This window comes from Triticum aestivum, chromosome 7A (assembly GCF_018294505.1).
Source record: "Triticum aestivum cultivar Chinese Spring chromosome 7A, IWGSC CS RefSeq v2.1, whole genome shotgun sequence".
NCBI classification, from domain to species: Eukaryota; Viridiplantae; Streptophyta; class Magnoliopsida; order Poales; family Poaceae; genus Triticum; species Triticum aestivum.
In genome coordinates this window covers 159,679,098-159,751,186 of record NC_057812.1, presented here as the reverse complement: position 1 = coordinate 159,751,186, position 72,089 = coordinate 159,679,098, and the positions used below count along the sequence as shown (strand labels likewise).

General features: G+C 45.7%; 2 protein-coding genes across 2 annotated transcripts; one reads left to right on the top strand and one right to left on the bottom strand.

Annotated features, from left to right (window-relative positions):
• The first annotated feature begins 21,448 nt into the window (after positions 1 to 21,448).
• LOC123154967 (protein NRT1/ PTR FAMILY 5.8) lies at positions 21,449 to 24,422 on the top strand. The gene is made up of 4 exons (XM_044573554.1): positions 21,449 to 21,740; positions 21,844 to 22,061; positions 22,700 to 23,229; positions 23,319 to 24,422. The coding sequence occupies exons 1-4, from the start codon at positions 21,683 to 21,685 to the stop codon at positions 24,076 to 24,078; spliced, it is 1,566 nt and encodes a 521-aa protein (XP_044429489.1). The 5' UTR covers positions 21,449 to 21,682; the 3' UTR covers positions 24,079 to 24,422.
• A 12,625-nt stretch (positions 24,423 to 37,047) lies between these two features.
• On the bottom strand, positions 37,048 to 37,950 carry LOC123150246 (uncharacterized). Its single transcript, XM_044570078.1, has one exon. The coding sequence runs from the start codon at positions 37,844 to 37,846 to the stop codon at positions 37,574 to 37,576; it is 273 nt and encodes a 90-aa protein (XP_044426013.1). The 5' UTR covers positions 37,847 to 37,950; the 3' UTR covers positions 37,048 to 37,573.
• Positions 37,951 to 72,089: the final 34,139 nt, after the last annotated feature.

Below are 72,089 nucleotides of genomic sequence, written 5' to 3'. Positions count from 1 at the left end.
TTGTCAATGTCTCGAGGTTCAACAAACAGAGCATATTACATATATATTATCACTAAAGCAACTTGTACATCTTCTAAACCTCCAGCAACATGTAGATCTTCCAAACCTCGACCAACTTGTGTATCATTGAGAAACCTGCAACAAATCGGAAACTCAAAAATGGTGCTATCATTTCAGATTTTAGTTCAACATATTATAGATTTCGATGTGCTGCAGTTTAACTCATCAGGATGAAACTCTTCTAAATGTGCAACACTTCATCACAACAAGCAATGATTATTATGTACATAATTAGACCGAGCAGAAATTATTTAAGCTTCACATACAAAAATCTTCCGTGGGCAAATATGGCGAAACAAGAATCGGTAGCATTGTTACTTGCTTCACTAAACTGTACACTCCAAGTGCACCAAAAGGAACAGATTGCACTAATTTTATCAGAGTTTCGGATCTAATAAGAAAGAATCAACCTAGAATAAAATAAAGAATGCACAAACAAAATTGAAGAACTGGAGGATTGTACAGCAAAAAAATTCCCTTTGTAAACTTTTACAAAACGTCTTATACTTTAGCGATCTAAAACGTCTTATAAAAGTTTACAGAGGTAGTACATCCTGAATAATATGCAGAGGTGACGAATCAAACAAACAAATAAGCATAGCAGAAAGAAAAATAGAAATAATACCATATAGCAATAGCCAAGAGAAAAATGCATATTACCTCCTCGACTTGCTTGTGGTCGCATTGCTACTTTTGCCAGACTTATCCACTTCCAGCTGCATATATAGAAGCAGATTATTAAGGTGTAAAAATAAATTGGGAGTAGATACAGAAGCATCGAGCATGCAAAAAAAATGTAACCACCCAAGCCAGGGAATTTTTTTTGGGCATGACCAAATATTTAGTATGGTGGATCTGGGCAGAAAGCAAACACATTGATATGAAAGAGGCAAGTGTATTATTAGCAAGCTGCTACCAAAATCCTAAGAACGTAGGGTGCATCTTAGGTTTAACTAAATGCATGCATTCACAACAACTATGGTGGGCTTGGTCAAGCATAGCTTATCCAATAAGTCCGGTTTGCCATGCCGAGAAGGCCCTAAGTAAAAATATCGGCACGATACACACACATTGTCCATCCTCATCTCTGTCAGCACTGCACTGCAGCAAACATCACTGACATCAGGACCCATATCTGTATTGCAAAATAGCACCTATCGGAAGGCCTACTGGTCATATTGTAAGAAAGCTCAAAGGGCTATTTCAGAGGTTACTGAAAAGCAACGGACAATTTAAGCATGCAATTTAATATCCGTGAAATTACAACAAAGACTGGCTATATTGTACATGATATAGTTATGGAAAGAGATGGATCAATTAGTACTACGAAAGCGGACATTAAAGTAGCTGAGAAAAGTAAAAGTAACTATATCACCTCTGTTTATATGACTAAAAAACTGGCAATTTTCATGCTTAGCACATATACAGTACCAGTGTGATTAAATTAAGAAGGGCGAAATTGCAAAGAACAAAGAAGCCAAGAGAAAATACTCAGGAAATGATTGAGAGGCTTTTAGTTCATTCCAAAGTTCTCAGGGTAATGATTAAATGTCAAACAACATATTAGTAGTATAACATAGCAATAGCCAAGAGAAACATTAGCATTACCTCCTCAGCTTGCTTGAGGTTGCATTTCTGTTGACTGGGTAAAAGCAAACTCTATTAATTGCTTTACCCCATCAATATATGTTTCTGTGTGTCTAGCTTTATCTGTCCACCCCTTGTCCATTTTTGACCAGTTTCGCTAAAACTGCCAAAGTAAAGAAATGAAGTAGACTTGTATCAACTAGCTGAGAATGATCACACAGTTTCAGCACTATATCACAGATTTTCTACATATGTAGAAATGAGACTAACAACAATATTTCTTTACAGAGCAGTAGTAAATACATCCACTCTAATATGTACATGTGTTATGTGAATAAGAGCAAATTGTTACTAACATAGGGAGATTAATTGAAATCAAATATTACATTGCACATGCTTTTTAAGGAAGCTATTGTTTAGACAGAGACCTCCTGGTAAGCGATTGATCATGCCCATTGTAGCAATCTGGGATCATATTCAATACAATTACATCATAGCAGTTCTGAATTTTGAACAAAGTTTCACTTTGCTAATTAAGTTCATCCATGAGTATCAATGTTCTTCCTCTGCTTTACCACAAGTATGAGTCCCCAACTCATTATTGCCTATTGATATTCTTCTTCCAAGATTGCTGCCTATGATTCAAGTAGAATTACATACTCAGTTCTTTCATGATATTTACTCACTCTTTCATCGAGCGACACAACAACAATTGGAAGCAAGAACCAACATGTTATGGCGCCCAATAGTTTAAACATCTTACAACCACATGAACAGGGCAAGTAAAAGACCACACCAGAACCTGCCAATGAATGAGAAATTGGGTGTAGTTCTGAGAAGAAGATTACCAAAGAATACAAATAATATTCCTGAATATCTGGCTAGCTTTTGGCCAATCGAAGCTTCAGGTCAATACACTGCATCTCATGACTAAAGTTGCTACAGTAAATAAGAACAGAAGTTAGCAAACAAATCATCAAATACTCTCGGTTGGGGCAAGGAAGTAGAGTTAGCGCTACTAGGGAGAGGATGTCGGTGAGGTAGAGCTGCTCGCAAGAGGGGACAGACGGTCTGCTGTTTGGGGGAGAGGACATAGTCACATAGAGGAGGCGACCTCGCTCGATGCTCGGGTGACAGTTGCTGCTCGGGCAAGGAAGCTCGTGGAGTATGGTGGTGGAGATGGATCGTTCGGCGAAGGAGGGTGGTCAGCAGTGGAGTGGCTCGGCGATGGGGCCAGTCAACAGCGTCTTAGATCTGTGTCAGTTGGGTGCTCGGCAGCACTACGGTGGGGTGCTGGGAGCGACGACAACAGTGGTCGGGGTGGAGGGTTGTCGCCGGTGGTTGCAGGGCGTAGAGGGGTGCGGTGGTTGGGGGTGGTGGCGGCGGCAGCAGCGATGGCACATCGCGTTTGGGGGCGGTGGCAGTCGAGGGCGTGGGACTAGATTGGGGGCGATTTGGAAGAGAGTTCGGGAGATTGGGAACGAGTCTATTTTTTTTAAGAAACAGGAACGACTCTAACTTTGTTCGGTGCCAACATTTTCACCTCTCGCGGGCTTTCGCTTGGTAGCGCGTGCTTTGGCCCAATTTTATTTTGGTCTCGCGCCAAAGATAGTCCCCGGCAGTAAATGGGCCATAGTTGGGTTATCCCGGCAGATAATGCGCCCTTTGACATGGACACGATTCCCGGCAGTTTATGCGCCCCTGTTCATCAAGTTCTACCGGCAGTTTTTCTACCCCCGAAGTACTTCTACTGGCAGTAACGAGCTTCCCAGCAGATCTTTTGCCCTTACTCACATACTTCTCCTGGCAGTTAATTTCCCTTAATTGAGTGTTGTGGTGTAGTGTCAATTCTACTTGACCACTAGACTGAGGGTGATAAGGAGATGCAATTCTATGATCAACATCATATTTAGCAAGCATTTTACGGAAAGCACCATGAATAAAATGTGAACCGCCGTCGGTCATTAAATATCTAGGGACTCCAAACCTTGGAAAAATAACTTCTTTAAGCATTTTAATAGAAGTGTTATGATCAACACTACTAGTTGGAATAGCTTCTACCCACTTAGTAACGTAATCAACAGCAACTAAAATATGTGTATAACCATTAGAGGAAGGAAAGGGTCCCATATAGTCAAAGCCCCAAACATCAAATGGTTCAATAACAAGTGAATAATTCATAGGCATTTCTTGATGTCTACTAATATTACCAATTCTTTGACATTCATCACAAGATAAGACAAACTTACGGGCATCCTTGAAGAGAGTAGGCCAATAAAAACCAGATTGCAGTACCTTATGTGCAGTTCTTTCTCCAGCATGGTGTCCTCCATAAGCTTCGGAGTGACACTTGCATATGATCTGTTCCTGTTCATGCTCAGGTACACAACATCTAATAACACCATCTACTCCTTTATAAAGATGTGGGTCATCCCAAAAGTAATGCCTCAAATCATAAAAGAACTTTTTCTTTTGCTGGTATGTGAAACTAGGTGGTATAAACTTATCAACAATGTAATTAGCATAATCAGCATACCATGGAGCAGTATGAGAAGTATTTATGAAATTTAATTGCTCATCAGGAAAGCTATCATCAATAGGTAGTGGGTCATCAAGCACATTTTCTAACCTAGACAAGTTGTCTGCAACGGGGTTCTCAGCTCCTTTTCTATCAACAATATGTAAATCAAATTATTGTAGCAAGAGAACCCATCTAATAAGTCTAGGTTTAGCATCTTTCTTTTCCATAAGATATTTAATAGCAGCATGATCAGTGTGAATAGTTACTTTAGAATCAACAATATAAGGTCTAAACTTATCACAAGCAAATACAACTGCTAAGAATTCCTTTTCAGTAGTGCATAATTTCTTTGAGCATTGTCTAGAGTTTTACTAGCATATTGAATAACATTTAGTTTCTTATCAACTATTTGTCCTAGAACAACACCTACAGCATAATCACTAGCATCACACATAATTTCAAAGGGTAAATTCCAATCAGGTGGCTGAACAATGGGTGCAGAGATCAATGCTTTCTTAAATATTTCAAATGCTTCTACACAATCATCATCAAAGACAAATGGTATATCTTTTTGTAATAAATTAGTCAGAGGCCAAGAAATTTTTGAGAAGTCCTTAATGAACCTCCTATAAAAACCGGCATGACCAAGGAAACTTCGTATACTTTTGATGTCCTTGGGACATGGCATCTTTTCAATAGCATCAACCTTGGCTTTATCAACTTCAATACCTCTTTTGGAAACTTTATGCCCCAAGACAATACCTTCATTAACCATAAAGTGGCACTTTTCCCTATTCAAGACAAGATTAGTTTCTTCACATCTCTGCAAAACTCAATCAAGGTTGCTCAAGCAATCATCAAAAGAAGATCCATAGACGGAAAAGTCGTCCATGAAAACCTCACAAATCTTTTCACAAAAGTCAGAGAATATAGCCATCATGCATCTTTGAAAGGTAGCAGGTGCATTACATAAACCAAAAGGCATACGTCTATAAGCAAAAGTACCAAAAGGGCATGTAAAAGTAGTCTTTGATTGATCCTTGGCTGACACAGGTATTTGAGAGAAACTAGAATAACCATCTAGAAAGCAAAAATGTGTATGTTTGGATAATCTTTCTAGCATTTGATCGATAAAAGGTAAGGGGTAGTGATCTTTTTTAGTAGCCTTATTTAATTTGCGGAAATCAATTACCATCCTATAACCTGTAATAATTCTTTGAGGAATCAATTCATCTTTATCATTAGGGACAACATTAATACCTCCCTTCTTAGGGACACAATGGACAGGACTTACCCATTGACTATCAGCAACGGGATAAATTATACCTGCCTCAAGGAGCTTTAGTATCTCCTTTCTTACCACTTCTTTCATTTTAGGATTGAGTCGGCATTGATGATCACGAACTGGTTTAGCATCCTCTTCCAAATTAATTTTATGTTGACATAGAGTGGGACTAATGCCCTTAAGATCATCAAGAGTATACCCGATAACAACACGATGCTTCTTCAGAGTTTTCAATAATCTCTCTTCTTCATGTTCTGAAAGGTTAGCACTAATAATAACAGGGTATATGTTTTTCTCATCAAGATAAGCATATTTAAGAGTATCAGGTAACGGTTTAAGCTCAAACACGGGATCACCCTTGGGTGGAGGTGGATCCCCTTGGATTTCAACAGGTAAATTGTTTTTCAGAATAGGTTCCTGTTTAAAGAATACTTCATCTAATTCCCTTCTTTCATTCATAAACATGTCATTTTCATGGTCTAGCAAATATTGTTCTAAAGGGTCACTAGGAGGTACGGCAATAGAAGCAAGACCAATAATTTCATCCTTACTAGGTGATTCTTCTTCACAGTGTTGTCTACTAAATTTAGAGAAATTAAATTCATGAGTCATATCATCTAAACTGATAGTAACAACATCTCTTTTGCAATCTATGGTAGCATTAATAGTATTTAAGAAGGTTCTACCAAATATAATGGGACAAAAGCTATCTTGTGGGGAACCAACAACAAGAAAATCAGCAGGATATTTAGTTTTCCCACACAAGACTTCAACATCTCTAACAATTCCCATTGGTGAAATAGTATCTCTATTGGCAAGTTTAATTGTAACATCAATATCTTCCATCTCAGCAGGTGCAATATCATGCATAACTTATTGGTATAAAGAATAAGGTATTGCATTAGCACTAGCACCCATATCACATAAGCCATGATAACAATGATCTCCTATTTTAACAGAAATAACAGGCATGCCTACCACAGGTCTAGGTTTATCTGTATCACGGGGTTTAGCAATTCTAGCAGTTTCATTACAGAAATATATAACATGCCCATCTATATTATCAGACAAGAGATCTTTGACAATAGCAATATTAGGTTCAACTTTAACTTGCTCAGGAGGTGTATATGTTTTAATATTGCTTTTACAAACCACAGTTGAAGCTTTAGCATGATCCTTTATCCTAACAAGGAAAGGTGGTTTCTCAACATAAGAAGTAGGAACAATAGGATCATTATAAGTAATGGTCTTTTCTTCAACTTTAATAGGTGCAGCTACTTTTACTTCTATGGGAGGATGATATTTAAACCACTTCTCCTCGGGGAGATCAACATAAGCAGCAAAAGATTCACAGAAAGAAGCTACTATCTCAGAGTCAAGTCCATATTTAGTGCTAAATTTACGAAAAATATCGGTATCCATAAAAGATTTAACACAATCAAAACTAGGTGTCATACCTGACTCCTTACCATTGTCGAGGTCCCAATCTTCAGAGTTGCGTTTAATTCTTTCCAATAAATCTCATTTTAATTCAATAGTCTTCATCATAAAAGAGCCAGCACAAGAAATATCAAGCATGGTGTGATTGTTACCAGAAAGCCGAGCATAAAATTTTTGAATAATAATTTCTCTTGAGAGTTCATGATTGGGGCATGAATATAACATTGTTTTAAGCCTCCCCCAAGCTTGAGCGATGCTTTCTCCTTCGTGAGGCCAAAAATTATATATATAATTGCGATCACGATGAACAAGATGCATATGATAAAACTTCTGATGAAATTCCAATTTCAATCGTTTGTAATTCCAAGACCCCATATCATCACATAGCCTATACCATGTCGATGCATCTCCCTTCAAATATAAAGGGAAAACCTTCTTCCTAACAACATGTCCGGGTACACCTGCAAGCTTAAATAATCCACAAACTTCATCCACATATTTTAGATGCTCATCAGGATGTTTTGTTCCATCTCCTAAAAAAGGATTAGCTAGCAGTTTTTCTATCATACCCAAAGGAATTTCAAAGCAAGAATTTTCATTTTCATTTTCAGTAGGTTCAGTAGGTTGAGGAGCAACTCTTTGCTCTACTGGTCGGGGTGAAGATACCCCGAACAAGCCCCTCAGATGATTACTTTCCATAGTAACAAGTGACAGTAAATTTCAGCACACTATATAAATTTTTCCTTACCAAATTCCACCTACCAAAGGCGCTTCACTCCCCGGCAACGGTGCTAGAAAAGAGTCTTGATGACCCACAAGTATAGGGGATCTATCGTAGTTCGATAAGTAAGAGTTTCGAACCCAACGAGGAGCAGAAGGAAATGATAAGCGGTTTCCAGCAAGGTATTCTCTGCAAGTACTGAAATAAGTGGTAACAGATGGTTTTGTGATAAGATAATTTGTAACGAGCAACAAGTAACAAAAGTAAATAAGGTGCAGCAAGGTGGCCCAATCCTTTTTGTAGCAAAGGACAAGCCTGGACAAACTCTTATATGATGTAAATCGCTCCCGAGGACACATGGGAATATCGTCAAGCTAGTTTTCACCATGTTCATATGATTCGCGTTTGGTACTTTGATAATTTGGTATGTGGGTGGACCAGTGCTTGGGTACTGCCCTTACTTGGACAAGCATCCCACTTATGATTAACCTCTATTGCAAGCATCCACAACTACAACAAAAGTATTAAGGTAAACCTAACCTATAACGCCCCGAGACCGACGCTCCAGACGGCTTCCATGTTTTTCGTTGCTGTCATGTGTTTTGTTTGTTGGTTGCTTTCATCATGTCATCATGTGCATTGCATCATCATGTTTTTGAAACTTGCTTTCGTCTGAGTCTCCCAGTTCTTTCCGTTGTCCGTTCTGAGCCCAGACACACTTGCACGCGCCCGCGACACGTCCGAAATATTATTATATAAGTGGTCAGAAAATGTTCTCGGAATGGGTTGAAAGTTGGCATGCGGTCTTGTTATGTTGTTGGTAGGCCGCCTGCCAAGTTTCATCACGTTCGGAGTCCGCTTGATGCCCCAACGGATAACTATAGCGGCAATATAGCCGGTCAAACGTCAGACGTCTCCGGTCAAAACGGTTGCCGGGTTGCTTTCCTCCTATTTATTCTCAGTCCAACCACACACTTGGCCTTGTCCGTCAAACCCTCTTTGCATAGTGCATCGACCCCCTCGCGCGTCCGAAAGTTGTCCCGAACCCGACCTGGACTGTCGCTACCGTTGTGTTCGGATCATCCCCAAACGTCTATAAAACATCTCCGTTTTATTATTTGGACTCCCTAAGCTTTTTATTTCACGACCGTTCGATTCCAATCAGAGGGACCGAGGTAGCCCCTAACCTAATATGGGATGTATATATAGTCCACCCTTAGTCATTTTGGACAAACCCTAAAAATCTAGGGACTTTGTCCCGTCGAGCCGTCGCCACCTACCACATCTACCTCGGGATCCCCTTCTCCTCACTTTTCCTCCACCCACCAACGGGAGCCCGAGCTCCTTCTCCCCGACCCCGAGCACTCGATCCACCTCGCCGGTGCCTCCTCCTCCAAATTCGATCGGGAGAGGAGATCCCGATCTGAAGCTTCCTTGCGCTCGTGCCAAGGCCTTGCCTCTTCCTCCTCTGCCCGACACCCACCATCCTTGCAGTCTCCTGCAGCCTCCCGTTGCCGCAGCCCTGTTCGCCTCGTCGGGTCGAAGCTCGCCATCGCTGGCGACAGCAACATCCTCGTCGCCCTCCATCTTCATCGTCGCGTCGCCCGTGCTCCTCTGAACTGTCCAGCAGCAGCGTACCCCAGCGCCCGCTCCTTTCCTCCACTCGCGGCACCAAACCCGAGCCTCCTGCCGCCGTCCACCACCCGCAGGCCCATCTCGCCGAACCTCCCATCAACAATGCCGCCTCGACCTGCTGGCAGGTCCTGCCGTTGCTGCCTGCTTCGTTTTGGTCAAGCAGGACGCTCGCCCGCGTGTTGACGAGTCGCCCTGCTGCATGGGGTGCCTCGTCCAGCGCCGCCGACTGTCCTCGTTCCCCACGTCCGATTTCCGCCGTCGTCGACCGAGTCTCTCCTCCATCCTGCGACCCTGAGCTCTCCCGTTCGTTTCCTCTGCTCGATCCCTCTGCTCGAGCGACAGGACGAGCGCCCTCCTGGCCGCGTACATCCCTGTTGACCCGAGCCTCCTCCTCATGATGGACCTCCTCTGGAGCCATGTCGCCTCCCTGTTGGCCAACCTTGCCTCGCTGCTCCGGCGACCTACAAGTCGGCGACGCGCCACCGCCCAAGTCCCACGCCGCCGCTGCTTTTCTTCCTGTCGAGAAGAGGAGAATGACGCCTCTGTCTCGAGCCATTTGAGCGCACGCCACGCCTGTTGACCGCTCGCTGACCGCGCCTGGGCCTGTCTCGCGCGCCAGACCCAGCTCCTCTTGGCCAGATCCAGCAAGGCCCATGGTGAGGCCAGATCCAGCGCCCCTCCTTTTTTCCTTCCACTGTTGGGCCAGCCTCTAATTCGGCCCACATATGTTTTTTTTACAGATCTACGAATTTCCTATATATTCCAGAGAACACCGTTTTACAGAAAAGTCCCTAACCTCCATGCATATTAAAATTCGCAAACCATGCATCATATGTAAAAACTTAAATATGTAAAATGCTTAGAATTTTGTGTAGATTAATAATTTGCAACTTTCATCTATGTTTAAAATGTTTATAAATGATGTTTGCATATACTTTGCCATATCGCCATGTAAAATGATTTAATTCATAACTTAATAACCGTAACTCCAAATTTAATAAACTTTATATGTAAATGGGGTGGAAAAATGCCTAGTTTAACATGGTGGCTTTACTTTGCATGTTTAACAACTCTATAATTTGGTTTAGGGCAGAACAGTACCAAATTCAAATATTGCATATGGGGACTTTCCAGAACTGTTGTTGTTGTTTCCGGCCTCATTTAAACTTGCTTAAATGTGTGGTTTACTTATGCTTCACCCCTTGCCATGCTAACCAACATTTAATTTTGTTGAGTACATAAACGGGAGAGAACTAAATAACTTGAATGTGGTGTTTCGTCAATATGCAACACGTTGCATATTGAGCTCCACTTAACTTGTAGTTTTGCTTGTGCACTTTTCCATGCCATGTTTCATTAAACCAGACATGCATCATACTTGGTTGTGCATCATGCCATGTTTATGTGATGTTTGTTTACTATGTTGTTTGCTTATTTCCGGTGTGCTTCTTCGGGTTGGTTCCGTTAACGTCGCGTTTGTGAGGATTCGTTGGACTACGTCTGTTTGTCTTCTTCATGGACTCGTTCTTCTTCCTTGCGGGATCTCAGGCAAGATGACCATACCCTCGAAATCACTTCTATCTTTGCTTGGTAGTTGCTCGCTCTTTTGCTATGCCGCGATACCTACCACTTGCTATATCATGCCTCCCATATTGCCATGTCAAGCCTCTAACCCACCTTGTCCTACCAAACCGTTGTTTGGCTATGTTACCGCTTTGCTCAGCCCCTCTTATAGCGTTGTTAGTTGCAGGTGTAGATTGGAGTTTGTTCCATGTCGGAACATGGATATTGTTGGGATATCACAATATCTCTTATTTAATTAATGCACCTATATACTTGGTAAAGGGTGGAAGGCTCGGCCTTATGCCTGGTGTTTTGTTCCACTCTTGCCGCCCTAGTTTCCGTCATACCGGTGTTATGTTCCTTGATTTTGCGTTCCTTACGCGGTTGGGTGTTATGGGAACCCCTTGACAGTTCGCTTTGAATAAAACTCCTCCAGCAAGGCCCAACCTTGGTTTTACTATTTGCCACCTAGCCTTTTTCCCTTGGCTTCTGCAGACTCAAGGGTCATCTTTATTTTAACCCCCCCCCCCCCCGGGCCAGTGCTTGTCTAAGTGTTGGTCCGAACCTGTCAGCAGTCGGTGGCCACCAGGGGCAACTCTGGGCTGGCCTATCAGAATCTTGGAGAATCCGGTGTTGCCCTGAGAACGAGATATGTGCAGCTCCTATCAGGATGTCGGCGCATCGGGTGGCTTTGCTGGTCTTGTTTTACCATTGTTGAAATGTCTTGTAACCGGGATTCTGAGTCTGATCGGGTCTTCCTGGGAGAAGGAATATCCTTCGTTGACCATGAGAGCTTGTGATGGGCTAAGTTGGGACACCCCTGCAGGGTTTTGAACTTTCGAAAGCCGTGCCCGCGGTTATGGGCAGATGGGAATTTGTTAATGTCCGGTTGTAGAAAACTTGACACTTAACTTAACTAAAATGCATCAACCGCGTGTGTAGCCGTGATGGTCTCTTCTCGATGGAGTCCGGGAAGTGAACACGGCTTTGGTGTTATGCTTGAACGTAAGTAGTTTCAGGATCACTTCTTGATCACTTCTAGTTCACGACCGTGCTTTGCTTCTCTTCTCGCTCTCTTTTGCGTAAGTTAGCCACCATATATGCTAGTGCTTGCTGCAGCTCTACCTCACTACCTTTTTCCTACCCATATGCTTAAATAGTCTTGATCGCGAGGGTGTGAGATTGCTGAGTCCCCGTGACTCACATATTACTTCAAACAGTTGCAGGTGACGCAACCGAGCTCAAGGAGGAGCTCGATGAAGATCGTGTTCGTCGTGTTGTTTCGTTTCTTTTCGTTCAGTAGTGGAGCCCAGTCGGGGCGATCGGGGACCTAACAATATGGGTGGTCTTTCTTTATTTTGGTTCCATAGTTGGACCTAGATTGTACCTGGATGATGTAATGCTATATTTATGTATTGTGTGAAGTGGCGATTGTAAGCCAACTCTTTATCCCTTCTTATTCAGTACATGGGATGTGTAAAGATTACCCCTCTTGCGACATGCCTACTATGCGGTTATGCCTCTAAGTCGTGCTCCGACACGTGGGAGATATAGCCGCATCATGGGTGTTACATAACCATAGCATGAAACATATGGATCCAAATCAGCCCCTTACGAAGCAACGCATAAACTAGGGTTTAAGCTTCTATCACTCTAGCAACCCATCATCTACTTATTACTTCCCAATGCCTTCCTCTAGGCCCAAATAATGGTGAAATATCATGTAGTCGGCGTTCACATCACACCACTAGAGGAGAGACAACATACATCTCATCAAAATATCGAACGAATACTAAATTCACATGACTACTAATAGCAAGACTTCTCCCATGTCCTCAGGAACAAAAGCAACTACTCACAAAGCATAAACATGTTCATAATCAGAGGGGTATTAATATGCATATAGGATCTGAACATATGATCTTCCACCAATTAAACCAACTAGCATCAACTACAAGGAGTAATTAACACTACTAGCAACCTACTAGCACCAATCCCGGACTTGGAGACAAGAATTGGATACAAGAGATGAACTAGGGTTTTGAGATGAGATGGTGCTGATGAAGATGTTGATGGAGATTGCCCTCTCCTGATGAGAGGAGCATTGGTGATGACGATGGCAATGATTTCCCCCTCCAGGAGGGAAGTTTCCCCGACAGAACAGCTCCGTCAGAACCCTAGATTGGTTCCGCCAAGGTTCCGCCTTGGGGCGGCGGAGTTTCGTCCGAGAAGATGGCTTATGATTTTTTTCCCATCGAGAGACTCCATATATCAGAAGATGGTCACCGGAGGGCCACCAGGGGGCCCACGAGGTAGGGGGACGCGCCCAGGGGGGTAGGGCGCGCCCCCACCCTCATGGGCAGGGTGTGGCCCCCCTGGTGAAGTTCTTGCGCTCGGTATTTTTTATATATTTGGAAAACACCATCCGTGAAGTTTCAGGACTTTTGGAGTTGTGCAGAATAGGTCTCTAATATTTGCTCCTGTTCCAGCCTAGAATCCCAGCTGCCGGCATTCTCCCTCTTTATGTAAACCTTGTAAAATAAGAGAGAATAGGCATAAGTATTGTGACATAATATGTAATAACAACCCATAATGCAATAAATATTGATATAAAAGCATGATGCAAAATGGACGTATCAAGTCCACATTCTCTCTGCCGCGATGTCCGGCCCCTTCTACTCCGCCATGTCCGGCCCCTTCTCCGCCGCCATGTCCGGCCTCTTCCCCGCCGCCATTATCGATCATCTCTTCGTCTTGCCCCGTGTCGTCATTGCCTGCCCCGTCGGCGTCCTCAACATCATCATCCTCATCTTCAATTATCCACCGAGTATAGCCATCCATGAAACCAGTCATGAGCAGGTGCGCTTCGACACGACCATCATCATAGGGGTCGAGCCAAACTATTCCTTTGCATTTTCGACAGAGACATAAAACCTCTGTCCGGTTATTTTCTTTCATGTCCTGCACCGCCGACCGCAACCACCTGTCCACCATCGTTCCACTGACCATCATGAACGTCTGCACGGTATAAAAAAATTGATTATAAAAATGCGTGCATGCATCAAAGTCATACAAAAATTCGGCATGACCTTCCCTAAAAATAGGACATATGTAGATCTAGAGAGTTTGCCCGGAATCCGCCGAAACGGAAATAAATCGACATTTCGACAAAACATAGGCAACTCAAAAGCACAATTTGGCGTCAACACATGCCACACACACAATTTCCATCATATTGCCCAATTATCATATCACACACATACACATATTTCCATTTTGCAAAAGCATGAAATTTTAATCACCTCTATCTCGAGATCAAGCACACGGTGGAGATGATGATGTACGGAGATCAAAAGCGCACAAAGCTCTTCTTGACAAAGAAAGATCTAGTTAGGGGGCAAATAGGTCACTTAACTAAATGCTACATCTACCTAGCTAGTAGGGGTGGACTAATGAGCAGCTCGGCTCGTTAAGCTCGTACTCGTTAAGCTCGTGCTCGTTAAGGCTCGGCTCGTTAAGCTCGTTAAGATTAATGAGCAGAAAACTCTGCTCGGCTCGGTCATTTGAAGCTCGTTAAGCTCGTGAGCGCTCGCGGGCGCTCGTTAACAGACTATAATGTGTTATGATGTACATGATGAATGTGGAGGTATGGTTTTCAAGATGAAATATGATGACAAAAAGAAATGAAGTAGTTTGTTGCCTCATATGTCGATTAGATTAAATAGATGGGCTGAGGTGCTACAAAAAAAATTTGTCACGTAAGATGAAAATATGTGTTGTGTTGTTACTAACGAGCTTAACGAGCTACTCGTGAAACTCGTTAGCTCGCTCGTTAAGCTCGTTAAGCTTAACGAGCTAAAATCAATGATTGGCTCTGTTCATTAAGAAGCGAGCTACGAGCTTAATGAGCCGAACTATCGAGCGCTCATTAAGCTCGCAAGCTGCGAGCTTTTGGTCCAGCCCTACTAGCTAGCTAATTTGGGAGGAGACAACTTCAACTAGTGGAGGGGGAAGGAAAAAAAGAAAAGAGATGCATTAATGGAGGTGGTGTAGTTAGTTAGGAGTAATGAAGAGGGAGAAAGGTAGGTAGAAGAGGGAGAGTAATGGGGGGAGAAGTATTGAGGAAGAAGAAGAGTGAGAGAGGGAGGATGTGGGAGGTAGGGGAAAGGGAGGAGAGGAGATGGGGATAGGGGAGGTGGAAAAAGGTGGTGGGTGTTGCGTATTAGCAGTAGCGTGGGAGGAAAAATGCGTTGCTGCTAAGAGCGTAGCAGCAGCGCGCTTTCCCACCCCGCGCTACTGCTAAACGAGCCAACCGTGTGGACAATTTTAAAATTAGCAGCAGCGTCATGACTAAAAAGCGCGCTACTACTATTGCATTAGCAGTAGCGTGCTTCGGGACGCCGCGTTGTTGGTAAACTTAGGTCGTTGTGTTCTGTCGGTGGATTTTTGTAGCAGCGCGGTTTAGACATCACGCGCTACTACTAAATTTACATCAGTAGCGCGCTTTTCCTAACCTCGCTGCTGCTAATTAGCAGTAGCGCCTCTTTTTGTGCCGCGCTGCTGCTAAGATTCTGTGTATAAGGTTTTCCCTATTAGTGCTGATTTAAAATTGTTAGCCGACTCTATATCCTGTTGCAGTCCTGGGTGTATTTGTGGAAACTAATTTGCATATTGATCTAAGCTCAAGTACAAAAGACCGGACACCTTGCATTAGGAATTTGAACTTGTGCACCGATGTAACATATAAATCATCGAGGAGCTCGGTGCAAATAACTAAATCGCTATCATGCAATATGAACGTGGATATCATGTAAAAACAACACATCACATTATTGATCTAGTGTTCTTTTGAGATATAAAGGACACATCTCGTTGTTGATCCTCATGTTCTTTCAATAGCATAATTTAACGTGTACCTAAGTGAGTCCAAAATAAATATTATTATAGTCATTTCGGGCACATTTGTGCACAAACCGCGTTAGTTAAGAGAATATGTGCATGCTATTACAACCTTAAATTGTGTTTTTGTTCTAATGTTGTTAAAAATGATGTCATATTCCAAGTATGGAGTACGTACGCAGGCTTTGCTTCCACTATTGAACCCCAGGGGCACGAAAGACATATTTTGTCATCAAATAACCATAAAACTAGTGATGCACATGATCCGAGAACAAATCACATATAAGCACCTCGATACAGTATATCTAAGGTAGACAATCATACGTTGAAGAAACTTCTATCAGGATATTTGTTAGCACACTCCATAGCTCTTAAATATTTAGGATATGTTGGTGTGAGCACATATTAATATATCATAATACATCTTCTTTTTTTGCAAGAATACCGTAGTACATCTAAGTAGCTAAAAGTGATGCGTGAAGACATGTGATTTGTTCTCTCCTTTTCCAAGTAGATGTAGAATGGATCTGGCATAAGTAAGCATTTTAACCATGGAAAGCCGGCAATATCATGAACAAAATTTTAAGAACAAACTAACATTGGGCATAAATAAAATTTCAACTTTGAGAAAAAATTAAATTCGCAATGACAAATGACATTAAAATTTAGCGGTGGATAGTATATATTACTATTTAGCAACACATGTGATTGGTTCTATAGTCGATAGTAGGAAATATGCTTATTAAGATCGTTGCCAAAATAATGAGTCATAAAAAGGTTAAAAAAATTAGTATAAATTAGCAAACATTATTGAAACAATACTATAGATCAGGTGTGTGTGTGTGGTCAGAATCTCTACTCCTAATGGGGCAGTTGGTAGTCTCGCTTCCAGGTTTTTTTTCGTCCCACCTACCATGGTTTTTTTTTGTCCCACCTACCATGGTTTTTTTTTAACCGGTTTTTTTCATCACACCATCCCCACCCCTACCCCACCCCATTCACCGCACGCAGTCAGGTTCCGTTTCCCCCCTTACGTCCCCGATTCATGCATGACAATCAATTCTTTCCAAACGCAATCATGCATGACAATCAATTCTTTCCAAACGCAATCAATTAACTTAAGGTAACCAGACACAATCAATTCAATAAAACGGAGCGATATCTCGGGCGATTTTCTTGCTCCCGATATATAATGGTGCTAGCCAATCTGTTAACAAATGAGAAGGAAACAATCACGTGTATGTAGGGAAGATAATCGTGGAGATTGCAGGGCAGTTAAGGCCGTGCGTCACATGCAGGAAGGATTTCCCGAGTTCAGCGAAAGAGAAGGAAATCTGAGTTGGTGAATAGTCTCCACGATTTATTTTCGTCTGGCTTTTTTTCGTCTGGTTTTTCTTCGTCCCACCTCCCACCACCACCCTCTCACCGGTTTTCCTCTTTTCTCGTCTAACCGGCAACACCCAATGTATTTATGGTAATCAATCACAATTAATCCACGTATGGTAAGGCTATAAACTCAGAAATCTCAAATATGATTATTATAGTAATAAATCCATCCAGGTATGGTAAGGTCATAACTCAGGAAATTTCGAATATGGTAATTATATGGCAATAAATCAATCCAGGTATGGTAAGGCTATAAATATAAAGGAAAACTATTCCTGTGAGACGTCTAATACATGGCTTTCGTCAGACCAGCATCTCACCAATCGTTTTGGAGCCATGCATCCAACAACGCCTGGCTGTACTATATAACCCCTCCGAATCATCCTCACATCCACCATCAAACCCTAATCAACTACCTCGCCACCCTCTCTGCCACACCTGCCATCTGGATCCTCCTCGCTTCAACCTCGCTCTTATCGCACCACCGCATCTACGTTCGACCAGCAAGTCCTCCGGCAAGAACGCACACACCATGTCGCCTTGATGGCTAAGCATGTGCATGTGTGCTTCATGCCCCCACAACGCTCCTTGTGATCCGTTCGTCGCGCTGCATCCCCAATCTGGCCGGTGTGGCACTGTAATTTCGCCGGTGTGCAGACCTTCGTTTCCTCTGCTACTCCTCGTCAGACATTTTGTAGTTGCTGCTTGAAGTGGTATGGTCGTGCTCTGCTCGTTGAAGCCTGTAATTGGGGCTGCATGCTATAGACTCATGAGGTCCCTTTTCAATGTGGCTGCGTGGTAGCGATGCTCTCATGCGTGCTACGTCGGCTGTGCTCCAGCGGTCTTGCATTTGGCCGGGTTGAAGGATACCATATGTGTAGTAGCCACACGTGATTCAGATTTTGTTCACATTGGAAGTACAAGTGATTGTTGTTGGAAACAAATTTCCACCCTTTTGGAAGCATAATTTTCTTCGGTCAAAATGTATATGTAAAATTATTGGTATACTTTCTACCTGCAATTCAATTACCTATCAATGGTGTATCCAACATTGCTCTATTTTTCTTCCTACACATAAGAAAAATCTCTATTCCTAAGGGAGCAGTTGGTAGTCTCGCTTCCAGGTTTTTTTAGTCCCACCTTCCACGGTTTTTTTTCGTCCTAAAAAAATCTACGAAATTTCGTAGGTTAACCAGGGACAACTCCCACCTCCCAGGTTTTTTTCGTCCCACCTCCCAGGTTTTTTTTGGTACCTCGTCCCACCTCACACTAAGCCGCCACGAACCGCAAAAACCGCCTACCTTAGCCAAATCAACAAATCTCTCTCATTAATGCAATTTTCTTTAGGAAACAAATAATGGATTCTTTCCTACCTTAGCCAAATCAACGGATCTTTTCTATTAATGCAATTTGCTTTAGCAAACAAATAATAGATTCTTTCCTACCTTAGCCAAATCAACAGATCCCTCCCATTAATGCAATTTGCTTTAGCAAACAAATAATAGATTCTTTCCTACCTTAACCAAATCTACGAAATCTCTCTCATTAATGCAATTTGCTTTAGGAAACAAATAATAGATTTTCAGGAAACAAATAATCTCTAATCTCTAATAATTTCTACTCCTAATGAAACAGTTGGTAGTCTCCTCCCACCTTCCATGGTTTTTTTGGTACCTCCTCCCACCTTCGCTGGTTTTTTTCGTAGATTTTTTTCGTTCCCTCCCCTCACTTCATCGGTTTATTTTCGCGTCACCCTCTCACACAACGAAAGAAATCTAAACAGATCAGAACTTTTCATACTGGCGCAAGTTATTTAGTAATGTAGAATCAATCACGAACAATCTCTAAAGATCAAATCTAAATTAATTAACCTTACCTTAAATCACTCAGTTACATTAATTAGAAAACAAATAATTGATTTTCAAAAAATCGCTCAATCACGTAAACCTTACCTTAACTCACGGATGGTAATCAATCTCCAAACAAAGGAAACAATACATCGAGGGAGCAGTAAATAAACTCCCTTTCTTATGACATGTATATGATCTTTCCTTCCCTCTACGTTGTCGAGCGTTCTTGATTCTCGAGGCCGATGCTTGGGCTGCGTCACTGGGTCGCGACGGTGCTGGAGGACGAGGACGGCGAGGCCGGGTGCCGCGGCACCGCGTTGGCCGCGGCCGGTGAAGGGGGCAAAGAAGGGCGGCTTCCCTGGCCCTGGCCATGGCCGTGACCCTGTGAGTTGGTGCGGTGGAAGTGGCACTTGAAGGACACGGCGTGGGTGGCCGACGCGCAGACGCGCTTGGAAGCGGGCCCGTGGCCCGTGCCGGACGGCGCCGACGCCGACCCGGGCCACCTCCTCCGCGTATTCTTGGAGCTGTGGCTGGCCGATTTACATGAAATTAATTCCCTCAGTTGTGGTGGCAAATATAATACACATAATCCATATTGTTATGTACTAGCTTGTGTGTGTGAAACAGATGGATTATGGTCCCGTAGCCAATAAGATGGATATGTGTGTGTTAGAGAGAGAGAGAGAGGGAGAGGGGGAGAGAGTGAGGAAGAGGGAGGCAGAGAGTGTGTGTGAGGAATTGATGATAAAAAAGGTCGCCAATGTCACTTGATATATATGAGAATATTAATATTGAACTTTTAAAGTTAATGTGGCCCCGTTGCAACGCACGGGTGTTCTTCTAGTTGATGTAGTAACTTAGTGCATAGTCTAGTTCTCTTTTTAGTTTGTTATTTCAAATAGCATTACACATAGTAGACTGAGTGCACATGATGTGTATTAAGTGACTGTCTCGACGACAAGCTTATTTGTGTCGAGCTCATGTAATAAGGTAGAGTTGCTTTCTTAGTGTCCGTGTCGTTAACCGAATCTTGGGAAGACACAATGCAAAAATTGCATCATGCAATTTTACTTCTTGCTTGCACAATCTTATTAATTGAATGACTCTAAGTACCCGATCGAGTTAGAGAGGTGGATTTGAGAATAAATTCGCTCGAGTTTGAATGTGATCACGTGGATAAGGGAAGAGGGAGAATTAATACTAGCTACAGTATATTACTTACGCAATATCTTTTCCATTTTTCCATTTCTCATTACCAACCTCGGTTTATATATGCCAATGTTCGAGCTTAGAGTGAAAATATAAACAATAATTGGTCACTGCAGTTATAGGTAAATAAAGTGAGTTTAAAAATGAACGATAACCATGCTCCATCTGATCCATCAATTCTTATTCAAGTCTTTTAGTTCCGAGCCCTTGGTTAACTGAAAAGTGTTGCGCTTGATCGGACAATATAGTTGGTTCAGTGTGTAGATCTCTGAAAATGGTGCAAGTCATTATGATCCCGGTGTAGAGATCACTCTCTCTCTAAACTTTAAATGGAAGTAAGTAAAAATAAATAAATACAAAAGCCATAGCAAGTTTATGCAACACAATTTTTTCATGTCTCTGGTGTTTGCTCGTGTGCAAAATGTCTAAAGTCTCCGGGTGATAGAATGAGTTTTCATAATCATGTATGATTAGCCACATCACACACACTTTTCATTAAAATATCCATTATATATCGGCAGTTTTGAGAACATCAATCTGATCTGTCATATGTGCAGTCCATATGCACCTGCCGTCATCTACACCGAAAGGAAAGATAAACGGATCTTATTGTGCATCCTGATATAGCATGCAATCTTATTTCATATGCCTTTAAGATTTGAATCTTGAAACCTTCATTACCGAAAAAGATAAAATTAATTGCTCCATGTTACTCCAAGCTTCCACCCGCATCCATCAGTCGATGCTCCACCATAATCTCACACAAATGTATATTTCTTATTTCATCTGCTAAGGTTTTATCGACGTGTTTTCTTGAGTTAGCCATCGTGAACCCCAAAAAAGGAACCTGTTGAGAAATAGTCAAATTTATTTTAGTGGTAGACACATCGCATGCAAAAGCACCTTCGCTATGCTGGTGATTATTAGCAGTTAAAAACGGAATGGCGGTTGTCAGGGCTGAGGGACAGGCATAACCAATCCGGGCCCTGCAAAACCTGAACTGAGCTTTGCCATGCTTGTTTTACCAGTTGCATGAAATAAAACAAACTAGAGGCAAAAGCTTGCCACCTCGAAATGGCAAGAGTTGCGTACACGGTGCAACACCGCAGGTCCTTCGCCGTCAACCACGGGGTCATTCCTAAAGCGGCGATGAGTCTGCTGCCCTGCGGCACTAGCTCGCTCTCGTGGAGGGAGAGGCCACGATGCATCCAAAAAGGGAAAATACATTGCCATCCGAACCTTGGGGAAGAAAGCGCTTTAATTTTCCCTTTAAAAGGCTAGCTAGAGAGGGCTTGTCTCTTGTGCCATTGGCTCTGGATTCCACTTCCTGCCTCCCCGCCTCGTGCAAGCTCCAGAGCTTCGCTTGCATGCACACGTTGGCGCGCAATGCGCAATCGTGTGTAGCGCACAAATCATATCGACGGATTCCTGCTGTCTCCTCGTCCCTGTGAGTAGGTGAGCCGTCGGCGGAAGAAGCAAGCTCAGGTGCCGCTCTGTTGCTGGTCGGTCGTCGCCGGCCGTAGCTCATGGCGACGGAGAAGGGGTCGTCGGCGTCGCTGGGCCGGCCGTGTATTCTGATCATAGGTACTGTACTGGGAGTACAAATATGTTGTGCAATCCAGAGATCGGCGTCAAGCTGTTTCTTGTTTGTTGGCGATGGTCATCTGATGATCTGGTCAATTTGCAGTGGTGGCCGGCGTGGAGAGGTTCGCGTTCAAGGGGGTGGCGTCCAACATGGTGAATTACCTCACCGGCGTCGTGGGGATGAGCACGGCGGCGGCGGCCCAGAGCGTCAGCGCGTGGGTAGGGATCACCTCCATGCTGCCGCTCGTCAGCGCCGTCCTCGCCGACTCCTACTGGGATCGCTACTCCACCGTCACCGCCTCCTCCTTGCTCTACGTCGCCGTAAGTTAATTTTTGCTCTTAGTTGTTTCCACCATATTGGCGCCAATTTTTGTTGTTGGTCATGTTCTTGTGTGTGTTTGTTTGCACTTTTTTTTGGGCACAGTTTTCTGTTTCCGGGAGTCTGGGGTCTGAATTAAGAATCATCATGTCGTTTTTTAATGCACTTTGTAGTTATAGTCAGGTAGCATAGTTGCTCTAGGACAACTGTGATATTTATATTGTAGATAGATACTCTGTAATAATATTAGGACAAGATGGGGGAGATGGCACCAATGTGGGAGCACATTGGTTTACACACTCTGTTACTGGCATGAAACCAAATTGCAGCATGGTAGGAGCTGTTGCAATGCAGACATTTGGTGCAGTTCATGATTGTCAAGTTATCATGATGGGAAATGTACACTACACACCGTTACGTTTAGAGTTCACAAAAAAAATTGACAGTCCGCAATGCTTAAACACCATCAGGAATGTGTGTAATATACATGATTTGAACATACCCAATACAAAGCTAATAAGTTAAGTTTTCGTCCTGATTTTTTGCCTTTGGAAAAGTGATTTGCTAGTACTACTGCATCATAGCAGTAATTGAGATTCTTCCGAATGCTTACCATTTCCCACTAACACGGCATCGTCAGGGGCTGGCAGGACTAGCCTCATGGGCAATGCTTCACAAATGGCTGCCATGGGCGACGCTCTTCTTGCCACTTTACCTGATCTCCATCGGGCAAGGCGCGTACAATCCTTCGCTGCAAGCCTTCGGCGCCGACCAGCTCGACATCGGAGACGAGGACGACGACGGCGGCGGCACGGCGGAGGAGAAGGGCAAGGTGAAGAGCGCCTTCTTCCAGTGGTGGTACTTCGGCATATGCTGCGGCAGCCTCCTGGGGAACACCACCATGTCCTACGTCCAGGACACCGTCGGCTGGGGCATCGGCTTCGCCGTCCCCTGCGCCGCCATGGCCCTGTCCGTCGCGGCGTTCCTCTGCTGCACCCCTCTCTACAAGAAGATCAGCCAGCCAAGAAGCGCCGACAGGCCTTGCTCTGAGAGCATCCTCAGAGCTCTCAAGTCACTTCTTGCGAGTGTTTCGGCCGGAAAGATCCGTTTGTCGTCGAGACATGATGGTCAAGACGACGGCGACGACAAGAACAATGCTTCCGAGCTAGAGTAAGATTTGTGCGTTGCTATCTAAATTCTAGGGAAGTTTTTAGTTGCATTTAGTGACCAATGCAAAAATTCTGAACTCTGACATGCAGGTTGCAGGAGAAGCCCCTGAAACTAGCCAAGCTAACTGACCCGGAAGAGACCAACGGACCCGGCGTGGCCAAGATCATCCTCAGGCTGCTGCCGATCTGGACGGTGCTGCTCATGTTCGCGGTGATCTTCCAGCAGCCGATGACCTTCTTCACGAAGCAGGGCACGCTGATGGACCACCGGGTCGCCGGCGGCGCCTTCGTGATCCCGCCGGCGACGCTCCAGAGCACGATCACCGTGTCCATCATCATCCTCATGCCGCTCTACGACAGGGTGATCATCCCCCTGATCGGCGCCGTCACCCGGGAAAGCAAGGGGATCACGGTGCTCCAGCGGATCGGCGTGGGCATGGTGTTCTCCGTCGTGGCCATGGTCGTTGCGGCGCTCGTCGAGTCCCGGCGCCGCCACGAGGCTGCCGGCCAGATGAGCATTGCCTGGCTGCTCCCGCAGTACGTGCTGCTGGGCGTCTCGGACGTGTTCGCCGTCGTGGGGATGCAGGAGTTCTTCTACTCGCAGGTCCCCGACGCGATGAGGACCATCGGCATCGGGCTCTACCTCAGCGTCTTCGGCGTCGGGAGCCTCGTCGGGACGCTGCTGATCGCGGCGATCGAGGTGGCCACGGCGGGGGGCGCCGGCAAGGGCCACGGCTGGTTCTCCGACGATCCCCGGGAGGCGCGCATGGATAACTACTACTGGTTCTTGGTGCTCCTGAGCTCCGTTAGCTTCGTGATCTTCACACAGCTTTGCAGGTGCTACCATTAGCGTTGGTCTGATGCCAATGTTTGCCATTCGGTCAAATATTAGCCACTAATTGGTTGCCTACTAAATGATTAATGATCTAGCCAACCTCACATAAGTCTTGGATTTGCCAATTTTTGGACTGCCGACACTTTGGCTAGCTAAAACTTGGTAGCAAACCAAGCATATGCTCAGAATTATGTGGCATTCTTACTGTTGCCCGGGTGCAACTTACACTACACTAGGTGACAGGGTGAGCTATAGTGCAGGTGTGTGTTCTGCTTTTGTAAAACTCTTGTGCGTTATTAGATAGTGTAAAGAGAGCTTACCAAAGAATGAAAGAAACCAAAGTTGCATATGGATAACGTTCTCATTCAGTGAAACTCTTGTCGAGCAGTTGTTTTTGGGCTCTTTTCTGCTTTGTTAATTGATGTCCAGTAAGAATGATTAAGATAGGATAAAGCGAATACATGTTGCAAGTGAACCATGGGTTTAAAGAATTGAAGAGGCATACGATCTGCTAAAGTGAAGCCACCGCTTTTTAACAAGGAAAAGCCCGAAGGCCAAATAAAAATTCTACTCTCCCAAAATAACATTACCCAAGTCCTTCCCTTTTGATGCGAGTGGCGATTATCTGTGACGCGTACTTGTGTTGCAGAAGAGTTTGGTTCTCTCGTTCCAAAAAGAAAGGGTCTTCCACAATACTAGCATGGTAACAAAAAGAGAGGGCCTTCCACAAAACACCCGAGGTCACAAACACCCAAGGTGAGATTTATTGCATCCCATGGACGAACAATTTGTCCATCATGCAAGTTACCTCGTTACCGGTCTTGTTCTCTTTTCTCGTTTTCGTGTTCCGGCATCTCAGTGATCAAATCACAAGGTGTCTGGCCAGACGATTATAGATACCGTAACACCGAGAGGGCCAGAGAATATCTCTTCATCGTCGGAGGAGCAAATCCCAATTTTGAGCTATCAAGTTACTTGACATACTTTTCCATGAACCCGTAAGCCGCCGTAATAGCCACCCATTTACAGATGACGTTTAACAAACCCCGAAGTTCATGAAGCAAGCATGAAGAAACTCGATACTCTCACGGTCTAAGGAATCATGCAAACGTTAACCATCTCTGTGTTATGTACCATTAAACTTGTGACGAATGAATCTCATAGCATAACATCAATCCGGGTCGATTCAACACAAATGTTCTCTTAACATTGTGCCCTCAAAGTTGCTGGCATAGACATGCCCATGACCAGGAAAACAGAATCATCATGCAACACTTGAGCTAGTCTTAGAGGCCAGACTAGGAATACTTCTTACGGTTTATTATTTCACACGTGCATATGAGTCTTCCTCCGAGCCTCGTGTTATTGCAGACTCGAGAACCATAGCAGTTATAGCATGGAATATAAACATAATTATGAACATAGAGATAAGTAATAGCATTTATTATTGCCTCTAGGGCATATCTCCTACAGTGGCGCGCGCCCCCTCTTGCCAATCTGAATTAGACAAGGGGTGCCCCCCCCTTTCCCTCTCCTGCTCCTCCTCTCTTTCCCTCTCCTACTCCTCCTCTCTTTCCTTCTTTGCTATTCCGAAAAAGGAAAAAGGAGAGGGGAATCCTACTTGGACTAGGAAGTCTTACGCGCCCCTCTTGGGTCGGCCACCTCTCCTCCCCCCTTTATATACGTGGGAGGGGGCACGTCCCCCAACACTTACCCCCCCTCCCCGCCCCAAACTGCTCCATTTGCACCTCCACTTCCCAGCACATCTCTAATAGACAACAATTGGTAGTGGAGGTCAGCTGGCTCCCAGGTCAAAGGTGGGGAAGCAAAAAGTGACCCACTAACGGGTGGGCCTCCACATGGTACCACGTGTGCGGAAAAAATAGAGGTGATGTAAAGATATTATGTTGGAGAAGGTGATCAAAAGTTGATCCCCGATGCCTCTAAACTAGGGTCCCAAAAGTGTCCTTTTAATCTCAAGCTCAAATATTTCCGCTATGAACAGTAAAATCTAACATACTAATTTAAACAAATGTTTTTGAAAAAAACATTGCCTAGTTCTCTGTCCGCATGCAAATTTCGGTGATTAATCATATTTATGGAGGTCTGGGAAAAATAACAAAATCAGTGCTGCAAAATGCTTTTAAAAATTGTCTTTTTGGAGCGTCGATATTTTTTGTCAGATCTCCACGAATGTGATTTCATCACGAAAATTTGCACGCACGTCAAACACTCATTGATATTTATGACAGAAGATTTAGCATTTTTAATTTTTTTCCTTCTATTTTTTCGGAGTTTGCCGTTCATCAGGGTGCACATTTCTCGGAGTTTACTGTCGGGATTCTTTTTAGTTTCTATGTGCACCGGGAGCAGGAACTCTATGTCCGCTTTTAAACGGTGTTTTTTTAATACGCATGGGTATCCGCGTCTTTGGTTAAAAAAAGGGAAACGTTTGGGGCCGGGGCGCCGGCCGAACACTCGGCCGGTCACGCCGCGTCACACCCCCTTTTTAACCCTCCATGTGGGCATATGGTCCACCCCACCGCTTCACCTCATCTCTTATCATTTCCCTCGGTTCAGCCCAACCACTCATTCCCCAATCCCTTCCCCCAATCTCTCTAGTTTCAATCTCATCCCACCGCAGCCACTGCTTGCCACCGTGGCCAGCCATGCCACGGCAATCTTCTCCAGCGAGTTGCCCGACCACTCATTCCCCAATCCCTTCCCCCAATCTCTCTAATTTCAATCCCATCCCACCGCAACCACTACTTGCCACCATGGCCAGCCATGCCACGGCAATCTTCCCCGGCGAGCTGTCCTGCTGCAGTGCTCACGCAGCTCTCCCTCATCCATGGAAGCGAGAGGGGCAGTGTGGTGGGGCGTTGTGCATGGAGAGCGCTGACGGCCATGGGCACAGCTGTTGGGGAACGTTGCAGAAAACAAAAAAATTCCTACGGTTTCACCAAGATCCATCTAGGAGTTCATCTAGCAACGAGTGATCGGATTGCATCTACATACCTTTATAGATTACGCGCGGAAGCGTTCAAAGAACGGGGATGAGGAAGGCGTACTCGATGTGATCCAAATCACCGGAGATCCTAGCGCCGAACGGACGGCACCTCCGCGTTCAACACACGTACGGTTAGCGTAACGTCTCCTTCTTCTTGATCCAGCAAGGGGAAAGGAGAGGTTGAGGAAGATGACTCCAGCAGCAGCACGACGGCGTGGTGGTGGTGGAGCTGCAGTACTCCGGCAGGGCTTCGCTAAGCTCTATGGAGGAGGAGGAGGTGTTGGAGAGGGAGAGGGAGGCACCAAAGGCGTGGTTTTAGAGGCCCTCCTTTCCCCACTATATATAGGGAGTCCAAGGGGGGGGGCGGCCCTAGGAGATCCAATCTCCTAGGGGGGTGCGTCCAAGGGAGGAATCCCTCCTCCCCAAGGCACCTAGGAGGTGCCTTCCCCCTTTGGGACTCTTCCCTTCCTTGAACCCTAGGCGCATGGGCCTCTTGGGGCTGGTGCCCTTGGCCCATATAGGCCAAGGCGCACCCCCTACAGCCCATGTGGCCCCCTGGGGCAGGTGGCCCCACCCGGTGGACCCCCGGGACCCTTCCGGTGGTCCCGGTACAATACCGGTGACCCCGAAACTTGTCCCGATGACCGAAGTAGCACTTCCTATATATAATTCTTTACCTCCGGACCATTCCGGAACTCCTCGTGACGTCCGGGATCTCATCCGGGACTCCGAACAACATTCGGGTTACTGCATATACATATCCCTACAACCCTAGTGTCACCGAACCTTAAGTGTGTAGACCCTACGGGTTCGGGAGACATGTAGACATGACCGATATCGCTCTCCGGTCAATAACCAACAGCGGGATCTGGATACCCATGTTGGCTCCCACATGCTCCTCGATGATCTCATCGGATGAACCACGATGTCGAGGATTCAAGCAACCCCGTATACAATTCCCTTTGTCAATCGGTATGTTACTTGCCCGAGATTCGATCGTCGGTATTCCAATACCTCGTTCAATCTCGTTACCGGCAAGTCACTTTACTCGTACCGTAATGCATGATCCCGTGATCAGACACTTGGTCACTTTGAGCTCATTATGATGATGCATTACCGAGTGGGCCCAGTGATACCTCTCCGTCATACGGAGTGACAAATCCCAGTCTTGATCCGTGTCAACCCAACAGACACTTTCGGAGATACCTATAGTGTACCTTTATAGTCACCCAGTTACGTTGTGACGTTTGGCCACCCAAAGCACTCCTACGGTATCCGGGAGTTACACGATCTCATGGTCTAAGGAAAAGATACTTGACATTGGAAAAACCTAGCAAACGAACTATACGATCTTGTGCTATGTTTAGGATTGGGTCTTGTCCATCACATCATTCTCCTAATGATGTGATCTCGTTATCAATGACATCCAATGTCCATAGTCAGTAAACCATGACTATCTGTTGATCAACGAGCTGGTCAACTAGAGGCTTACTAGGGACATGTTGGTGTCTATTATTCACACATGTATTACGATTTCCGGATAACACAATTATAGCATGAATAAATACAATTATCATGAACAAGGAAATATAATAATAATGCTTTTATTATTGCCTCTAGGGCATATTTCCAACAGTCTCCCACTTGCACTAGAGTCAATAATCTAGTTACATTGTGATGAATCGAACACCCAAGGAATTCTGGTGTTGATCATGTTTTGCTCTAGGGAGAGGTTTAGTCAACGGATCTGCTACATTTAGGTCCGTATGTACTTTACAAATATTTATGTCTCCATCTTGAACATTTTCACGAATGGAGTTGAAGCGACGCTTGATGTGCCTTGTCTTCTTGTGAAACCTGGGCTCCTTGGCAAGAGCAATAGCTCCAGTGTTGTCACAGAAGAGTTTGATTGGCCCCGACGCATTGGGTATGACTCCTAGGTCGGTGATGAACTCCTTCACCCAAATTGCTTCATGCGCTGCCTCCGAGGCTGCCATGTACTCTGCTTCACATGTAGATCCCGCCACGACGCTCTGCTTGCAACTGCACCAGCTTACTGCCCCACCATTCAAAATATACACGTATCCGGTTTGTGACTTAGAGTCATCCAGATCTGTGTCGAAGCTAGCATCGACGTAACCCTTTACGACGAGCTCTTCGTCACCTCCATAAATGAGAAACATTTCCTTAGTCCTGTTCAGGTACTTCAGGATATTCTTGACCGCTGTCCAGTGTTCCTTGCCGGGATTACTTTGGTACCTTCCTACCAAACTTACGGCAAGGTTTACATCAGGTCTGGTACACAGCATGGCATACATAATAGAACCTATGGCTGAGGCATAGGGGATGACGCTCATCACTTCTATATCTTCTGCCGTGGTCGGACATTGAGCTGAGCTCAATTTCACACCTTGTAACACAGGCAAGAACCCCTTCTTAGACTGATCCATATTGTATTTCTTCAATATCTTATCAAGGTATGTGCTTTGTGAAAGACCTATGAGGCGTCTTGATCTATCTCTATAGATCTTGATGCCTAATATATATGCAGCTTCTCCAAGGTCCTTCATTGAAAAACTCTTATTCAAGTAGGCCTTAATGTTGTCCAATAGTTCTATATAATTTCCCATCAAAAGTATGTCATCTACATATAATATGAGAAATGCTACAGAGCTCCCACTCACTTTCTTGTAAACGCAGGCTTCTCCATAAGTCTGTGTAAACCCAAACGCTTTGATCATCTCATCAAAGCGAATGTTCCAACTCCGAGATGCTTGCACCAGCCCATAAATCGAGCGTTGGAGCTTGCACACCTTGTCAGCATTCTTAGGATCGACAAAACCTTCCGGCTGCATCATATACAATTCTTCCTTAAGGAAACCATTAAGGAATGCCGTTTTGACGTCCATTTGCCATATTTCATAGTCATAGAATGCGGCTATCGCTAACATGATTCGGACAGACTTCAGCTTCGCTATCGGTGAGAAAGTCTCATCGTAGTCAACCCCTTGAACTTGTCGATAACCCTTAGCGACAAGCCGAGCTTTATAGATGGTCACATTACCATCCGCGTCTGTCTTCTTCTTAAAGATCCATTTATTTTCTATGGCTCGCCGCTCAACGGGCAAGTTAGTCAAAGTCCATACTTCGTTTTCATACATGGATCCTATCTCGGATTTCATGGCTTCTAGCCATTTGTCGGAATCCGGGCCCGCCATCGCTTCTTCATAGTTCGAAGGTTCACCGTTGTCTAACAACATGATTTCCAAGACAGGGTTGCCGTACCACTCTGGTGCGGAACGTGTCCTTGTGGACCTACGAATTTCAGTAGGAGCTTGATCAGAAGTATCTTGATCATTATCATTAACTTCCTCTCTAGTCGGTGCAGGCACCTCAGGAACATTTTCTTGAGTTGCGCCATTTTCCGGTTCAAGAGGTAATACTTCATCAAGCTCTACTTTCCTCCCACTTACTTCTTTCAAGAGAAACTCCTTCTCTAGAAAGGATCCATTCTTGGCAACAAAGATCTTGCCTTCGTATCTGAGGTAGAAGGTATACCCAATAGTTTCTTTAGGGTATCCTATGAAGACGCATTTTTCCGACTTGGGTTCGAGCTTTTCAGGTTGAAGTTTCTTGACATAAGCATCGCATCCCCAAACTTTTAGAAACGACGGCTTAGGTTTCTTCCCAAACCATAATTCATACGGTGTCATCTCAACGGATTTCGACGAAGCCCTATTTATAGTGAATGCGGCAGTCTCTAAAGCATAGCCCCAAAAAGATAGCAGTAAATCGGTAAGAGACATCATAGATCGCACCATATCTAATAGAGTGCGATTACGACGTTCGGACACACCATTACGTTGAGGTGTTCCAGGCGGCGTGAGCTGTGAAACTATTCCACATTTTCTTAAGTGTGTGCCAAACTCATGACTCAAGTATTCTCCTCCACGATCTGATCGCAGGAACTTGATTTTCCTGTCACGTTGATTCTCAACCTCACTCTGAAATTCCTTGAACTTTTCAAAGGTCTCAGACTTGTGTTTCATTAAGTAGACATACCCATATCTACTCAAGTCATCGGTGAGGGTGAGAACATAACGATAGCCACCGCGAGCCTCAACACTCATTGGACCGCACACATCAGTATGTATGATTTCCAATAAGTTGGTTGCTCGCTCCATTGTTCCCGAGAACGGAGTCTTGGTCATTTTACCCATGAGGCATGGTTCGCACATGTCAAATGATTCGTAATCAAGAGACTCTAAAAGTCCATCAGCATGGAGTTTCTTCATGCGTTTGACACCTATGTGACCAAGGCGGCAGTGCCACAAGTATGTGGGACTATCATTATCAATCTTACATCTTTTGGTACTCACACTATGAACATGTGTAGTATTACGCTCGAGATTCATTAAGAATAAACCATTGACCATCGGAGCATGACCATAAAACATATCTCTCATATAAATAGAACAACCATTATTCTCGGATTTAAATGAGTAGCCATCTCGAATTAAACGAGATCCTGATACAATGTTCATGCTCAAAGCTGGCACTAAATAACAATTATTAAGGTTTAAAACTAATCCCGAAGGCAAATGTAGAGGTAGCGTGCCGACGGCGATCACATTGACCTTGGAACCATTCCCGACGCGCATTGTCACCTCGTCCTTTGCCAATCTCCGCTTATTTCGCAGCTCCTGCTTTGAGTTACAAATGTGAGCAACCGCACCGGTATCAAATACCTAGGAGCTACTACGAATACTGGTAAGGTACACATCAATTACATGTATATCACATATACCTTTCGTTTTGCCGGCCTTCTTGTCCGCTAAGTATTTGGGGCAGTTCCGCTTCTAGTGACCACTTCCCTTGCAATAAAAGCACTCAGTCTCGGGCTTGGGTCCATTCTTTGGCTTCTTCCCGGCAGCTTGCTTGCCGGGCGCGGCAACTCCCTTGCCGTCCTTCTTGAAGTTCTTCTTACCCTTGCCTTTCATGAACTTAGTGGTTTTATTCACCACCAACACTTGATGTTCCTTTTTGACTTCTACCTCTGCTGATTTCAGCATTGCAAATACCTCAGGAATGGTCTTTTCCATCCCCTGCATATTGAAGTTCATCACAAAGCTCTTTTAGCTTGGTGGAAGCGACTGGAGGATTCTGTCAATGACCGCGTCATCCGAGAGATTAACTCCCAGCTGAGTCAAGCGGTTATGTAACCCAGACATTGTGAGTATGTGCTCACTGACAGAACTATTTTCCTCCATCTTACAGCTGAAGAACTTGTCGGAGACTTCATATCTCTCGACCCGGGCATGAGCTTGGAAAACCATTTTCAGCTCTTCGAACATCTCGTATGCTCCGTATCTCTCAAACAATTTTTGGAGCCCCGGTTCTAAGCTGTAAAGCATGCCGCACTGAACGAGGGAGTAATCATCAGCACGTGTCTGCCAAGCGTTCATAACGTCTTGGTTCTGTGGGACGGGTGGGTCACCTAGCGGTGCTTGTAGGACATAATCTTTCTTGGCAGATATGAGGATGATCCTCAGGTTCCGTACCCAGTCCGTATAGTTGCTGCCATCGTCTTTCAGCTTGGTTTTCTCTAGGAACGCGTTGAAGTTGAGGACTACGTTGGCCATTTGATCTACAAGACATATTGTAAACATTTTTAGACTAAGTTCATGATAATTAAGTTCATCTAATCAAATTATTCAATGAACTCCCACTTAGATAGACATCCCTCCAGTCATCTAAGTATAACATGATCCGAGTTAACTAGGCCGTGTCCGATCATCACGTGAGACGGACTAGTCAACATCGGTGAACATCTTCATGTTGATCATATCTTCTATACGACTCATGCTCGACCTTTCAGTCTTCTGTGTTTCGAGGCCATGTCTGTACATGCTAGACTCGTCAAGTCAACCTAAGTGTTTGCATGTGTAAATCTGTCTTACACCCGTTGTATGTGAACGTTAGAATCTAACACCCGATCATCACGTGGTGCTTCGAAACAATGTACTGTCGCAACGGTGCACAGTTAGGGGGAACACTTTCTTGAAATTATTATGAGGGATCGTCTTATTTACTACCGTCGTTCTAAGTAAACAAGACGCAAAACATGATAAACATCACATGCAATCAAATAATAATAGTGACATGATATGGCCAATATCACATAGCTCCTTTGATCTCCATCTTGGGGCTCCATGGTCATCTTGTCACCGGCATGACACCATGATCTCCATCATCATGATCTCCATCATCATGTCTCCATGAAGTTGCTTGCCAACTATTACTTCTACTACTACGGCTAACGCGTTTAGCAATAAAGTAAAATAATTTACATGGCGTTTCTCAATGACACGCAGGTCATACAAAAAATAAAGACAACTCCTATGGCTCCTGCCGGTTGTCATACTCATCGACATGCAAGTCGTGATTCCTATTACAATAGCATGAACATCTCATACATCACATATATATCATTCATCATTCATCACAACTTTGGCCATATCATATCACAAAGCACTTGCTGCAAAAACAAGTTAGACGTCCTCTAATTGTTGTTGCAAGTTTTACGTGGCTGAAATAGGGTTCTAGCAAGAACGTTTTCTTACCTATGTGAAAGCCACAACGTGATCTGTCAACTTCTATTTACCCTTCATAAGGACCCTTTTCATCGAATCCGCTCCAACTAAAGTGGGAGAGACAGACACCCGCCAGTCACCTTATGCAACTAGTCCATGTTAGTCGGTGGAACCGGTCTCACGTAAGCGTACGTGTAAGGTTGGTCCGGGCCGCTTCATCCCACAATACCGCTGAAGCAAGATAAGACTAGTAGCGTCAAGAAAGTTGACAACATCTACGCCCACAACAAATTTGTGTTCTACTCATGCAAGAGAACTACGCATAGACCTAGCTCATGATGCCACTGTTGGGGAAGGTTGCAGAAAACAAAAAATTTCCTACGGTTTCACCAAGATCCATCTAGGAGTTCATCTAGCAACGAGTGATCGGATTGCATCTACATACCTTTGTAGATTATGCGCGGAAGCATTCAAAGAACGGGGATGAGGAAGGTGTACTCGACGTGATCCAAATCACCGGAGATCCTAGCGCCGAACGGACGGCACCTCCGCATTCAACACACGTATGGTCAGCGTAACGTCTCCTTCTTCTTGATCCAGCAAGGGGAAAGGAGAGGTTGAGGAAGATGGCTCCAGCAGCAGCACGACAGTGTGGTGGTGGTGGAGCTGCAGTACTCCGGCAGGGCTTCGCTAAGCTCTATGGAGGAGGAGGAGGTGTTGGAGAGGGAGAGGGAGGCACCAAAGGCGTGGTTTTAGAGGCCCTCCTTTCCCCACTATATATAGGGAGTCCAAGGGGGGGGGCGCCGGCCCTAGGAGATCCAATCTCCTAGGGGGTGCGGCCAAGGGAGGAATCCTTCCTCCCCAAGGCACCTAGGAGGTGCCTTCCCCCTTTGGGACTCTTCCCTTCCTTGAACCCTAGGCGCATGGGCTTCTTGGGGCTGGTGCCCTTGGCCCATATAGGCCAAGTCGCACCCCCTATAGCCCATGTGGCCCCCCCGGGGCAGGTGGCCCCACCCGGTGGACCCCCGGGACCCTTCCGGTGGTCCCGGTACAATACCGGTGACCCCGAAACTTGTCCCGATGACCGAAATAGCACTTCCTATATGTAATTCTTTACCTCCGGACCATTACGGAACTCCTCGTGACGTCCGGGTTCTCATCCGGGACTCCGAACAACATTCGGGTTACTGCGTATACATATCCCTACAACCCTAGCGTCACCGAACCTTAAGTGTGTAGACCCTACGGGTTCGGGAGACATGTAGACATGACCAAGATTGCTCTCCTGTCAATAACCAACAGCGGGATCTGGATACCCATGTTGGCTCCCACATGCTCCTCGATGATCTCATCGGATGAACCACGATGTCGAGGATTCAAGCAACCCCGTATACAATTCCCTTTGTCAATCGGTATGTTACTTGCCCGAGATTCGATCGTCGGTATTCCAATACCTCGTTCAATCTCGTTACCGGCAAGTCACTTTACTCGTACCGTAATGCATGATCCCGTGATCAGACACTTGGTCACTTTGAGCTCATTATGATGATGCATTACCGAGTGGGCCCAGTGATACCTCTCCGTCATACGGAGTGACAAATCCTAGTCTTGATCCGTGTCAACCCAACAGACACTTTTGGAGATACCCGTAGTGTATCTTTATAGTCACCCAGTTACGTTGTGACGTTTGGCACACCCAAAGCACTCCTACGGTATCCGGGAGTTACACGATCTCATGGTCTAAGGAAAAGATACTTGACATTAGAAAAACCTAGCAAACGAACTATACGATCTTGTGCTATGTTTAGGATTGGGTCTTGTCCATCACATCATTCTCCTAATGATGCATCTCGTTATCAATGACATTCAATGTCCATAGTCAGGAAACCATGACTATCTGTTGATCAACGAGCTAGTCAACTAGAGGCTTACTAGGGACATGTTGGTGTCTATTATTCACACATGTATTACGATTTCCGGATAACACAATTATAGCATGAATAAAGACAATTATCATGAACAAGGAAATATAATAATAATGCTTTTATTATTGCCTGTAGGGCATATTTCCAACAACAGCTGGAACAGCCATGCGCGGTGACCAGACTACATTCCATCGACACTGCAAAAGCAGAAGCCGCCGGTGATGGAGATGACACACTCCAGTGCTGCAACCGGTCGACTTTTTTGTTGGAACCATGTCGGCGAAAAGCTGGAACCATTCCGGCGAAAAGCTGCAAGCAGCATTGCCAGCGATGGAGATGGCAGGCTTTAGTGCTGCAACCGGCCGGCCAAAAGCTGGAACTATGTCGGCCAAAAGCTGGAACCATGGCGGCAAAAAGTTTCAAGCAGTGTTGCTGGTGATGAAGATGGAGGGTTCTGGTGCTACAACCGGTTGGCTTTTTTGCTAGAACCATGCCGGCGAAAAGCTGGAACCACACCGACGAAAAGTGGCAACCAGCATTGCCGGTGATGGAGATGGTGGGCTACCATGTTTTTTGTTTGATGAAACCAGTGTACCAAACTTTTTTTACCATGGCCTTCGATTTTTGCTACCACCATCTTTGATTTTTGCTACAACCCTGTTTTTGATTTTTTGTTGGATCCATCTGGAACCACTTCAATTTTATTGTTATCATAGTTTTGATTTGTGCTACCATCGTTGTTGGTTTTTGCTACCACCCTACCTTTTGATTTGTTTTTGCTGGATCCATCTTCTTTTGGTTGGAACCACTCCAAATTTGCTACCACCGTACTTTTTTTGCTACCACTGTATTTCATTTTTGCTGGAACCAACACTACAAATTGTTGCGTTGGGGCGGACTAGTAAGCACCGGTGCTACAAACGGCAAGCGGCTCCGATGAGCGGCCCCGACCAGCGCGCCGACGAGCAGCTCCGGCGAGCTGCTAGCGGGAGGCCTCAGGGCAGACCAGTGAGAACCGGCGCTACAACCGGCAAGCGGCCCCAACGAGCACGCCGACAAGCGGGTCAGGCGAGCTGCTAGCGGGGGGCGCCGGGGTGGACCAGTGAGCACCGGTGCTGCAACCAGCCAGCGGCTCCGGCGAGCGCGCCGACAAGGGGCTCCGGCGAGCTGCTAGCAAGTGGCTGTGAGATGTCATGGAGTTGTACGTGAGCGAGAAGGAGATTTTTTTTTTCTACTCTGGATCTGATGGTTATATGTGCTTATATCCAACGCTAGGGCGTAGACCGGCCGAAAATTTCGGCAAGCACACCCGCGCCTAGCGGTCCCCTTAAAGGAAAGGGGAGACTCCCCACAAGCGGTGCTTTTCTAGTTTGCTGGAGATGAATCAAGGATCAATTTTAATCGGTAGTTAATCACCAGCACCAATCAGAAGCAAGTCTGAAACAGTGATCAAATATGAAGAAAAAAAAAGTACAAAGTCAAATCCTTCATTTATGTACATGAGAAGGCTATAAAACAGAGCAAAGCTAAGCAGTCCGCAGGCACAACACTAAAATAACGGGATGTGTTTGCCGGGACTTTTTTATGTGTAGGGACTAAAAAGGTCTTTTTTAAAGACTTTTTTATCAAACGGGAGGGATATTTTAGGGACTGAACTAGACACTTGGGACTAAATGAAGAAGATTCTTAAGAAGAGTCTTTTTGGGGACTTTTTCAACAATGCATCTCCATGTATTCAATGGCCCGCCATCCCATGGTTTGTTTGATTGTTATTTTTTTATATACTAGAAGCAACATGGTCATTTAATAATCTCTAGAAAGGGACTAAGGACTTTTTAATCTCTGAAAACAAATAGGAAGGAACTTTTTAAGCACTAGAGACTTTTTAGTTGGGATTAGAAAAAGTTCTAGAACTTATAAACTATAAGAACATCATCGGTCCATGACGATTCCATACATATCCAAACGTCTCAGATGACCGGTCAGTACCCGGCGGCCACCTCGGAGCCGCCGCCCTGCTTGCCGCTCTTGCCGGCGCTCTTCTTCTGGTACTTGTCCTTGATCCACTGGAACCCCTGCGCGGTGCCGGCCTTGACCTTCTTCAGCCCGGTGGCCGCGGCCGCCTTGGTCTTCTCCACGCCGCCCTTCTTGCCGTCGCCGCCACCGTTGCCGCCGCCGCGCGCCCGCGGGCTCGGGTCGGCGCCGGTGTCCCACTGGTCCGCCCACGACGTCCCGAACGAGCTGCTCCGCTGCATGCCGGCGACGACGAAAGGAACGACCGTCGATGAACAAACCCTGCTGACTTAGGAACCGAGGAACGGATGGATGCCTTGTGTGCCTGCGTAGGAACGGGAGGCCGGGGCTTTATAGGCGGAGCCGGGGAGAGAAGAATGGTCCTGTCGTGGCAGCTGGGGGGGGGGGGGGGGGGGTGGAAATCTTGTGGCGGAGGGCACGAGAGATGCTCAGCCGTGACGCCCGGCCACGCGTTCTGGAATGGTCCTGCTCCTGCCTGCGGTTTGAGCCTCGGAGTCGGCGGCGTGGTGTGGAGGAGGGCAACGCGCTGACTCGGCAGGCAGCGTGAGGTGAGGTTGGGGAAGCTTCCCGGCTGCGGTGAGACGGGGCCGTGGGTCCATGGGGGGACGTTGGCCCGCCCGTCGGCGCCTGTTGTGCTGACTTAAAACGGTCGGGAGGCGAACCAGAAGGAACTGCTTTTTTATTGACATGGAAAGGAACTGCTTTCGGTACACGGGAACAAGCTGTGACGGTCCGTTTGGCCTTTTTTAAGGACGGGACGGTGCGGGCCCGAGTGAATCGATTCTTTGAGGGAGGAGGCTTCATGGCGCGCTCGTTTCACCAGGCGTGGAAGGCAGGAATTGCATGCCCGGCTGACTGCTGTGGAGAACGAATAGCCGCCGCCTTTCCCCATATTATTTTGTTCTATCCTGTCTGGCTCCGGCCGACGATGCACGCGGTGGCCGCCGACCGAAAACAACGTGTCCGAGGACGTAGGCACGCGCATAAGGAGTAGTAAGGGCATGTACAATGGTGGCATATAGATATATATGCCTCATGATAAAAAGTAATTTGATGTATCTGTATTAATTTTTTTTTTCCAATGCAAGCTATCACTAGTGGGCCTCATTAAGAAACAGAAAATAAAGACTCTAGTACATATGCATATCTATTTTTCACTCCAATCTTTTCAGCTTTTGTCATTGGACCACACGTTTTCTCTTCAAGCATCCGCCTTCTGAAGAGGATCCCGCTTCTCTGTCCGAACCTACTTTACGTCATATCCGATCCTACATGTCATACGAGGCATCACCTTGAAGCTATGCATTGTATATGCCCTAATCGGGTGATCATATAAAGAAATAAAGAACATTTTTGTAATAGCGTTTAGATCATTTGGGCATCTCCAACACTAACCCACAAATGATCACGATATTGTCTGAAAATCGATCCAGAATGATGTCGAAACACAGATGTGGGAGCCGGTCATTTAACCTGTCTATTTTAAACCAGATTTTAATAAACCAGGCATTTTTTTATAAATACGACGAAATTAGCATTATAGTAGCTAGCTTCCGCCAAAGAGAAACAAAGCTTCCGCCAAATTGATGCATGCTAACTTTACTTTCGCGAAAAGAATCTCTACTTCTAGTCTGATACAGTTTATTTTTGTTTGATTTTCCTTTGTCCCATCTCCCACCACCCTCTTTCATGGTTTATTTTTGTCTCACCTTCCACCACCGCCTTCTGTTAAAAACCGAATCAATTCCTACTATACTTTCTCTCGTTTTTCTATCCTAGTACTTCCCATCACGTATGATTCTTTCCTTCTTGGGATAAAGATCTCCTTCTTCCTGATTTTTAACCAATCATGTCTTAACTTTCCTTGCTTAGGTCCACATTTTCCAAATCACAAAGCAGTCTAAATCTTTCCTTTGGTCTCATCTAGATCGTGTTCATCTTTCCCGAACTCTTCCTCACCCCTACGGCTGCTAGGACTAGCCCGTGGACGTGGTGGCCTTGCGGACTAGGGACGATGTGGCCGGGGCTCGGTCCACTCGATAACTTCTCCGCAGCCGGGAAGGTTGTGGCCGGGGACGGTGGATCCGGCTATGAGCCTAGCGGCGGCCAGATTGTCCCGATGGGCAAGGCGGTAGACGGCCGGATCCTCAGATGGAGGTATGTGTGCTTGCTTGTTGATGCGTGTCTATTTGAAGTGCTTGCTGCCATGGTCGAGATGCATCTGTGGTTGACGTCATCTTGCTCAGGACGGTGTGGTCCACGTGCTCAACCATAGCAACAACCACCAGGACGGCGGTGGACACACGGACGACGACGTGCTTGCGCAGGGCGGCCTCCTATCGGTCCACGACATGCTCCCGGGTGTCGGCACGCATGAGGTCTTCCACATAGGCTATGCATTTGAAATGTAGTATACTTAAGATAAACTGTTTTTATTCTCATATTTTGGGAGTTTAGTTCTCAAGTGTGAGGATTACTTCTCTACTAACGATATTTGGTAGTTCAGGCCAGGTTTAGAGTTGGACATAGGTCTTAGCATTACACGTCTTGTATTCCTTTATTCATTTTATAGACCGTGAAAAGTCCATGTTGTCCTTCTCTTGGTTGTAGTAACATCTTATATTATGATAGAGAGGAAGTATGTGCATATCCATTAAAATTTTGGTATGCTTTGTACTAACAATCTGATGTGATTTTGTAGACACATTTTCCAGATTACTAGACATATAGGAAGGATTATGAAACTAAAATGGGATATTATTGTTGGCATTTGATGACAAAGTGAGGCAATATGGAAAAAATAACACTAAAATTTAGCTTTTGGCGAGTAACCTATGATTTTGTTATGTATTTTTCTGGCTTTAGTTTGCAAATGCAAGATGAAATACATATGTGATTGCTCTTTCCTTTTGCAGCGACTAACCAGAAAATATTAGTACTATGTTGGTGTTGACAGGCCACACTATCTTCTCCAGTGGCATGGGCAATGTGTATTTTGTCGAAGAGTGTAGGATTATTGATTTTATGTCTTTATTTGTACCAATATATATGTATACAAGGGCATGTATTTCTCATTTAACCAGTTTCCTCGCATGTAAAGACAAGTAATGCTCTGAGAAAATGCAGGAAGGTCTTTATTTACTCAAGAACATGAAATTCTTATATCACTCTATAATATGACCAGTACAAGAGGTCCTTTTACACTTCTTAAATGCACCAGCATCATCAAGCAAAACCATCTTTAGAACAGACTCATGCTTCCTTGTAGATTTAATATCGAGTGTCATCTATTGAGAGAGAGAGAGAGAGCAAAACAGATGGATCTAATTGCTACTCTAAAGTGCATAATGTTAAAATGTTTTGAATCGTGCAAAAAAACATTGTTTTTGCTCTTCTCTAACTGATACATAAATTTCTACCATGAACAGGCATGTGTGCACGAGTGAGGGAACAAGAGAGAAACATTTACATTTTTCATGATTTGGACACGTCGAGTGTCGGTGTCAAAACCGACGGATCTCAGATAGGGGGTCCCGAACTGTGCGTCTAGGCGGATGGTAACAGGAGGCAGGGGACACGATGTTTTACCCAGGTTCGGGCCCTCTTGATGGAGGTAAAACCCTACGTCCTGCTTGATTAATATTGATGATATGGGTAGTACAAGAGTAGATCTACCACGAGATCAGAGAGGCTAAACCCTAGAAGCTAGCCTATGGTATGATTATATGTATATATTCTATCGACTAGCCTGGCCTCGGTTTATATAATACACCAGAGGCCTAGGATAACAAGAGTCATAGCCGAATATGCCGGTGGGGAGGAGTCCTTGTCTTGATCGCCAAGTCTTGTGGAATCTTCCTTGTATGTGGCTGCTGTCCGAACTGGCCCATGAGTATACGGCCACGAGGGTCCTCGGCCCAATCTATCAGATCGGGAGATGACGTGTTGAGTACCCCTAGTCCAGGACACCGTCAGTAGCCCCCTGAATCGGTCTTCAAGTTAGGGACGCTCCTCGGTTCTTCCGAACTGTTCTTCATCTTCGGTCGTCGGTCTTGAAAACTAGTTCAACAAATCTTCTTTATCTTCGATCTTGAAGATCACCGAAATGCATTCGACGGGTTTACACGTCGGGTATCCGATGAGCCCCTTTAAGTTTCCGGCCTTTACCAATGCCTTGTTATTTTTATGCCGCACCTCGGGTTTGAAGTTGTTCCCGGGAGGCAGTGTCCTCTTGCGTCTGAGCTCCAACGCTGGACTGCATTAGAGGTATCTTTTGCAGCCGAGCACCAACGTCGGACTGCTTTCCTAGCTCCAACGCCAGAATGTATCCGAGCTCGAACGCCGGACTATATCCGAGGTGTCATATCACCTTGGTTCAAAAAAGTTGAAGGAGTTTAGCCGAGCTTAATGCTGGAAATGCCCTCTATGGAGCCAGCCACTAGCGCCCGAGCTTTATGCCAGACTGCTTCCGAGGTGGTGCACCACCCCGACTGTGGACCGATTTTTTGTCAATATTTTTGATTGGTGCAATTTATTCTCTGCCAAGATATATAGCCAGTAGCCCTCAAGGTGTGTATCGGTTTAAAACCCGAGATGCACCTGAAGGATGATGTAAGACCGCTGATCCCAATAGCCGCTGAGACTCGGGTTGATTTGCAAAATCAGCCTGAGGATCAAGTCCTAGCTCGGCAGAATACTTCGGGACACTAAAAGCGGCACGCTCAGTCCTCGAGACTCAGGTTGGGTGCAGCCGACCAATCTGAGGATCAAAAATCTCCTCGGAAACTATATTGCACATAAAATTTTCTGCATTGGACAGGCAATGCAGTAGCCCCCGAGACACTGGTCGGGTGGCAACACCAGATCAGGGGATCGATGTGCCCCTTTAATATTTGTAAATAATAAGCTCGAAGCCCAGTAGCCACCGAGTCTTAATGCGGTCACGTGTGGCCGAATTAAGGATCAATATCCATAGTAAAATCACAAATTATGTGTAATGACTCTATGTATCCAAGTACTTTACGTCATTAATGCTCGGATCCGCATTGTACAAGCTTTGTTGACCGACCATCGGCTTCCACCTCCTCGGCTAGTAGCCGAGGAGTGTTTGTCCTACTTTATAAAGCCTTTATGAGGGCAAAGATTTACGACAAACAAGGCAATCTGGCCACACGGTTTTATACACAAAGGTACGCAGAGAGATATGTTATATTACTGTTTAACAGAAGAAATGTCTTCCAAAGAAAATAGTCCCGCTATCGGTTCCTTTCTTTGGGTTGTCATGCTAAGCATGATCATGAAACCTCAGCTCCAATGTAAGAGCAAAATATCGAGGATTTAGTTTCGGAGGCCAGTTAATAGCCCCCGGTAGTGTTCGGCAACAGTCGAGGTCAAGCCGTAAACACTTTGGCCATTGTTATGAATGGCCCATCATTTAACACCGTCATCGGATCGCTGACCAGTTTACGCTTATTGTGACAGTCAGTTTTCGGCTTTCTCCACTGAGGTACTTAACCATGTGAGTTGGAAGCACAATTGCAGTGGTTCTCCCTTTGCACACCTAGATGAACAAAGCGGAACGTAGGAGGCAAGCGCAGGAGCCGGGCAACCCAACTATTGACCGAAGACACAATTCGAAACCGATGCATATATAGCAATATCCGAGAATGTTTTTGCCGAATCTCTAAAGGTGTCCGACGTTGCACTGCGAGACTTGTGCTGAAAACACACTAATAGTTTAAAAGTGCCATAAGCTTGGAAAACCAAAAAACGTCAGTAAAAACCTGACGTCCGAACAAGATCGAGTGTTCGGTGCCAATCGAAAATTGGCCTTAGCAAAAAAAGTGCTTCTGTCGTGCTTTAACATGATACATCCTATCTCAAGACTTCAAGCGGGTCAGCCTACGGCTTCAACCTCCTATCCCGAGGGCGGAGTACTTCTCATTAGGCCAGTTTAGCACACTAAACTCTAGCGGCTTTGAGAGAGAAATTAGGCTCCCCGGCTAGTGACCACACGCTCGTATCGAAAAAAGGAATGATAGATAATAATAATAATAAAACTTTGCAACGACTAAGAAGAAGAACACTTATCATAAAACGGCTCATATAAATTTAAGAGCCCCCAAGTGACTTGGGTAAAAGAATGATTGCATGTACCGAAGTACTTATATCATATCTATGTTCAACCGAACATTAAATGCGTCTTAACCGACCGTCGGCTTCTCCCTCTTCGGTCAAGGACCGAAAAGTGTTATGTACTCCATCTGTCGAGAATATCGACGGTGTTTCCAATAACCAGACAATCAGGCCTTAAGGCTGTAACAGACAAAGCGCGCTCAGGGAACTTATGCTATATTACTGCGAAGTGTAAGAAGCATCTTCGAAGAAAATAGTACCCCCACCGATACCTTTCTTCGGTGCTCATTGTTATTATGAGACTTGTGCAATATTTTTTTGTACTCATGAGTTCTGTTGTGTGCCGACCATCATTGAAAACTATAAGAGCGCTAGCTTTCGGCTTCACCCAGTCTGAGGTCTGGCTCGGATGACCCGATCGTGACAATCGCAGAGGTGCTCCCTTTACTCCCTAGCCGAACAATCGGGAACGTAGGGGTAAACACATGAGCGAGGCAACCCAGCTTGCAAATCGCTTAAGTCAATATGGTGCATATTGTGACGTAATACACGAACAAGGAACGAAGCCGTACAAGTATAATCATATGCAAGAGGAAAAGCTTCATGAAGGAAGCCCCCAAATGAATTGGGTATTTGAATTTACGCGTCACAAACAAAGTTTGGACAAGGAAATTTTTTACAAGCAACTTTTTTCCAAAAAAGTATAATGCTTGGTCGAACCGAACACAAGTTAGAAATTAAAGCTTTTAGCATGAAAGCGACTTAGCTGGTTAATGTGTTCGGTATTGATGACGCGGTCTGAGCTTGGTGCGGGGCAAGGTTCCATCCCCCAAGCTGGTCCTGAGGTGGCGGAGCGGAGAACTCGACACGCCGAAGTGGTGACATAGCACGGTCAATGCAGGCCGGCAGAGTGATGCCGAAGTCCCCGGATCATTTTCCTGTGCATAAAAAATAGTGCAAACCGGAGATAATAGTAATAATGATAATTAAAAAAATCGTTGCATAATAAATAATTTATGCAAAGTGAGTAATAAAAGAAATATGGCCTGATGCCGAAGTCAATGTCGATGCAGGGCGTCGGCGTGATGCGGTAAAGGCGTGGCAAAGCAGGTCGGTCCGAGCTCCGGATGCGGCGTTCGCCGGACTATGTACGGAAACTGACCAAACCACCATGCGACTATCGTTAATGTGGCCACCATTTGATAGACCTGGTTTATTTGTTGTAGCAATCCGAAAGAAGGTGATTCCCAAAATTGGGACTCGATCCGCACACCCATTGCCTGATGGGCGATAAAACGACGGCATGGCAATGCTGGCAAAGGTTGGCTCGCCGAGGCAAAGCCCTCGGCCCAGCTAACATGACGGAGCTGGTCGGCTAGTGACGCCGAAGTGTCCGGAGTAGGTTGATGAAGAGATGGCGAAGCCTCCGGTCCAGCCGAGATGTCGAAGCCTCGATGTCAGCCGATGAGTCGAAGTAGGTCGGCGTGATGGACACCAGCTTGAAGAAGCAATAGTGCGGTCCTGCCGATGCAGGTCGTGACGTGGTCGATGCCGGCTTGATGAAGCGACCGTGCGGTGATGCCGGTATGCCCGCTCTGTGTAATCCGTGGGGTGGCGATATTGGTGATGATTTATCCTTCGTGATGCCGGACTCTTGTTCGGCTTGCCGAGATGATGATCGAAGAAGTTGAGCTCGGCTCAACAAAGTGACGACGTGTCTAGCGTAGGTCGACAGCCGTGGAGCAATATTGCCGGACTGGTTTGACACCAGCATGATGTTGAAGATCATGTTCAAAAGATTTTAAAGTTACTGGGATGTGTTCGGGAACAAAACACAATACCCTATACAAAACTTCCTTCAAAAGGGATGTCCGAAATCCCGTTCATAAAAAAGACGAACTCGGGTCGGATTCGTTTTCGTGCAGAAAACATATCTGAAAAGTGATGCACTTATCGGAAATTTCCCGGAGTTTGGACGGTCGGATCGAGCTGAAATTTTGAGAGGTGGTAGATATAGGAATTCCGCAGCCGATCAACGGTTGGATCTTCCAAAAGACGTCCGAGCTAGAAGCTGGACACCACGCCCTAAACTCATCCAGATTCCCGTCCAGATTTGACAGGGCTCCGGTATATCGTGGATTGCCAGAGATTCCTCCATCGGAACTCGACGGAATTTTCCAGGGTTGTTGTAGAATCAATTCCGCACAATTCCACCAAAGTGATCGTCAAAGCGATACTCGAGGAGGCGGTGGCGGCGGACACAAGTTTGTTGTCCAGAAAAACAGCACGGTCGCCCGAGGGCAATGTTGACGTTGAGCCCCCGGGCTCCCTGGATGATTCCTCCATGATCTTGATAGAGATCAGAGTTGATGTTGATAAAGGCCCTCGTCCGAACATGACGATCGGAGGTAGGGCGCAGTCCTTGGTCAAACCAAGGTGACCAGTCGAGCTGGTGACGAAGATGTCGAAGTCGCAGTTGATCTGCAGGCGAGCCATCAACCTTTTGCCGAACACACAGCGGAACTCTCAATGAAAGCACCAATGTCGATGTCAAAACCGGCGGATCTCGGATAGGGGGTTCCGAACTGTGCGTCTAGGCGGATGGTAACAGGAGGCAGGAGACAAGATGTTTTACCAAGGTTCGAGCCCTCTTGATGGAGGAAAAACCCTACATCTTGCTTGATTAATATTGATGATATGGGTAGTACAAGAGTAGATCTACCACGAGATCAGAGAGGCTAAACCCTAGAAGCTTGCCTATGGTATGATTGTATGTATATATTCTATCGACTAGCCTGGCCTCGGTTTATATAATGCAACAGAGGCCTAGGATAACAAGAGTCCTAGCCGAATACGCCGGTGGGGGGCAGTCCTTGTCTTGAGGGTCCTCGGCCCAATCTATCAGATTGGGAGATGACGTGTTGAGTACCCCTTAGTCCAGGACACCGTCATCTAGCCATATGATCTTCAAGAAGAATGGCAAGCAAGTTTCCACTCCCGTGAAGAAGCCCAAAGTTGGACCCAAGCCTGAAACTGAGTGTCTCTACTACAAAGGAAATGGTCACTGAAATCAGAACTGCCCCAAATACTTGACGAATAAGAAGGATGGCAAAGTGAACAAAGGTATATATGATATACATGTTATTGATGTGTACCTTACTAGTATTCATAGTAGCCCCTGGGTATTTGATACCGGTTCAGTTGCTAAGATTAGTAACTCGAAACAGGAGTTGCAGAATAAACAGAGACTGGTTAAGGGCGAGGTGATGATGAGTGTTGGAAGTAATTCCAAGGTTGATACGAACACCATCGCACACTCCCTCTACCTTCGGGATTAGTGTTGAACCTAAGTAAATGTTATTTGGTGTTTGCGTTGAGCATGAATATGATTTGATCATGTTTATTGCAATACAATTATTCATATAAGTCAGAGAAAAATTGTTGTTCTGTTTACATGAATAAAACCTTCTATGGTCATACACCTAATGTAATTGGTTTACTCAATCTCGATCGTAGTGATACACATATTCATGATATTGTTGACAAAAGATACAAACTTGATAATAATAGTGCAACATATTGAAGGAAATATGCCCTAGAGGCAATAATAAAGTTATTATTTATTTCCTTATATGATGATAAATGTTTATTATTCATGCTACAATTGTATTAACCGGAAAGTTAGTACATGTGTGAATACATAGACAAACAGAGTGTCCCTAGTATGCCTCTACTTGACTAGCTCGTTAATCAAAGATGGTTAAGTTTCCTAGCCATGGACATGTGTTGTCATTTGATGAACAGGATCACATCATTAGAGAATGATGTGATGGACTAGACCCATCCGTTAGCTTAGCACTATGATCGTTTAGTTTATTGTTATTGCTTTCTTCATGACTTAGACATGTTCCTATGACTATGAGATTATGCAACTCCCGAATACCGGAGGAACACTTAGTGTGCTATCAAACGTCCCAATGTAACTGGGTGATTATAAAGATGCTCTACATGTGTCTCCGATGGTGTTTGTTGAGTTGGCATAGATCGAGATTAGGATTTGTCACTCCGATTGTCGGAGAGGTATCTCTGGGCCCTCTCGGTAATGCACATCACTATAAGTCTTGCAAGCAATGTGACTAATGAGTTAATTGCGGGATGTTGCATTACGAAACGAGTAAAGAGACTTGCTAGTAACGAGATTGGACTAGGTATGATGATACCGACGATCGAATCTCGGGCAAGTAACATACCAATGACAAAGGGAACAACGTATGTTGTTATGCGGTTTGACTGATAAAGATCTTCATAGAATATGTAGGAGCCAATATGAACATCCAGGTTCCACTATTGGTTATTGACCGGAGACACGTCTCAGTTATGTCTACATAGTTCTCGAACCCGTAGGGTCCGCACGCTTAACGTTCGGTGACGATCGGTATTATGAGTTTATGTGTTTTGATGTACCAAAGGTAGTTCGGAGTCCCGGATGTTATCACAGACATGACGAGGAGTCTCGAAATGGCCGAGACATAAAGATTGATATATTGGATGGCTATATTCGGACACCGGAATTGTTTCGGGTGATTTCAGAGAAAACCGGAGTATCGGAGGGTTACCGGAACCCCCCGGGAGAACTAATGGGCCACATGGGCCTGAGTGGAGAGAGATAGGGCCGGCTAGGGCAGGCCGCGCGCCCCCTCCCCCTCTGGTCCGAATTGGACTAGGGAAGGGGGGGGGGCGCCCCCCTTTCCTTCTCCCTCTCCTCCTTCCTTTCCCCCTCCTAGTAGGAGTAGGAAAGGGGAGTCCTACTCCTACTAGGAGGAGGACTCCTCCTCCCCTGGCGCGCCCTAAGGGCCGGCCGGCCACCCCCTTGCTCCTTTATATACGGGGGTAGGGGGAACCCTAGAACACACAAGTTGATTGTTTCCAGCCGTGTGCGATGCCCCCTCCACCATAATCCACCTCGGTCATATCATAGCGGTGCTTAGGCGAAGCTCTGTTCCGGTAGCATCATCATCACCGTCATCACGCCGTCGTGTTGACGAAGCTCTCCCTCGACACTCTACTAGATCATGAGTTCGTGGGGCGTCACCGAGCCGAACGTGTGCAGATCGCGGAGGTGCCGTACTTTTGGTACTAGGATCGGTCGATCGTGAAGACGTACGACTACATCAACCGCATGCATCACCATGATCTTGCGTGTGCGTAGGAATTTTTTTTGAAATTACCGCGTTCCCCAACAGTGGTATCCGAGCCAGGTCTATGCGTAGATGTTATATGCACGAGTAGAACACAAAGGAGTTGTGGGCGTGGGTATATACATATTTCTTGTCGTCACTAGTTGATTCTTGATTCAGCGGTATTCTTGGATGAAGCGGCTCAGACCGACATTACGTGTACGCTTACGTGAGACTGGTTCTACCGGCGTGCTTCGCACACAGGTAGCTGGTGGGTGTCAGATTCTCCAACTTTAGTTGAATCGGATTCAATGAACAGGGTTCTTTCTGAAGACAAAAAGCAATCACTATAGTGCGTTGTGGTTTTTGATGCGTAGGTAAGAACAGTTCTTGCTAGAAGCCCGTAGCAGCCACGTAAAACTTGCAACAACAAAGTAGAGGACGTCTAACTTGTTTTTGCAGGGCATGTTGTGATGTGATATGGTCAAGACGTGATGAGATATAATTTGTTGTATGAGATGATCATGTTTTGTTAAAGTTACCGGCAACTGGCAGAAGCCTTATGGTTATCTCTTTATTGCATAAGATGCAAGCGCCATACAATTGCTTTACTTTATCGCTATGCGATAGCAATAGTTGCAAAAGCAATAGTTGGCGAGATGACCATGTGACGACATGTTGATAGAGATCAAGATGATGGAGATCATGGTGTCATGCCGGTGATGATGGTGACCATGACGGTACTTTGGAGATGGAGATCAAAGGCACAAGATGATGATGGCCATATCATGTCACATATTTTGATTGCATATGATGTTTATCCTTTATGCATCTTATTTTGCTTAGTTCGGCGATAGCATTATAAGATGATCTCTCACTAAATTTCAAGGTATAAGTGTTCTCCCTGAGTATGCACCGTTGCGACAGTTCTTCGTGCTGAGACACCACGTGATGATCGGGTGTGATAAGCTCTACGTTCACATACAATGGGTGCAAGCCAGTTTTGCACATGAAGAATACTCAGGTTAAACTTGAAGAGCCTAGCATATGCAGATATGGCCTCGGAACACTGAGACCGAAAGGTCGAGCATGAATCATATAGTAGATATGATCAACATATTGATGTTCACCATTGGAAACTACTCCATCTCACGTGATGATCGGACATGGTTTAGTTGATATGGATCACGTGATCACTTAGATGATTATAGGGATGTCTATATAAGTGGGAGTTCTTAAGTAATATGATTAATTGAACTTAAATTTATCATGAACTTAGTCCGGATAGTATTTGCATATCTATGTTGTAGATCAATTGCTCGCGTATAGCTTCCCCGTTTTATTTATGATATGTTCCTAGAGAAAAAGAAGTTGAAAGATGATAGTAGCAATGATGTGGACTTGGTCCGTGATCTGAGGATTATCCTCATTGCTGCACAGAAGAATTATGTTCTTGATGCACCGCTAGGTGATAGAATATTGCAGGAGCAGATGCAGACGTTAGGAACGTTTAGCAAGCTCGATATGCTGACTACTTGATAGTTTAGTGCACCATGCTTTGCGGCTTAGAACCGGGACTTAAAAATGTTTTGAACACTACAGAGCATATAAGATGTTCCAAGAGTTGAAATTGGTATTTCATACTCATGCCCTTGTCGAGAGGTATGATACCTCTGACAGTACTTTGCCTACAAGATGGAGGAGAATATCTCAACCAGTGAGCATGTGCTCAGATTGTCTGGGTACTACAATTGCTTGAATCAAGTGGGAGTTAATCTTCCAGATAAGATAGTAATTTACAAAGTTCTCTAATCACTATCACAAAGTTACTAGAACTTCCTGATGAACTATAATATGCAAGGGATGACGAAAGTAATTCCCGAGCTCTTTGCAATGTCGAAATCGGCGAAGGTAGAAATCAAGAAAGAGCATCAAGTATTGATGGTTGACAAGACCACTAGTTTCAAGAAAAGGGCAAAGGGATAGAAAGGGAACTTAAATAAGAATGACAAGCAAGTTGTCACTCCCGTGAAGAAGCCCAAAGCTAGACGCAAGCCTGAAACTGAGTGCTTCTACTGCAAAAGAACTGGTCACTGGAAGTGGAACTACCCTAGATACTTGGCGGATAAGAAGGATGGCATAGTGAACAAAGGTATATTGGATATACATGTTATTGATGTGTACTTCACTAGTTTTTATAGCAACCCCTCGGCATTTGATACTGGTTCAGTTGCTAAGATTAGTAACTCGAAACGGGAGTTGCATAATGAACAGAAACTAGTTAAGGGTGAAGTGACGATGTGTGTTGGAAGTAGTTCCAAGATTGATATGATCATTATTGCACACTCCCTATACTTTCGGGATTAGTGTTGAACCTAAATAAATGTTATTTGGTGTTTGCGTTGAGCATGAGCATGAATATGATTTGATCATGTTTATTGTAATACGGTTATTCATTTAAGTTAGAGAATAATTGTTGTTCTGTTTACATGAATAAAACCTTCTATGGTCATACACCCAATGAGAATGGTTTGTTGGATCTCGATCATAGTGATACACATATTCATAATATTGAAGTCAAAATATGCAAAGTTAATAATGATAGTGCAACTTATTTGTGGAACTGCCGTTTAGGTCATATTGGTGTAAAGCACATGAAGAAACTCCATGTTGATGGGCTTTTGGAATCACTTGATTATGAATCACTTGATGCTTGCGAACCATGCCTCATGGGCAAGATGACTAAGACTCCGTTCTCCCAAACAATGGAGCGAGCAACTGACTTATTAGAAATAATACATACTGATGTATGCGATCCGATGAGTGTTAAGGCTCGCGGCGGGTATCGTTATTTTCTTACCTTCACATATGACTTGAGCAGATATGGGTATATCTACTTGATGAAACATAAGTCTGAAACATTTGAGAAGTTCAAAAAAATTTAGAGTGAAGTGGAAAATCATCGTAACAAGAAAATAAAGTTTCTGCGATCTGATCGTGAAGGAGAATATTTGAGTTACGAGTTTGGTCTTCATTTGAAACAATGTGGAATAGTTTCGCAACTCACGCCACCTGGAACACCACAACATAATGGTGTGCCCAAACGTCATAACTGTACATTATTAGATATGGTGCGATCTATGATGTTTGTTACCGATTTATCACTATCGTTTTGGGGTTATGCATTAGAGACAGCTGCATTCACGTTAAATAGGGCACCATCTAAATCCATTGAGACGACACCTATGGTTTGGCAAGAAACCCAAGTTGTCGTTTCTTAAAGTTTGGGGCTGCGATGCTTATGTGAAAAAGCTTCAACCTGATAAGCTCGAACCCAAATCGGAGAAATGCGTCTTCATAGGATACCAAAGGAAACGGTTGGGTACACCTTCTATCACAGATCCGAAGGCAAGATATTCGTTGCTAAGAATGGTTCCTTTCTAGAGAAGGAGTTTCTCTTGAAAGAAGTGAGTGGGAGGAAAGTAGAACTTGACGAGATAATTGTACCTACTCCCTTATTGGAAAGTAGTTCATCACAGTAATCAGTTCTAGTGATTCCTACACCAGTAAGTGAGGAAGCTAATGATGATGATCATGAAACTTCTGATCAAGTTACTGCCGGACCTCGTAAGTCAACCAGAGTAAGATCCGCGCCAGAGTGGTACAGTAATCCTGTTCTGGAGGTCATGTTACTTGACCATGACGAACCTACAAACTATGAGGAAGCGATGATGAGCCCAGATTCCGTGAAATGGCTTGAAGCCATGAAATCTGAGATGTGATCCATGTATTAGAACAAAGTATGGACTTTGATTGACTCGCGCGATGATCGGTGAGCCATTAAGAATAAATGGATTTTCAAGAGGAAGACGGACGCTGATAGTAGTGTTACTATCTACAACGCTGGAATTGTCGCAAAAATGTTTTTGACAAGTTCAAGGTGTTGACTACGATGAGATTTTCTCACTCGTATCGATTCTTAAAAGTCTGTCCTCATCATGTTAAGCAGTTGCCGCATTTTATGAAATCTGGCAAATGGATGTCAAAACTGCATTCCTTAATGGATTTCTTAAAGAAGAGTTGTATACGATGCAACCAGAAGGTTTTGTCGATCCTAAAGGTGCTAACAAAGTGAGCAAGCTCCAGCGATCCATCTATGGACTGGTGCAAGCATCTCGGAGTTGGAATATATGCTTTGATAAAGTGATCAAAGCATATGGTTTGCGGTGAAGCCTGTATTTACAAGAAAATGAGTGGGAGCACTACAACATTTCTGATAAGTATATGTGAATGACATATTGTTGATTGGAAATAATCGAGAATTTTCTGGAAATCATAAAGGAATGTTTGAAATGAGTTTTTCAAAGAAAGACCTCGGTGAAGCTACTTACATATTGAGCATCAAGTTCTATAGAGATAGATCAAGACTCTTGATATATTTTCAATGAGTACATACCTTGACTAGTTTTTGAAGTAGTTCAAAATAGAACAGTCAAAGAAGGAGTTCTTGACTATGTTGCAAGGTGTGAAGTTGAGTAAAGACTCAAAACCTGACCATGGCAGAAAATAGAAAGAGAATGAAAAAGTCATTCCCTATGCCTCAGTCATAGGTTCTATAAAGTATGCTATGCTGTGTACCAGACCTATTGTATACCTTAGCATGATTTTGGCAAGGGAGTACAATAGTGATCTAGGAGTAGATCATTGGACATCGGTCAAAATTATCCTTAGAGTACTAAGGAAATATTTCTCGGTTATGGAGGTGATAAAAGAGTTCGTCGTAAAGAGTTACGTCGATGCAAGATTTTGACACTGATCTAGATGACTCTAAGTATTGATCTAGATACATATTGAAAGTGGGAGAAATTAGCTAGAGTAGCTCCGTGCAGAGTATTGTAGACATAGAAATTTGTAAAATACATACAGATATGAATGTTGCAGACCCATAGACTAAACTTCTCTCACAAGCAAAACATGATTACTCTTTGGGTGTTAATCACATAGCGATGTGAACTAGATTATTGACTCTAGTAAAACCTTTGGGTATTAGTCACATGGAGATGTGAGCTAATCACATAAAGATGTGAAACTATTGGTGTTAAATCACATGACGCTGTGAACTAGATTATTGACTCTAGTGCAACTGGGAGACTGAAGGAATATGCCCTAGAGGCAATAATAAAGTTGTTATTTATTTCCTTATATTATGATAAATGTTTATTATTCATGCTAACATTGTATTAACCGGAAAGTTAGTACATGTGTGAATACATAGACAAACAGAGTGTCCCTAGTATGCCTCTACTTGACTAGCTCCTTAATCAAAGATGGTTAAGTTTCCTAGCCATGGACATGTGTTGTCATTTGATGAATGGGATCACATCATTAGAGAATGATGTGATGGACTAGACCCATCTGTTAGCTTAGCACTATGATCGTTTAGTTTATTGCTATTGCTTTCTTCATGACTTATACATGTTCCTATCACTATGAGATTATGCAACTCCCGAATACTGGAGGAACACTTAGTGTGCTATCAAACATCACAACGTAACTGGGTGATTATAAAGATGCTCTACAGGTGTCTCCGATGGTGTTTGTTGAGTTGGTATAGATCGAGATTACGATTTGTCACTCCGATTGTCGGAGAGATATCTCTGGGCCCTCTCGGTAATGCACATCACTATAAGCCTTGCAAGCAATATGACTAATGAGTTAGTTGCGGGATGTTGCATTACGGAACAAGTAAATAGACTTGCCAGTAACGAGATTGAACTAGGTATGATGATACCGACAATCGAATCTCGTGCAAGTAACATACCGATGACAAAGGGAACAACGTATCTTGTTATGCTGTTTGACCGATAAAGATCTTCATAGAATATGTGGGAGCCAATATGAACATCCAGGTTCCGCTATTGGTTATTGACCGAAGACGCTCTCGGTTATGTCTATAGTTCTCGAACCCGTAGGGTCCGCACGCTTAACGTTCGGTGACGATCGGTATTATGAGTTTATGTGTTTTGATGTATCGAAGGTAGTTCAGAGTCCCGGATGTGATCACGGACTTGACGAGGAGTCTCAAAATGGTCGAGACATAAAGATTGATATATTGGATGGCTATATTCGGACACCGGAATTGTTCCGGGTGGTTTCGGAGAAAACCGAAGTACCGGAAGGTTACCGGACCCCCCCCCCTGGAGAACTAATGGGCAACATGGGACTTAGTGGAGAGAGAGTGGGCCGGCTAGGGCAGGCCACGCGTGCCCCCTCCCCCTCTGGTCCGAATTGGACTAGGGAAGGGGGGCCCCCTTTCCTTCTCCCTCTCCTCCTTCCTTTCCCCTCCCAGTAGGAGTAGGAAAGGGGAGTCCTACTCCTACTAGGAGGAGGACTCCTCCTCCCCTGGCGCACCCCAAGGGCTAGCTGGCCTCCCCCTTGCTCCTTTATATACTGGGGCAGGGGGCACCCTAGAACACACAAGTTGATCGTTTCCAGCCGTGTGCGGTGCCCCCCTCCACCATAATCCACCTCGGTCATAACGTAGCGGTGCTTAGGCAAAGCTCTGTTCCGGTAGCATCATCATCACCGTCATCACGCTGTCGTGCTGACGAAGCTCTCCCTTGACACTCTGCTGGACCGTGAGTTCGTGGGATGTCACCGAGCCGAACGTGTGCAGATCGCGGAGGTGTCGTACTTTTGGTACTAGGATCGGTCGATCGTGAAGACGTACGACTACATCAACCGCGTTGTCATAACGCTTCCGTTTACGGTCTACGAGGGTACATGGACAACACCCTTCCCTCTCGTTGCTATGCATGACCATGATCTTGCGTGTGCATAGGAATTTTTTTGAAATTACTGCGTTCCCCAACAATATTTGTGGCAGTGGCGTTTAGGTCATATTGGTGTAAAACGCATGAAGAAACTCCATACAGATGGACTTTTGGAATCAATTGATTATGAACCATCTGATACTTGCGAACCATGCCTCATGGGCAAGATGACTAAAACTCCGTCCTTCGAAACAATGGAGCGAGCTGATGACTTATTGGAAATACTACATACCGATGTATGTGGTCCGATTAGTATTAAGGCATGTGGTAGGTATCATTATTTTCTGACCTTCACAGATGATTTGAGCAGATATGTGTATATCTACTTAATGAAACACAAGTCCGAAACATTTGAAAAGTTCAAAGAATTTTAGAGTGAAGTGGAAAATCATTGTAATAACAAAATAAAGTTTCTATGATTTGATAGCGGAGGCGAATATTGTAGTTACGAGTTTCGCCTTCATTTAAAACAATGTGGAATTGTTTCACAACTCACCCCACCTGGAACACCACAACATAATGGTGTGTTCGAATGTCGTAACCATATTTTATTATATATGGTGCGATCTATGATGTCTCTTACCGATTTACCACTATCATTTTGGGGTTATGCATTAGAGACAGCTGCATTCACGTTAAATAGGGCACCGTCTAAATATGTTGAGATGACACAGTATGAACTATGGTTTGGCAAAAAACCTAAGCTGTCATTTCTTCAAGTTTGGGGTTGCGACGCTTATGTAAAAATGCTTCAGCCTGATAAGCTCGAACCCAAACCGGAGAAGTGCATCTTCATAGGATACCCTAAGGAAACAATTGGGTACACCTTCTACCACAGATCCGAAGGTAAGATCTTTATTGCCAAGAATGGAACCTTTCTAGAAAAGGAGTTTCTCTCGAAAGAAGTGAGTGGGAGGAAAGTAGAACTTGATGAGGTAATTGTACCTTCTCTCGAATTGGAAAGTAACACATCACAGAAAACCGTTCCCATGATGCCTACACCAACTAGAGAGTAAGATAATGATAATGATCATGAAACTTTAGATCAAGTTGCTAATGAACCTCGTAGGTCAACCAGAGCACGATCCGCACCAGAGTGGTACGGTAATCCTGTCCTGGAAGTCATGTTACTAGACCAAGGTGAACCTACGAACTATGAAGAAGCTATGATGAGCCCAGATTCCGACAGATGGCTCGAGGCCATGAAATCTGAGATATGATCCATGTATGAGAACAAAGTGTGGACTTTGGTGGACTTGCCCGATGATCAGCAAGCCATAGAGAATAAATGGATCTTCAAGAATAAGACTGACACTAATGGTAATCTTACTGTCTACAAAGCTCGACTTGTCGAAAAGGTTTTCGACAAGTTCAAGGGGTTGACTACGATGAGACTTTCTCAATCGTAGCGATGCTTAAGTCCGTTCGACTCATGTTAGCAATTCCCGCATTTAATGATTATGAAATCTGGCAAATGGACATCAAAACTTCATTCCTTAATGGATTTCTTAAAGAAGAGTTGTATATGATGCAACCAGAAGGTTTTGTCGATCCTAAAGGTGCTAACAAAGTGTGCAAGCTCTAGCGATCCATCTATGGACTGGTGCGAGCATCTCAGATTTGGAATATACGCTTTGATGAGGTGATCAAAGCATATGGTTTTATACAGACTTATGGTGAAGCCTGTATTTACAAGAAAGTGAGTGGGAGCTTTGTAGCATTTCTGATATTATATGTGGATGACAATTGTTGATTGGAAATGATATAGAATTTCCGGATAGCATAAAAGGATACTTGAATAAGAATTTTTCAATGAAAGACCTCGATGAAGCCACCTACATATTAGGCATCAAGATCTATAGAGATAGATCAAGACGCTTGATAAGACTTTCACAAAGCACATACCTTGATAAAGTTTTGAAGAAGTTCAAAATGGATCAGTCAAAGAAAGGGCTCTTGCCTATGTTACAAGGTGTGAAGTTGAGTAAGACTCTGATACGTCTCCAACATATCTATAATTTATGAAGTATTCACGCCATGTTTACAATAATTTTATATGGTTTTGGTATGATTTGCATGGAACTAACCCGAACTGACGCTATTTTCAGCAGAACTACCGTGGTGTTGTTTTTTGTGCAGAAATGAAAGTTCTCCAAATGAGCTGAAACTTTTTGATGACTTTTTGGAACGAAAGAGACCCCAAAGCTTTATGGAAGGACCAAAAGGTGAAGGAGTATGGCACAAGACACCGGGGCACGCCTGGGCCCTTACCCGTGCCCCGGTGGGTTGTGCTCACCTCAAGGCCCATCATAGCGTGAAACCAACGCCAAAAAATCCTATAAATAGAGAAACCATTAGGGGATAACCTAGATCAGAAGTTTCGCCGCCGCAAGGCTCTATAGCCATCAAAAACCAATCTAGAACCTTTCCGGCACCCTGCCGGAGGGGGGAATCATCTCCGGTGGCCATCTTCATCATCCCGGCGGCAACCATGATGAGGAGGGAGTAGTCCACCCTCGGGGCTGAGGGTTTGTACCAGTAGCTATGTGTTTAATCTCTCTCTCTCGTGTTCTTGATATGTCACGATCATGATGTATCGCGGGCTTTGTTAATATAGTCGGATCATATGGTGTTTCCTCTCTCTATCTTGTTGTGATGAATTGAGTTTTTCCCTTTGAGATTTCGTTGTTATTGGATTGAATACTTTTATGGATTTGAGAATACTTGATATATGTCTTGCAATTGAATACTCGTGGTGACAATGGGGTATCATATTGATTCACTTGATATATGTTTTGGCACTCAAGTCAGGAGTGATTCTTTGTTGCACTTTGAGGGATAATCATATGATCCAACTATGTTAGCATTGTTGAGAGATTGCACTAGTGAAAGTACGGACCCTATGCCTTGTTTTTAAGCATTGAAATACCGTTTTGTGCCCGTTTTCTATTTGCTACCTTGCTGTTTTTATCTATTCAGATTATAAAAATATATGTCTACCATCCCTATTACACTTTTATCACCATCTCTTCGCCGAACTAGTGCACCTATACAATTTGCCATTATATTGGGTGTGTTGGGGACATAAGAGATTTCTTGTATTTGATTGCAGGGTTGTTTTAGAGAGACCATCTTCATCCTACGACTCCCACGGATTGATAAACCTTAGGTCATCCACTTGAGGGAAAATTGCTACTGTCCTAAAAACTCTGCGCTTGGAGGCCCAACACGTGTCTACAAGAATAAAGTTGCGTAGTAGACATCAGACTCAAAGCCCGACCACGACAGAAGATAGAGAGAGAATGAAAGTCATTCCCTATGCCTTAGCCATAGGTTCTATAAAGCATGCCATGCTGTGTACCAGACCTATTGTGTGCCTTGCCATGAGTTTGGCAAGGGGGTGCAATAGTGATCCAGGAGTAGATCACTGGATAGCGGTCAAAATTATCCTTAGAGTACTAAGGAAATATTTTCTTAGTTATGGAGGTGATAAAGAGTTCGTCGCAAAGAGTTACTTCGATGCAATCTTTGACACCGATTCATATGACTATGAGTATCAATCTGGATACATATTGAAAGTGGGAGAAATTAGCTAGAGTAGCTCCATGTAGAGCATTGTACACATAGAAATTTGCAAAATGCATTTGGATCTGAATGTGATAAACCCATTGACTAAACTTCTCTCACAAGCAAAACATGATCACACCTTAGTACTCTTTGGGTGTTAATCACATGACGATGTGAACTAGATTATTGACTCTAGTAAACTCTTTGGATGTTGGTCACATGGTGATGTGAACTATGGTTGTTAATCACATGGCGATGTGAACTAGATTATTGACTCTAGTGCAAGTGGGAGACTGATGGAAATATGCCCTAGAGGCAATAATAAAATGGTTACTATTATATTTCCTAAATCATGATAAAGGTTTATTATTCATGCTAGAATTGTATGGACCGGAAACTTAAATACATCTGTAGATACATAAACAAATACCAGTCCCTAGTAAGCCTCTACTAGACTGTCTCGTTGATCAAAGATGGTTAAGGTTTCCTAACCATAGACATAAGTTGTCATTTGATAACGAGATCACATCATTAGGAGAATGATGTGATGTTCAAGACCCATCCATTAGCTTATCATATGATCGTTCAGTTTATTGCTACTGCTTTCTTAATGTCAAATACATGTCCTTCGACCATGAGATCATGCAACTCCCGGATTCCGAAGGAATACTTTGTGTGCTATCAAACGTCACAACGTAACTGGGTGGTCATAAATATGCTCTATAGGTATCTCTGAAGGTGATTGTTGAGTTGGCATAGATCGAGATTAGGATTTGTCACTCTGAGTATCAGAGAGGTATCTCTGGGCCCTCTCGGTAATACACGTCATAAGCTTGCAAGCAAATGACTAAGGAGTTAGTCATGAGGTGATGTATTACTGAACGAGTAAAGAGACTTGTCGGGGGTTTGGTGCGACATATGCTAACGGATGTCTTATCATGGTGGGGGCGAGTAGAACGTCGCCGGTGCCTGGAAACGGGATGAGGCGAAGACATGCACGCCGGCGAATCTTACCCAGCTTAGGGGCTCTCCAGGGAGATAATACCCCTACTGCTGCTCTGCAGGGTCTCCGCATGATCACTATGGCCAAGCGTTTACACGGTTACTCCTTGAGCTATTTCTTGTGGTAGAAGAGGGCAAGGCTAGCTCTCTCCTTCTATCTGGTATGGTCTAGAACTACTGGGATCCAACCCTTTGCATGGGTGCCCTGGGGGGTTTATATAGGCCTACCCCCCAGGGGTACAATGGTAATTCGACTGGGCGCAGGCCCATCCGTCAGTGCCTCCGACCCCTGACTTTTCCGCCGACTGCTGGGGCCCGCCGACTGGTCTGGTAAGGAGCCGGTAGGTCGCGTCCGCCGCGGGCGGGTCTTGCCGGCTGCTGATTACTGTAGCCGTGCTTCTGATGACGCAGGCTTGGTCAAGGGGTCTGGAAATAGCCTGCCGCCTGGCGGGCGATCACTATGGCCACTCCCATCTCATCTTGATTAATGGCGCGTGGGCCCCGGGGGAGGGCTCTGCCGACTCTCCCGGGCCAACTCCTGACGGGTCCGACTGGCGGTTCTCCCGCCGTCTCCCGAGGTCTCGCTGACTGGTGGGCCCCGCTGCCTCCGGGCCGTACAAACAAGCCATCGTGGGCGTAGGATTCGGTACTGTGGCGCTGATGTCAGGGCCGGCCGGGCAACAGTTCCACGCCGCACGGAGATCTTCCCGGGTACGGCGTGCTGTGGCCATGCCTGCCCTTGGTAAGGGGCGGGAGTGGGCTTCACTGTAGCCACGCCTCTGCCCCGTCCCCTTCGATGGGGTCATGGTTTGTCGGAGTCGCCGACCGACTCCCCAAAGCCGGCTTCTCTGGAAGTCGTCCCTGGGACTCGGCCGTGAGCGGGCAGTCGGCCGCCCTGCCGTCGACTCCTCAGGAGGCGGCTCTTCGCCCCGGAGTCTTGAGGGGCGCAGCCTGCCCCGATGTCTTGAAAGGTTATGGGACTCGGGTTGGCCTACCCGTGGCCCATTACTCCGACAGTAGTCCCCGAAGCTGGTGAGGCGCCGCGGACGATCGGCCGAAAAGCCTCAGCAGTTTCTCTTTTCGGGTGCTCAACACATGGTCTTTGATTGACTTTTGCCGGGCCGTCTAGAAGGAGTCGGACTTGCCCAACTTGGACGTACGCAATTCCGACTTGCTCAGTAGTTCAAACGTCGTGGTGGGATTTCAAGTGGCGTGCTAGCTAAGCCTCCAGGCCGCCGCCTGTTCTTGGCCTGTCACGCGAGGGCACGTGGCCAGGACATCCTACCAGCCTACACGCACGACGGGACAGGCCCATAGGCGGGGCCCGCCACTACCGCGCCTCGGTGCCCGAGCGGATCCGCCGCGACCCCAGTGGACGGTTGGGATTCCTGTGGAGTTACTGCGCGCAATAACTTTACGGGGATCGTGAGGGTCATGGGGTTGTGGGCGCAGTAAATCCCCACGTCCGCCCCCTCGACTTCGCAGCCCACGGGGCTATAAGTAGGGGGAAGAGGGGGGCACGCGCGCCCCTCCTTCCCACTACCCTTCGTTCTCTTCTTCCTTGCCGCTCCTCGCTCTCCTCCTTCCTCTTCTCTTCTTCGCTTCGCCGCACGCCCAAGCTCCGGCGAACACCGCGGTGACAGCTCGCGATGAGTTCTTCCTCCGCTGCCGCGCCTCCCCCAGTGCACTCCGGCACCTGGGACGGTTCCGAAGTCCATGAGGACCACATCGAGTTCCTCCGCCGGACCCGTGAGGTGCGTCTTGCGCCGGAGGGGGAGATTTCCCCCGCCCCGCAGGAGGGCGAGCGGGTCATCTTCCGCTCGCACTGTCTACGCGGGCTGGGGCTGCCGACGAGCAGCTTTTTCCGATCTTTCATGGAGTTCTACGGACTCCAGCCGCACCACCTCACCCCCAACACCATGGTGCTGCTGTCCGCCTTTGTGGCCTTGTGCGAAGGCTTCCTCAGAGTCCTCCCCACCCTCGAGCTCTGGGGGGAGTTCTTCTTCTCCAAGCTCGGCACCCAGGCCGTGGGCGTGCCGGCTCAATGCGACGCCTTCATCGCCGTGCGAAGGTCAGGAGCCGACAACACCTTCCCCTCCATCTCGCTGATGAAGTCGGTGAAAATGTGGCAGAGGTCCTACTTCTACGTCAGGAACGTCGCCACGAGGGGCGACTGGGTCAATCTGCCGGCTTTCGAAGCCGGCCCACCGGCTGGCAGACTGCCCAACTGGTCGTACCGAGCCAGGTCACTGACACCTGCGGGAGCCGGCGCCATCACGTGACTCCGAGTGCTGACGCAGTCGGAGGGTCTGACTGGTCCGGACCTGCTGGCTGCCTTCGTGTCGCGCCGAGTTCTTCCACTCCAAGGCCGCCCTCACATGATATGCCAGATGAGCGGGCGCCGCGACCCGAGTCGGATGTGCACTAAGGACATGCCTCACGAAGAGGTGGCCCTCATGGTGAACTACCTTTCGGACAACAGGCTCCCGGAGGACTGGCGATTCGGCAAGGTGCCGTACTCCCACGCCGCCCGCTCGCCTGTGGTGAGTCGCCTTTCTTTTCTTTCTTTATATTGTCTTCTTCTTGCCGAGTTTTGTTTTGACCAGTCGGCTTTGGTTAGAATCCCCTTCTCCACCCACCAGTCGGCACCTCGGGGCCGGCCCGTGAGTTCCTCGCCGACCAGGCGGAGAGCGAGGTCGACTGTCAGGACCCCGACTCGATGTCACATCGATCTAGCCGGTAACACCTCATATCACTTTGCGGCCTCACGCACGGTATCCCCACGGGTGTCGCCTTACCTTTGCCCGGAACCGTTTGCGCCTTTTGGCTCACGTATATGATAGTGTTGCTAGCATCCATATGATAAGGAGCCCGGGCTGACATGACTAGTCGTAAACCCAAAGTGGCACAGACTTACAGGGACAGGCATCCATGACCCAGCTTCGAACGTGTCGGTCATCAGCAAGTGGGTCCGGGCTGTAGCACTGGGCTAGCAGGACTCCGGTAAACCGGGCTGTAGCGGGCTAACAGGACTCCGGTACTCAAAGCGTGACATTTCCCCGAAGGGACAGACACAGGAACGAAGAAGGACACATGCCGGCCAGCCTAAGTGTTCCAGAGCAGTAGCAAGCTACCATGGCTCAGCGGTAACACTAGGAGACATTTCCTGGTAAGAGAGGCTACTAAAGATAAACAACTAGATAGTCAGATCCCACACATACCAAGCATTTCAATCATACACACAATATGCTCGATATGTGCAAATACAACGAAGCATCACAACATGACTCTACGACACAAGTACTTTATTTAAGGCTCAGAGAGCCATACATAACATACACACAGGTACGGGTCTCACGACCCAACATACAAGTCATACAGTCATACAATCCAACAGCGGAAGTAACTTGTCTGAGTACAGACAACTAGTAAAATAAAAGAGGCTTGGAAAGCCTAGCTATACTACGTGGTCCTTCACAAGCTCAGGGTCACCACCTGGGTCTTTAGCCTACTCATTGATGTCAACGTCTACATAGAACCCATCAGAAGGGGTTGCAGCGTCTTCTGTAAAAATGTAGATTATAGCAACATGAGTACAAAGGTACTCAGCAAGACTTACATCAGATCCTACATACATGCATGGTATCAAGAAGGGTTGGTGGAGTTATTGCAGCAAGCCAGCTTTGACTCTTGGCTAGGCTATCCTACGATACTCCAACTTGAAATGGTTTTGCGCACACGAGTCCACTACTCACCACTTCAATACACTACTGAGGATCCACCTCCGTCTTCCTACGGAAGAGCCATCCTTGGCACTCACACTTATCTTGAGGCTTTTAGCAGTTTCCATTTACTTGTCTATGAACTGTATAGGCAACCAAGTAGTCCTTTACCGCGGACGCGGCTATTCGAATAGATTATGATAACCCTGCAGGGGTGTACTTCCTCATACATGTTTCCACCACTTAGCGTCTGCACACGATATGTGCTCGGCAGACTTCAAGCGAAAGCCGACGTGGGTGTAGACCACGACCTACCTAAACACTTAAGCCTCTAGTCCAGGTTTATCGCCTATTCAGGTTCCATCCGCAGGGAGTCCGACCGAGGTTTCCCATACGGCCCCGAACGATGTGAACAGGGTTCCCGAGATACCTAACGGGTATTCGGTACACCCGGCCACGTACCTACCGCATCACAGCCCACCCCTACGGTCAGCGCTGTCCACGGCCTCCAGTAGGCTACAAACACCAGAAACTACTTGCAACTCCTGGACAGAGAGCTAGGGTGAATAAGAAGTCGAGCGGGGTCATATTTCAGGGCCCAATGCATGGTAGTAGCTGTATCTTAAATCACACATACAGATCTCAGTGCTTAAGGTCGGCTTCAATGAAACAACCCACCATGTACTCCTACATGGCCTCTCATCGATACCTTTACCAAACCGTGTTCACCACACCACTCTCATTTCCGACATAATCATTTCACTCTAGCCATCACCCAGATGAACCAGACCTGACACGACTCTAAGCATAGCAGGCATAGCAAGGTAGGAACAACACATACATATGGCTCAATCAACTCCTACACATGCTAGTGGGTTTCATCTAGTTACTGTGGCAATGACAGGTCATGCAGAGGAAATGGGTTCAACTACCGTAGCACACAGCAGTTTGAAACGCGTTGTCTTAATGCAGTAAAAGAGAGCAGGAGCGAGAACATGGGATTGTATCGATATGATCAAATGGTTGGTTGCTTGCCTGATGGTTCGATGCACTGATACGGTTCTTCGTTAGGGTAATCACGGTACTCCTTGGAGGCAGAACCTGTCGCAAAGGACACCGACACACAACCATCACCAAACAATGTGCAACAATATGATGCATGGATGAAACATGGCAATATGAGTGTGTTGGGCTAATGCAACTAAAACCAGAAGGGTTTGAACAAATTTGAATCAAGGATTCAAATTTCAAATTCAAATATGGCCTTTTAAAGTGCTTTTCCTTGTTCTGCTTAAAACATAAATTTAACTTGTTTGATCATGCATGAAAATAGTACAGATGGATAGCTTGGATTTTTCTGATCATTTTTCATATATAATTTGTCCAATTTGGAGTTACAGAATAAAAGTTATGAATTTTTGAAGTTTAATTGTTATTCTGGAATTTCCTGATTTAAATTAAATCCAGAAATATAAATATTGCGCCAGCATGACGTCAGCATGACGTCAGTGGTCAACTGCGGCTGGCTGGAGTCAAACCTGACGTGTGGGATCCACACGTCAGTGACAGAGGGGGTTTAACAGGATTAAATTAATCCTAATTAGGGGTTAGTGGCGCTGGGGCCCACTGGTCAGTGTCAGGGGGTTAACTAACAGTGGTTAGCGCTAATGATGTCCACCTGGCCGACGGGGCCCACGCGTCAGTGACCCTGGGGGGTCAAACCCCAGGTCGGACAAGTCAAACCCCACCGGCGACATGACGCCGGCGAGGTCCGAGACGGCGGCGTGATGCGGGATCGCGCTACAGGGCACGGGCGAGGCTGTGCTTGGGCTCGTTGGAGAGCCCTTGCTCCCGCGCGTCGAACGGTGGTGGTGGCCGTGCCTGAGGTGGCCGGAGTCGACAGCGGCGAGCTCGGCTGCGGCCGCCGGGGTTCGGTCGTGCACGGAAACGGGGTTGGAGCTCGAAGGCGAGCGAAGCGAGGTGCTAGGGATGCTCTATGGAGCCTTACGAACTCGTTGGACTCGCCGGGGTGACCAAATGGTCACCGGAGCTGCGTCGACGGCGAGCTCGGCGACGGCGGAGGTTCGGCCGTGGTGGGGAGGAGGCTACGGTGAGGGAACGAGGGGGAGAAGAGGGGGAAACGGTGGCGTAGCTCACCGCGGTTGCAGTGGGCGTCGAAGCGGGCTCGGGGACGCGCTGGAGACGGCGAATCGACGGCGACGGTGGTCGGAGCCCGAGGAGGGGAACAGCGACGTGGCGGCGATGCAGGGCTTCCGGAGACCCGTGGAGCGGTGGGGAGGAAGAGGAGGTCGAGGCGGAGCCCTGAGCTAGTCGGGGGAGCGAGGGGTGGCCGGAGACGACGGCTATGGCGAACGGTGGCGTCGGTGGTGTTCGGCCGTGTGAGAGAGAGAGCGAGGGAGAGGAGGGGAGAGCCGAGGGAGAGTGAGAGAGAGCAGGGGGGAGGCGTGGCGTCGTCCGGGGCATCGAGCGAGGAGGGGAGGGCAGGCAGGCAGGGAGAGAGGTGGCGTGGCGCGGTGGCGCGCGCGCGCGCCGGCCACACTCCCCTCCCTCTGTTGAGGACGAAGACGACAGAGGAGGGAGGCGGGCTGGGCCGCCTGCTGGCTGGGCCGGCCAGCTGGCTGGGCCGCACAGGGAGGAGCCCAGGTAAGTTTCTCCCTTTATTTATTTTTTTGTTTTCTAATTTCTGACATTTGTTTTGATTTAAATAATATATTAAATCATTTATTTAACTTATGCCAATTTTTGCAGGAGCTAGATATATTATTCCAGAGCTCCTTTATAATTGGCATAATATTTGGGCATATATTAATATATATAATTAATATATTTCCAATGCAAATATTTATGCATTAATTCCAAATGCCCAAAATAAATACCTATGAGCTCTTAAAAATATTGGTTTGATTTTTATCTCTGCCCAATATTTTCAGAGAGCAATATGAGCATTTTCTTGGACCCTTTTGGAGAAATTTTTATTTGGGTCATTTTCAAAATGATTCTGAGGGTTTCACAGATCCCCATTTCAAGTTTCTGATGAAAGAGTAAACATGATGCAACACTCTAATGCATGACTAGCTAGGGTGTGACAACTCACCCCCACTCAAAAGAATCTCGTCCCGAGATTTGGGTTCCTCCGGGAAGAAGGCGGGATACTCAAGTCGAAGACGATCTTCCCTTTCCCAAGTTGCTTCATCCTCAGAATGATCAGACCACTGAACTTTGAGGAACTTGATGTTCTGACGTCGAGTGGTACGCTCGGCCTGATCGAGGATACGAATGGGGTACTCTCGATATGTAAGATTATCTTGGAGATCAAGTGTTTCGTGGTCCACTTCACGGATAGGATCCGAGAAGCAACGCCTGAGTTGAGAAACGTGGAAGACATCGTGGACTCTGGAGAGATGCGGAGGTAGTTCCAACTGGTAGGCAACTTCTCCTCGTTTGGCGAGAATGCGAAAAGGTCCAATGTAACGAGGAGCCAATTTGCCTTTGATACCGAAACGATGGGTTCCCTTCAGAGGGGTGACCCGAAGATAAGCCTTCTCGTCAACCTCGAAAGTCATAGCCTTATGTTTTCGGTCATATTGACTCTTTTGACGAGATTGGGCTGTTTTCAACTTTTCACGAATGATGCGAACTTGTTCTTCTGCTTCCTGAATCATGTCCGGGCCAAAGAATTGTCTTTCCCCGGTCTCTGACCAGTTAAGGGGTGTTCGACACCGTCGTCCATAGAGAACTTCAAAAGGGGCTTTACCCAAGCTAGATTGATAGTTGTTGTTGTAAGCGAATTCGGCAAATGGAAGGCACTTCTCCCAGTCCATTCCGAATGAGATAACAGAGGCTCGAAGCATGTCTTCTAGAATTTGGTTGACGCGTTCCACTTGACCACTCGACTGAGGGTGGAAGGCGGTGCTAAAGGAGAGACGGGTTCCCATAGCATTTTGGAAACTTTCCCAAAATCGAGAGGTGAAAAGACTTCCTCGATCCGAGTTAATTTCCAAAGGAACACCATGGAGGGACACTATTCGGGAGATGTATAAGTCTGCCAGCTGACTAGCGGTTATACTCTCTCGAACAGGTAGGAAATGGGCTACTTTGGAAAGACGATCGACCACGACGAAAATAGCATTATTCCCTCTCTTGGTCCTGGGAAAACCGGTAATGAAATCCATACCAATTTTATCCCATTTCCATTCAGGAATAGCTAGGGGTTGAAGGGTGCCAGCAGGCCGTTGATGCTCTGCTTTTACACGACGACAGACGTCGCAATTAGCAATATACTGAGCAATTTCTCTCTTCATCCTAGTCCACCAGAACCTCTGGCGTAGGTCCTGATACATCTTAGTACTACCGGGATGAATAGTGAGAGGAGATTCATGAGCCTCCTTAAGGATCAACTGCCGTAGATGCTGGTTCTTGGGAACCACTAGACGGTTCTCAAAGTACACAACACCATGATCATTTGTGGAGAAACAACTAGCACCTCCGCTAGCAATGTTCTCCTTGATCTTAGCTATTCCCTTATCTCGCTTCTGGGCAGCAATGATTTGATCCGTAAGAGTAGGTTTCGCCACCAAGGTGGAAAGAAATCCTTGAGGAACAATGTGAAGGTTAAGCTTACGAAATTCCTCATGGAGAAGCGGTTGACTTTGTTGTAACATCAGATTGTTACAATAAGATTTACGACTTAGCACATCAGCCATGACGTTGGCTTTCCCTGGGGTGTAGGTTATTCCTAAGTCGAAGTCTGTGATCAATTCAACCCAACGTCTTTGCCTGAGATTCAGATCCGGTTGGGTGAAGATGTACTTCAGGCTTTGGTGATCAGTGAATATTTCGCAACGATTACCGAGGAGGTAATGTCGCCAGGTCTTAAGTGCATAGACTACGGCTGCAAGCTCTAGATCATGAGTAGGATAATTCTCCTCATGTGGGTGCAATTGCCGTGAAGCGTAGGCAATTACGTGTCGATCTTGCATGAGAATGCAACCGAGTCCTTGTCGCGAGGCGTCGCAGTAGATAACAAAGTCCTTGGAGAAGTCTGGCGGTACCAGTACGGGAGCAGAAGTCAGGCGTCTTTTCAGTTCCTGAAAGCTGTGCTCACATTGTGGAGTCCACTCGAACTTCTTATCTTTCTTGAGGAGTTCGGTTAGAGGTTTAGCAACTTTGGAGAAGTTCTCGACAAAGCGACGACAATAGCTCGCTAAGCCCAGAAAACTCCGAACTTGCTTGACCGATTCAGGTGGAGTCCAATTAAGGACGGCTTGAACTCGCTCAGGGTTAACAGCAATACCTTTACCAGATATTACATGACCCAGATAGGTCACTTCTGGCAACCAGAATTCACATTTAGAAAATTTGGCATAAAGGCGATGCTCTCGAAGTTTCTTCAACACTAGCCTTAGATGTTCGGCATGTTCTTCCTCGTTCTTGGAGTAGATGAGTATATCATCAAGGTAAACTACAACGAATTTATCCAAATACTCCATGAAGATTGAGTTCATTAACCAAGAAAAGGTGGCTGGAGCGTTGGTTAAACCGAAGGACATGACGGTGTACTCGTATTGGCCATAACGAGTAACAAAGGCCGTTTAGGAATGTCCCCGTTTCTGATTTTTATTTGATGGTAGCCCAACCTCAAATCCATCTTGGAGAAGACCGAGGATCCAGCGAGCTGATCATACAGATCGTTGATCCTGGGAAGCGGATATTTGTTCTTGATTGTGACCAAATTGACAGGTCGGTAATCTACAACCATCCGGTCCGTACCATCCTTCTTCTTGACGAATAGGACGGGGCAAGCCCACGGAGATGAGCTAGGTCGGATGAAACCCTTTTTCAAGGACTCATCGAGTTGTTTCTTAAGCTCGACTAGTTCTAGGGGTGCCATCTTATAAGGTCTTCTAGCAATCGGAACGGTTCCTGGAATGAGGTCTATTACGAACTCAACATCCCTGTCAGGTGGAACACCTGGCAATTCCTCTGGAAAGACATCCGGGAAGTCACGGACTACCGGAACGTCCTCAAGGTCTGGCAAAGGGCTGGCGTTAAGAGAGTATAATTGTCGCTTGGCTATTCGGGTCAAGACATTGACTATCTTTCCCGAAGGATGGGTGAGTTGAACAGTCCTAGAGAAGCAATCAATTTTGGCATGATGAGCTGACATCCAGTCCATACCCAAAATGATATTAATATCTGAAAATTTAAGGGCTATCAACGATGCAAGGAAAACAAGTCTGTCGACTTGGATTTCATTTCCATAACTTACCCTAGAGGTCTGCCATCTAGACCCGGGAGTAGAAATTTCCATAGTGGATGGCATGTCACAGAATGCAACGTTATGCCAACGAGCATAGTTCTCGGATATAAATGAATGAGAGGCTCCTGTATCGAAAAGAACAGATGCCGGGTGGCAGTTAACAAGAAGCGTACCGAGAACGATGTTGGGATCCTCTTGAGCTTCTTCGGCAGAGATACAGTTGACATGGCCACGTGAAGCGGTGACCGGCTTGGCGTGGAATATTTTTCCTGTCGGCTTGCCACGGCCAACAACCTTAGCAGATTGATTGGGGTTGGTCTGGGGACACTCACGCATATAGTGACCAGATTCCCCACACTTGAAACAAGTCACGGAACTGGTACGTGGAGGAGCATTGTTAGTTGGACCCCCATAGGGCTTGGCCGGTGCAGACTGTTGAACAGGGCGAGGCGCCTGGAAAGATGGCCTCGGTGTGAACCTGGGTGGCAGGGCGGTGTTGGGTACCCACACGCGGCGCTTCTGAGGACCAGCACCGGATGAGGAACCCATGTCACGGCCATGCTTGCGTGTTGCGTCATAGTCAGTCTGACCAGTTTCAGCACTGATGGCTTTGTTGACAAGTTTCTAGAAAGATGTGCACTCATGCAGACGGAGGTCACGGCGAAGCTCAGGACTAAGGCCCTTACGGAACCTTGCTTGCTTCTTGGCGTCAGTAGAAACTTCCTCGGTTGCATATCGTGCGAGATTACCAAACTCCCTGCTGTAAACATCCACAGAAAGTCGGCCTTGGGTGAAACTGCAAAATTCTTCACGTTTACGGTCCATGAGACCCTCCGGAATGTGATGTTCACGGAAAGCCTCGCTGAATTCAGCCCAAGTAGTGACATGGCCCGCTGGGCGCATAGCTCCATAATTCTCCCACCATAGACTGGCGGGGCCTTCAAGATGATATGCAGCAAAGGTGACCTTGTCAGCCTCCGCTACCAGCGCGGAACGCAGTTTGTGAGCAATACTGCGAAGCCAGTCATCAGCGTCGAGAGGCTCGACGGAGTGGTGGAACGTGGGTGGATGTAATTTGATGAAATCACTGAGTGACACCACGTTAGTCCTCTGATGGTGTGCTGTATTCTGTTCAATACGCTCCAACAAACGGTTGGTCTCCCGCTTGTTTCTCTCAGCTTCCATCATAACCTCGGCTAGTGAAGGAGGATGAGGCAGATTTTCATTCCTGCCTTCACTGCCTTCGGCCTGCTCTTGAGAAGCAGGGTTAGCGCGCGTGTTGACCATCCTAGGTAAACAAGACAATGATTTAGTCAGGATGATAAGATTCCGACATAGGATAAAAATGTAAGGAATAACTCGAAATGCAAGATGATCATCCGTATGACATGGTAGATACAGAAACTGCTTCTTTATTCCATCGTCATACACACCATACAGGGTTTAGTACAAGACCAAACAAAGTACTATTACGGTGAAAAGAGGATTACATCTCATCGGAGGCATTCCAAGCTCCTATACATTATTTTTCTACACCTCCGGAAAGAGTACAAACTAGGTCATATCCCACGAGTCACGCGGGACGATAGAAGACACAGCTAGTGCGAACTAGTGATACTACCACTAACTCAGACCGATCCATAGTAGTCCTCGTAGAAGTCACCTCCATAGCCTGGAAGCTCAACATGATCATCCGGAAACAGACGATCTCGCGGAGCTTGTGGACCATAGGGGCTAGGATGAGGCCT

What these genes read in the sequence shown, in the direction of transcription:
- LOC123150246 (XM_044570078.1), bottom strand. Translation starts at nt 37,846, where the DNA reads ATGCAGCGGAGCAGCTCGTTCGGGACGTCGTGGGCGGACCAGTGGGAC.
- LOC123154967 (XM_044573554.1), top strand. Translation starts at nt 21,683, where the DNA reads ATGGCGACGGAGAAGGGGTCGTCGGCGTCGCTGGGCCGGCCGTGTATT. An exon ending in CCTCCTTGCTCTACGTCGCC is followed by an intron (nt 22,062 to 22,699) that starts GTAAGTTAATTT and finishes CGGCATCGTCAG; the next exon opens with GGGCTGGCAGGACTAGCCTC. An exon ending in AACAATGCTTCCGAGCTAGA is followed by an intron (nt 23,230 to 23,318) that starts GTAAGATTTGTG and finishes TCTGACATGCAG; the next exon opens with GTTGCAGGAGAAGCCCCTGA.